Source organism: Rutidosis leptorrhynchoides, chromosome 2 (genome assembly GCF_046630445.1).
Source record: "Rutidosis leptorrhynchoides isolate AG116_Rl617_1_P2 chromosome 2, CSIRO_AGI_Rlap_v1, whole genome shotgun sequence".
NCBI classification, from domain to species: domain Eukaryota; kingdom Viridiplantae; phylum Streptophyta; class Magnoliopsida; order Asterales; family Asteraceae; genus Rutidosis; species Rutidosis leptorrhynchoides.
The window spans coordinates 289132347-289204435 of record NC_092334.1 but is presented as its reverse complement, the minus strand read 5'-3'; positions in this window follow the sequence as shown (position 1 = coordinate 289204435).

The following is a 72089-nucleotide window of genomic DNA, read 5'->3' as shown; positions in this document are numbered from 1 at the left end:
ATTATTAAAAATGATTATTATTATCGTCGTTATTATCGTCGTTATAATCTAATTATTATTATTATTATTATTATTATTATTATTATTATTATTATTATTATTATTATTATTATTATTATTATTATTATTATTATTATTATTATCATTGTCGTTATTAATAAAAGATATTATTGTTATTTTTATTATTATTACTATCGTTATTATCGTTAAGGTTATAATTAGTATTATTATTATTATTATTATCATTCAAATAGTTATTAGTATTATCATTAATATTATTATTATTAGTATTATTATAATTAAAACTAATATTTGTAACATCTAATTATTATGATTACTATTATTATTATTAATATGAATGCGATATAAAAGACGATTAAAAGAAATTAAACGAAGCATTTAGGAAATAATGAGTATGAGTATCATGATGAAATTAAGATATTGTAAGATACTGATTTAAAGGAAAAATATCGTTTTCATTATTTTACTATTATTATTATTATTAAAAGTATTATTAATATTAAAACTATCATTTTTACTAAAATTATTATTTTTAATAAAAATATCATAGTTAATATGAAACATCATTATTATTATCATTTTAGTACTATTGTTAATAAAAAATTTCATTTTATCATTTTTAGAAAATATAATTATTGTTATTTTTATTCGTAGAATAATAATAATTATTACAAAATAATACAACTTTTACTTATTATTATTATTATCAATATTATTTTATCTAATAAATATGTGATACAATGATATTTTACTACGTATAATATAATTACATTAATAATACCTATTATATTATTTTTATGATATTAAATGAACTTTATAAATTTTATTACTTAAGATATATAAAAGTATATTTTTATTATATAAATTTTAATATAAAATTTTATTTATTAATAAAAAGAACTATATTATTTACTTTAATAAAATCTATTAAAAATATTTAAATAAATAAAACGACTATATTTAAACTATATAATAATCATGTATAAATTTTGGAAGACATTTTGGTCAATATGACTTTTGTTGACTTTTGCATATTTAGTCTTGAGCATTAGGATTGTGATACACTACGACTTGACCTAAATTGTTAGACAGATATTGATCAAACATATAAATATATATATAATTAATATAGGTTCGTGAATTTAAAGCCAACATTGCACTAGTTCAATGACGTCATATGTATTTTTACTACAAAATACAGTATTGTGAGTTTCATTTGCTACCTTTTTAAATGCTTTTGCAATATATATTTTTGGGAATGAGAATACATGCGCTATTTTTATAAATATTTTACAATATAGAAACAAGTAATCGAAACTACATTCTATGGTTGGATTATCGAAATCGAATATCACCCTTTTTAGCTTGGTAACCTAAGAATTAGGGAACAGTACCCCTAATTGACGCGAATCCTAAAGATAGATCTATGGGCCTAACAAACCCCTCTAAGGTACGGATGCTTTAGTACTTCGATTTTTTTATACAGACGAGAGGATTCTGTTATACAGACGAGAGGATTCTGTTAATGTCAGTTACCAGGTGTTCACCATATGAATGATTTTACCTTAATGCAGACGAGGGGATTCTGCTTGAGGATTATGTTTATGAAAAATGAAAATCTCGTGGTCTATTATATTATTGGAAATGATTTTACCTTTATGCAGACGAGAGGATTCTGCTATTGGAATTATGTTTAATAAAAATCTTGTGGTTTATTGAAATAATATAAATGAATGATTATGATAAACTAATGAACTCACCAACCTTTTGGTTGACACCTGAAAGCATGTTTATTCTCAGGTTTGAAAGAAATCTTCCGCTGTGCATTAGCTCATTTTAAGGATATTACTTGGAGTCATTCATGGCATATTTCGAAAGACGTTGCATTCGAGTCATTGACTTCATCAATTTTATTATTAAGTCAATTATAGTTGGATGTATTATGAAATGGTATGCATGCCGTCAACTTTAGATGTGAATAAAGTTTGTCTTTTAAAAACGAATGCAATGTTTGTAAAATGTATCATATAGAGGTCAAATACCTCGCGATGTAATCAACTATTGTGAATCATTTATAATGTATATGAACGGGTCCTTTCATCAAGTACCTATGAAAACATGCGAGTAAACTGTCAACAAAAATGTTGAGTGAATTGTAGGTTTAAATAAACGTATAAGCTTTAGACCACAAGATTTAAAATGTTAGAAAACATAAAACATTATTCCATTATCAATGAGCCACCTGGTAACCACTTTACCCTTTATTTACCCTTGTCAAACACAATAAATAATATACACTGAACAAGTGTATCTACAACAAAATACGAAGTACTAAACATTCCGATTATAAATTACTAGCGCGACTAGCTCAAAATGGGGTTGTCAAACCCGATAGATCTATCCGTAGGATTCGCGTTCACCAGTAGAAACCAGTGATTACAATTACCAGACTAGGGAATATTTTTGTTCAACTCATAATAAATAATTTAAATTTAATTGCCACTTGTGTCTAAACGTAAAATAAAATGCATGTAATCACATCCCAAAAATATACTTTGAAAAGTATGTAAAAACGGGACTATAACTCACCTTAAAGCAAAAGATGTAACCACACAAAAATGCGAACAGCAAACGAAGTAAAGTGATCAGGAATGATCACAACGCCGACCTATAAATAAATCAGGTCGATATAAATAACTAACTTAGGTCAAGTCTTAGTATGATAGCTATTGTACATGTTGCAAGTAGACATAGAACAACACTCAACATGCATCGGTTTGATCGGAATGGCGTACGGACACACACTTTCTATTTCTAGAAAGTTTCTATTTTTAGCAGGTTTCCATTTTTGGAAAGTTTCTATTTTAGAAAAGTTTCTATTTTAGGAAAGTTTCTATTTTTGGAAAGTTTCCAAATTTAGAAAGTTTTCATATTTAGAAAGTTGCTATTTTTGAAAAGTTTATAAGTTAGGAAATTTTCCTTAATTAGAAAGTCAACAAAAGTCAACTGGAAGTCAAAGTCAACCGAAAGTCAACTCAAAAGTCAACCTTGGTCAAAACTCAAAAGTCAACCTTGGTCAAAAGGATAGGTTATAATAATAATATAGGTTATAATGTTATTTAAAGTCATGAATGTATAATTATGTCATAAAATAAGTTTAATTAAATTTAATTGAATTATTAAAGTTAACATAAGTTTAAATGATATAATTAATATAACATAAGTATTTAATTAAGTAATGAAATATTAATCATAATATAAGTATTATTAATTAATAATAAATTTTAAATCATATCATATGTATTATTAATTAATAACGAATTATTAATCATATCATATGTATTATTAATTAATAATGAATTATTAATCATATCATAAGTTTCTAATTATAATTATTAAATCATAAGTATTTAATAATTAAATTATAATTAAATAATAACTAAACCTTGTAATAATTAAATAATTAATTAATCCTTATTATAAGTCTTATTATAATAATCTCATAATATAAGTTTAATACTTACCATAAGTATTTTTCATTAATAATAAAAGTATTATTAATCATAAGTTTAATTAAAAGTTTGATTAAATCATAATTAATTAATAAATGATATAATAAATATGTATATCATAAGTCTTAAATTAAAATAATTACTTTTTATAACATAAGTAATTTATTAATAATGTAATTCATTATTTATATCATAAGTCATAATTAATAACCATAAGTTTTAATTAAAAGTTCATCGGGTCATAACTTGAGCCCCGGGAATTGGTTTTTGGCGAGTCTTATATATATCTTCGCCTAACCAACCCATCCGACACATTAATGTGCTCAAGAACACCTCAAGAACAGTCACCAATTCGTGACCTACAGCCATTATTCAACTTAGAGCTTTAATCCGTTCAAAAACATGTTTTAGTCATATCAGGTGATCCGTGGCTCGAATTTCGATGACCCAAACATGAAAGTTCATCCCATCATTAATCCTAACACACTAGTACACCTAAATACTCCAAAAATGATCACCAAGTTGGACCATACCTAATTCAATTCGTTTTCACATTTTAATCTCAACAAAACACCATTTTAAGTATAACTAGAGCTCCGGGAATCGAAATGACATGAATCCGGAGTCTAAAATTAATGTCTTGATGAGAGGAACTCATCTAAACACTTTCATTTCACTTTTATATCAGTTATATTTACGAGAAACAACAATCAAACTGCTGTCCCAAAACAATCAAACCGAAAACATATATAATCGAGCATTTCTACGCATACAATCAATAATACAATAACATATAAGCATCATACTATCATTATAACATGTAAAAACAGAAAAATTAAAGAAAAATTGAAAATCTGGGGTTAAGTTTTATACCCTAATCAATGATTGAAGGATATGAACGTGTAGGGATCGAAGAGATGAATACGATTATGCTAAAAGCCCTTTGATCCAAGCTAAAATTGATGATGAAATGATGATGATGTTGTTGTTGGGTGACGGCCAAAGAAAAGGAGAAAGGGAGAAAGATGAGAGAAAAAGATACATGCTAGTTTTAGGTTTAGAAAAGAAATGAGGAATAAAATGGAATAAAAATTGAAAAAATAAAATAAAAATGGGGTATAGGGGGGTTTTGGCTGAAATTTTTTATAGCAACCCTCATATTTCCATGCCTGAATTGACTAATTTGACTATAGGGTTGTTATCCATACGTAATATATAATTAAATTCGACGTTGATCAAATATTTATTTTTAGTCGACACGTTCTGTTAACTAAAGTTTACACTAATTATATAAAATAACTTTAGTTAATATTAATGCGTATTATATTTAAAACTATATGTAACATAATTATTAATTAAATGATAAGTTATTTTAATCATTATATATATATTTTTAGCTTATAAAAAATAAAAAATAAAAAGAAATAAGATTTTTTTTTAAATTAAATAATGAACCCATGAATTTTGAGTAAATATTTTCAAAAATAAAAACTTATTAAAAACATTTTTAACATGTTTTTATTATTTTGTCAAAATTGGCACCTTTATTTTATTATTTTTTTTCTTTTCACCAATCATTTTTTACCTATAAATACATGGCTCCTCATTCATTTTTTGTTGCCAAACATAAAAACTTAAGTTATTCTCTCAAAATCTTGAAGAAAATTTGAGGTACTTTCTATTTTTATTAATTTTTTTCAATATTGTCATTTATATTTATATTTATTGTATATTCTTTGTAAAATTAGAAATTAATTATGTTTATATGTTATAATTAGTATTATAAGTGTTATGATGCATAAAAATAATTTTGATAATTTATGGAATATTATTTATAATTAAATATGAATTATGTAGTGTTTAAACATAAAAACAATGTAAAATTCATAATAAATACTTTTAACCAAAAATTAAATATATATAATTTTTTCTGAGTTTTTAAAACTTATATAGATCTGAAAAAAATTATAAAAATAATTACTTGGGTCGAATTGGTATTTATTATATAATTAAACTCTATTATTATGTAATTTGAAGGTAAATTAAGAATAAATATAAAATAATAAAAAATATTTTTTTAAATATTTTTCTACAGGTTATTAGACTGATAGAAACTTATAAAAATTCTAAAAATAATTATTTGGGTTTATTTAGTAATTACGTAGAATTAAAATTGTTTTGTGAATACATTAAGGGTAAAAACAAAAATAAATACAAAAATATAATAAAAACGTTTTCTTAAATTTTTCTAATAATCTATATGATTAACTAAGACTATGAAAATTATGTATGTAATTTTTAGATATTTAATTTATTATTTAGACATTTTTGAATAATGTTCGATTAATAAAACACTATTATTTTTGAAGTAATTTAGGTATTTATTTAAAGGTAATTATATTTAATATATATAAGACATACTAAGGTATAATAACTAAATATTAAATAAAACTTAGGTTATATTATCACATATATAATTATTAAGTACATTAATAATTCGTTATGTGTATACACCTAAAGTGAAGGTTAATCAAAGATAATGTATAATTCATGTGAACTTCATCGCTACTCACGGTAGTAAGTGAATGATGTCTAGGTTGCCATTTATGGGTAAGCTTGTGGATCTCGAATGCCATGACTTAGATTCTGGTCAAGAATCCTGGGCCCCCGGTTACATTTGTTCATTCCTGACTTATTTGATAGCAACGAAGTTTGAGTAAAGTTATACAACGTCTTGCTAAAGATTAACCCGAACTTTCTAAAATTGGAAAATTACTATAAGTGGAAACTTTCAATAAATAGTAACCTTCCGAAAATGGAAATTCTTTAGTGAACCATTACTATCAATATAGTACTATATACTATTGTCTGTTAGGCAATGTCTGATCATACGTTCTATCTCTAGGTTGAGATCTCGGTCACGTCCTTCCGTTCAATTCTTTCGTGTGCTATTAAGGTGAACTTCATAGCCCCACTTTTTACTGTTTCATAACTATTTTATAACTTTTGGGGTGAGACACATGCTTGCTTTATAACTGTTTTACGCTTAGACGCAAGTACTAAATTGTTAACTATGCTGTCATGCTTTGATTCATGCTAAATCCCTACCGTAATATCGTTAATTGGTACGTTTAAATGCAAACTTAATTATTGTGAGTAGGCCTATTGAGAGTAACGTCTCTAACCATTCGACCGTTGGTCTTTGGTTACATAATAATGATTCCACGACACTGACAGTACAAGGTGTCATAGGGTAAACTTGTTTAGTAGCGATATTACAAAATGCAGCAACACTTTTAGATTGATATTTCTATATCAATCAACTTTAAACTAAATCTTGTGGTCTAAAACTTTGGATATTATTTATAAACCTGTGAATTTCACTCAACCTTTTTGGTTGACACTTTAAGCATGTTTTGTCTCAGGTGATGATTGAGCTAGCTGTTTGCAACTTTGTGATGATAGATTTGATGCTTGCATGGAGTCCACATCGCATATTACATTTTAGTTCATAAACATTTATTTTACGTTTTAATAATAATGTAAACATGTATTACTGCTTCCGCTGTTTTATTAACAAAGGTTTTATTTAAAAAGTCTCATATAGAGTCGTTCTCGTTTATACAACTGTGTTATGATATGATTGGTCACAATTACCCCTGGTCCATTTTGGGGGGTGTGACATTTTTAGAGGGGTGGGCCCCACATGGCCCACTAGATCAATGGAAGGAAGTCTTGTGGCCCGAATGCCCGAACGAAACCCGAAACGCGAAAACATGACTACGCGATTGAAAATCCGGAGAAATAACAAATACGCGACGAAAAATATATATAAACACTATATATATTCATATGACATTAAAATATCATATTTAAAATAATTAGGACTTAAAAATTCCAAAAGCTCGACCGTTGGTATGAAAACCGAAAAGATTCGCCGGATAGAAATCCGCGACACGTAGAAACGTACGATTTAAAATATGCATACAAATATTCATTTAACACATAATAATTAATATATTATTACTAAATTAATAATATAGGTCATGGAAATTACGTGGCACGAATAATAGTTAACGGTCGTTAAATAATTAACGGTAAAAGATAACGGAAAAGTAGGGTCGTTACAGTACCTTCCAGTTACGGAAATTTCGTCCCGAAATTTAAGCAAGTGCAGGGGTTGACTCAGCATCTGAGAACAAATGCGGGTATTTCTGCTTCATCTGATCTTCACGCTCCCAAGTGAACTCGAGACAGCGTCTGGCATTCCATCTAACTCGGACAATAGGAATTCTACTCTGCTTAAGAGTCTTAACCTCTCGATCCATAATTTCAACAGGTTCCTCAATAAAATGAAGTTGCTTATCAACATGAAGTTCCTCCAGAGTAATAGACTCATCGGCCTCGGCCAAACACTTCTTTAAATTCGATACATGAAAAACGTCATGAACGACACTAAGTTCTTGTGGCAATTTCAAACGATAAGCCACGGGTCCAACTCTCTTAATAATCTCAAAAGGTCCAACAAAACGAGGATTCAACTTTCCCCTTTTACCAAAACGTTTCACGCCCTTCCAAGGTGATACCTTCAACATAACACGGTCACCGACCTGAAATTCAATATCATTCCTTCTCTTATTGGCATAGCTCTTTTGCCTACTTCTAGTGGTTCTCAATCTTTCCTTAATCTGTACGATCTTCTCGGTAGTCTCATGAATAATTTTTGGACCTGTGAGTTGAGCATCCCCAACATCATTTCAACAAACAGGAGACATACACTTTCTACCATACAGAGCTTCAAACGATGCGGCTTTAATACTTGCATGATAACTGTTGTTATAAAAAATTCAGCTAGCGGCAAATATCTATCCCACCCATTACCAAAATCAATAACACACGCTCGTAACATATCTTCTAACGTTTGAATGGTCCTTTCACTCTGACCATCCGTCTGAGGATGATAAGCGGTGCTCATATCCAACTTAGTTCCTAAAGCTTCCTGTAAGGATCGCCAAAACCTCGATATAAAATCGACTGTCTCGGTCTGAAATGATTGATACAGGAACACCATGTTTAGAGACAATCTCCTTCAAATACAAACGAGTAAGCTTCTCCATCGAATCTGTTTCCTTAATCGGCAAAAAGTGAGCTGACTTAGTGAGTCGATCTACAATCACCCAAATGGTATCATAGCCACCCGCAACTCTCAGTAACTTGGTAATAAAATCCATCGTAATACTTTCCCACTTCCACTCGGGAATCTCAGGTTGCACCAAAAGTCCAGACGGTTTTTGATGTTCAGCTTTAACCTTAGCACAGGTCAAACACTTAGCCACATAAGTAGCCACATCAGCCTTCAAATTAGGTGACCAATACAGCTCCTTAAGATCATGATACATCTTTCCTTAACCAGGATGAATAGAGTACCTAGACTTATGAGCCTCATCTAAAATAAGTTGTCGCAGATCACCAAACTTCGGAACCCAAAGACATCCCGCAAAGTACCTAGTACCACCTGCTCGTACCTCAAACTTCTTAGCCATTCCTCTGACATTCTCGTTCACAAAATTCTCCCCCGTTAAGGCTTCTTGTTGTGCCTCAAGAATCCGCCTTGCGAGGTTAGTTCGAATCGTCATATTCAAAGCTCTAAATCTGCGGGGTTCAATCCTCTCTTTACGACTTAACTCATCAGCCACAACATTGGCCTTTCCCGGATGATATAAAAGTTCAAAATCATAATCATTCAACGTCTCAACCCATCTTCGTTGCCTCATATTCAACTGTTTCTGGTCTAGAATATGTTGAAGACTTTTGTGATCAGTGTACACTTACTTTTGACCCCATACAAATAATGTCTCCAAATCTTAGCGCAAACACAACAGCTCCCAACTCTAAATCATGGGTTGTATAATTCTGTTCGTGGATCTTCAACTAACGTGACGCGTACATAATAACTTTCTTTCGTTGCATCAAAAACAACCAAAACCCTGACGCGAAGCATCACAATAAACAACAAAATTGTCATTACCCTCAAGTAGTGAAAATATCGGAGCGGTAGTCAACTTCTTCTTCAAAGTTTGAAAAGCAGTCTCTTGTTCATCCTTCCACTCATACTTCTTCCCCTTGACGTTAAAGCAGTCAGAGGTTTCACTATACGAGAGAAATCTTGAATGAGCCTTCTATAGTAACCTACCAACCCTAGAAACTGACGAACCTGAGTAGGAGTCTTCGGGATTTTCCACTTCTCAATTGCCTCTATATTGGCAGAATCAACTTGTATTCCCTGTTTACTAACAATATGTCCAAAGAATTGAACTTCTCTTAGCCAGAAAGTACACTTAGAGAACTTAGCGTACAACTCTTCTTTCCTCAATAGATCAAGCACCAACTTCAAATGTTCTTCGTGCTCTTCATCACTTTTAGAATAAATAAGGAGGTCGTCGATGAATACAATAACGAATTTGTCCAGATAGGGTCTGCACACACGGTTCATGAGGTCCATGAACACAGCAGGTGCATTTTTCAATCCGAACGGCATAACAAGGAATTCGTAGTGACCGTAACGGGTGCGAAAAGCAGTTTTTGGAACATCAGATTCTTTAACACGCAGTTGATGATAACCGGAACGAAGATCGATCTTAGAATAAACAGACGAACCTTGAAGCTGATCAAACAGATCATCGATTCTAAGAAGAGGGTAACAGTTTTTAACAGTAAGCTTGTTCAATTCACGATAATCAATACACAAACGAAACGAACCATCTTTCTTCTTAACAAATAGAACAGGAGCTCCCCAAGGGGGCGAACTAGATGAATGAAATATAGTTGCAACAATGAAGGAAGAAATATATGGAGTAGTCACATCGGCGGCATAGATATATAAGGCAATTCTCTCAAAGGAGATAACGAGGATCATGGACTTTAAAGTAAATTTTCATTACATTTCTGAAAGGAAGACGTACGAAAGGTGTGATATTTCAACGAGAGTGAACTTCCTTGTACAATGAGCGAGGAAATCTAGGATTCATCCATATTCTTAAATTTATGTGCAGATGAAAAGAACGCGAATCATGGTTTATAAAGAATGGTCGACTCCAGGTGAGATGAATCTCCAAAAATAATTTCGTGTACCTCAAAGTATTGAATCCTAGGATTGATTTTTACGAGGGTGTTGCGGTTGACAGCGAATATTGAGAGTAGAAACTCCTCAAACGGTCTAGTGTAAAATATATCCATGATACCCACTATAACAACAGTTGGGGTAGAAACCCACCTAGCGCCTTTTCTACAATAGGGTGACCACCGAGGGTACCCCAGAAAATTGGTTAATCGGTCCGCGTTTCGGCAATGTCCAACCATAAGAGGGAATATTTTATGAGCGCAAAGACTTTCCAACAAATTTTATAAAACCAGAATCCAAAGTGGTGTAAGAGATTCTATCAATGAACTTAATGGTAAGTTTCATCCTTAAACGGAATATGAGAAGAACTGTGATCCAAACATTCTGTAGAGTAATGCGAAAATTTGATAAAAATTAATCAAAGGAGTTAAAAAAAAAAACAAAAACTTTAAACGTTTGATGTGACAACATAAACGGAACGAAGTTCTTAGTAAATTTAGAAGTATGTACAATGTGTACCATTTATATAAAACAAATTGACTTAGTCAAACAGCTCAATAAATGAGTGGTCTTAAAATAATTTTGAAGGTATAATTTAGTATATACTAGCCAAAATAGGTAAGGGTAAATTTATTTATTTGAATCCATACATACATATATGATTTTATAAATTGTATACATGACAAAATATTTCATTACTTCTATTCGCCCATAAATCTCGTGAAAACCGCCCAATTAAATAAATGTGTAAAACTCCCGATGATAAACAGAGTATATGTATTGCAGAGGTTACAAGTTGAAGTAAGATCGTGGAAGATCGAGTAAAGGACTTGAATCGTCGTGCGACTTTTAACCAATAAATGTTACGAGGTCATGAAAACCAATGAGTTAAATGTTGTTTTGACTAATATCAGGACATAAGTCCTTGGGCCAAAACTGTTCCCGAGCGAAGCTGTTGCTAACAAGCGAGTTATGAAGGATGGAGCATGAGATAGATAATTTGGTTAAAACGAGCTTCTCATATATCAACAAATAAGATAATGAATATTTTTCCTACCCATGTAATACATCAGAATTTCTAAATGAGTAGTGTAAAAATTTTCTTTGACTCGCTTTCTATTTCTCATGTCACAATATTGGGACATCTTTATGAATTAACGTGATATAATCACGTTGGCCTGACGCCATTATATTTAGCTAATTCATAGTTCCATTCCAATAGTACTACATGAGGTCAGGACACGCGATCAACCTCGAATTTCCACACAATTTCCTTAAAACGATTTCTTAAACAATGTGCTAAGGATAGCACAAGAGACAAAACATCAAAAGTAATGAATAGGAGTAACGATGACATAAAAATGTCTTCAAAGTACCAAGAATCTCTGAAAGTCAAGAATGACGTTTTCCGGTTCAAAAACCAAAGCACATAGGCATAACGGCACAAAGGCACGTAATATAACAAGAATGTTATATACCTAAACATAATAGCTGACATTGAAATATCGAGCATTTAGAAGTCAAGAATGACATCTTGCGTAAGATAACTCAAACGTTATATACATAACCATAATAGATGACATAGAAATGTCGAGAATTTCAGAAGTCAAGAATGACATCCCTCGGTCTCACTACTCGAGGTGTTCTTATAAGGATAGTTCGCATGAGTCGGAGAATACGTTTAAATCAGAATGGGAGTTCCTCCCGAATTCAGAATATAATAGAGATGTATGTATGATAACAATATACATACCAATACGATACAAATAATCACATATAATAATATATTATATGTAGTGACCCGAACTTTTCCATGTTTATATATATTAATTGAGATTGATATTTACATGATTAAATGTTTCCAACATGTTAAGCAATCAAACTTGTTAAGACTTGATTAATTGAAATATGTTTCATATAGACAATTGACCACCCAAGTTGACCGGTGATTCACGAACGTTAAAACTTGTAAAAACTATATGATGACATATATATGGATATATATATAGTTAACATGATACTATGATAAGTAAACATATCATTAAGTATATTAACAATGAACTACATATGTAAAAACAAGACTACTAACTTAATGATTTTTAAACGAGACATATATGTAACGATTATCGTTGTAAAGACATTTAATGTATATATATAATATTAAGAGATATTCATACATGATAATATCATGATAATATAATAATTTAAAATCTCATTTGATATTATAAACATTGGGTTAACAACATTTAACAAGATCGATAACCTAAAGGTTTCAAAACAACACTTACATGTAACGACTAACGATGACTTAACGACTCAGTTAAAATGTATATACATGTAGTGTTTTAATATGTATTTATACACTTTTGAAAGACTTCAATACACTTATCAAAATACTTCTACTTAACAAAAATGCTTACAATTACATCCTCGTTCAGTTTCATCAACAATTCTACTCGTATGCACCCGTATTCGTACTCGTACAATACATAGCTTTTAGATGTATGTACTATTGGTATATACACTCCAATGATCAGCTCTTAGCAGCCCATGTGAGTCACCTAACACATGTGGGAACCATCATTTGGCAACTAGCATGAAATATCTCATAAAATTACAAAAATATGAGTAATCATTCATGACTTATTTACATGAAAACAAAATTACATATCCTTTATATCTAATCCATACACCAACGACCAAAAACACCTACAAACACTTTCATTCTTCAATTTTATTCATCTAATTGATCTCTCTCAAGTTCTATCTTCAAGTTCTAAGTGTTCTTCATAAATTCCAAAAGTTCTAGTTCATAAAATCAAGAATACTTTCAAGTTTGCTAGCTCACTTCCAATCTTGTAAGGTGATCATCCAACCTCAAGAAATCTTTGTTTCTTACAGTAGGTTATCATTCTAATACAAGGTAATAATCATATTCAAACTTTGTTTCAATTTCTATAACTATAACAATCTTATTTCAAGTGATGATCTTACTTGAACTTGTTTTCGTGTCATGATTCTGCTTCAAGAACTTCGAGCCATCCAAGGATCCATTGAAGCTAGATCCATTTTTCACTTTTCCAGTAGGTTTATCCAAGGAACTTAAGGTAGTAATGATGTTCATAACATCATTCAATTCATACATATAAAGCTATCTTATTCGAAGGTTTAAACTTGTAATCACTAGAACATAGTTTAGTTAATTCTAAACTTGTTCGCAAACAAAAGTTAATCCTTCTAACTTGACTTTTAAAATCAACTAAACACATGTTCTATATCTATATGATATGCTAACTTAATGATTTAAAACCTGGAAACACGAAAAACACCGTAAAACCGGATTTACGCCGTCGTAGTAACACCGCGGGCTGTTTTGGGTTAGTTAATTAAAAACTATGATAAACTTTGATTTAAAAGTTGTTATTCTGAGAAAATGATTTTTATTATGAACATGAAACTATATCCAAAAATTATGGTTAAACTCAAAGTGGAAGTATGTTTTCTAAAATGGTCATCTAGACGTCGTTCTTTCGACTGAAATGACTACCTTTACAAAAATGACTTGTAACTTATTTTTCCGACAATAAACCTATATTTTTTCTGTTTAGATTCATAAAATAGAGTTCAATATGAAACCATAGCAATTTGATTCACTCAAAACGGATTTAAAATGAAGAAGTTATGGGTAAAACAAGATTGGATAATTTTTCTCATTTTAGCTACGTGAAAATTGGTAACAAATCTATTCCAACCATAACTTAATCAACTTGTATTGTATATTATGTAATCTTGAGATACCATAGACACGTATACAATGTTTCGACCTATCATGTCGACACATCTATATATATTTCGGAACAACCATAGACACTCTATATGTGAATGTTGGAGTTAGCTATACAGGGTTGAGGTTGATTCCAAAATATATATAGTTTGAGTTGTGATCAATACTGAGATACGTATACACTGGGTCGTGGATTGATTCAAGATAATATTTATCGATTTATTTCTGTACATCTAACTGTGGACAACTAGTTGTAGGTTAGTAACGAGGACAGCTGACTTAATAAACTTAAAACATCAAAATATATTAAAAGTGTTGTAAATATATTTTGAACATACTTTGATATATATGTATATATTGTTATAGGTTCGTGAATCAACCAGTGGCCAAGTCTTACTTCCCGACGAAGTAAAAATCTGTGAAAGTGAGTTATAGTCCCACTTTTAAAATCTAATATTTTTGGGATGAGAATACATGCAGGTTTTATAAATGATTTACAAAATAGACACAAGTATGTGAAACTACATTCTATGGTTGAATTATCGAAATCGAATATGCCCCTTTTTATTAAGTATGGTAATCTAAGAATTAGGGAACAGACACCCTAATTGACGCGAATCCTAAAGATAGATCTATTGGGCCTAACAAACCCCATCCAAAGTACCGGATGTTTTAGTACTTCGAAATTTATATCATATCCGAAGGGTGTCCCGGAATGATGGGGATATTCTTATATATGCATCTTGTTAATGTCGGTTACCAGGTGTTCACCATATGAATGATTTTTATCTCTATGTATGGGATGTGTATTGAAATATGAAATCTTGTGGTCTATTATTATGATTTGATATATATATAGGTTAAACCTATAACTCACCAACATTTTTGTTGACGTTTTAAGCATGTTTATTCTCAGGTGATTATTAAGAGCTTCCGCTGTCGCATACTTAAATAAGGACGAGATTTGGAGTCCATGCTTGTATGATATTGTGTAAAAACTGCATTCAAGAAACTTATTTTGTTGTAACATATTTGTATTGTAAACCATTATGTAATGGTCGTGTGTAAACAGGATATTTTAGATTATCATTATTTGATAATCTACGTAAAGCTTTTTAAACCTTTATTTATGAAATAAAGGTTATGGTTTGTTTTAAAAATGAATGCAGTCTTTGAAAAACGTCTCATATAGAGGTCAAAACCTCGCAACGAAATCAATTAATATGGAACGTTTTTAATCAATAAGAACGGGACATTTCAGTTGGTATCAGAGCGTTGGTCTTAGAGAACCAGAATTTTGCATTAGTGTGTCTTATCGAGTTTGTTAGGATGCATTAGTGAGTCTGGACTTCGACCGTGTTTACTTGAAAAATGATTGCTTAACAAATTTTGTTGGAAACTATATATTTTTAACATGTGAATATTATGTGATATATTAATCTCTTAACGCGTTTGATATTATGTGATAGATGTCTACCTCTAGAACAAGTCCCATTGACTCACCTAATAATAATGAAGAGTCAAATGTAAATTGGAATGATTCGTGGACTGATTCACAAGTTCCCGAAGAGGAACCGGAAGAAGAGTCGGAACCAGAAGAAGAATCGGAACCGGAAGAAGAATCGGAACCGGATGAAGAAATAGAACCGGTGGGAGAAATAATAAAACGGTTAAGTAAAAGAGAATCCTCAACCAACCGACCAAGGTTAATTATGGTCAATGGTGTTTCCACCAAGGAAGCAAAATATTGGGAGGATTACCAATTCTCCGATGAATCGGATTCCGACGAGAATTCCGATGATGTTATAGAAATTACCCCAACTGAATTTAAAAAGGCAAAAGAAAATAATAAGGGAAAGGGCATAAAAATAGAGAAATCTAATTCCAACCCCGATGAACTTTATATGTATCGTCAACCCCCGAAGTCCTTAAGTTGTAACAATGACCCGGGAACCTCTAAACCACCAGGTTTTTCTAAACCAATGTGGATAACGACGGCTCGTATTAGGGGAACATCATATAACCCTAGAAACTTGGCAAAACGAACCAAAACCGAAGAAGAAGAAACAAGCGAGTCGGAATAAGATAGCTGTATTCGTGTGGTGTAATATATGTAATATAGTGTGCTTATGCTTTATGATATATGTAAAAATTGCTTGTATTAATAAGTATTTTTTTTTATGAATCTAACTCTTGTCTATTTTACAGTATAAAAACACAAAATGGATAGACAACCCAATATTTTAAGAGACTTACCCGGAGACATGATTGATGAAATCTTGTCTAGAGTCGGTCAGAATTCTTCGGCACAACTATTTAAGGCGAGATCAGTTTGTAAGACATTCGAAGAACGTTCCAAGAATGCCTTGGTTTATAAAAGGCTTTCGTTCGAAAGATGGGGGATATCACATTGGGAAATCCATAAGTTACGATGTGTTTACTTTGACGCATATATTGCGGGGAACCCAAATGCTATTTTACGCAATGGGTTAAGAAATTATTTTGACTCAATATATCCGAATATTGGACTTCGTGATTTAGAAAAAGCGGCTAACATGCAACATAAAGAAGCATGTTATGCTTACGGATTAGTAATGTTCGCTTCTCACCAAAGTGAGAACAAGAACATCGGCCTACAACTATTAAACAAAACGTTCCCACAAGTGACGGAGTCGGTAATTGGGGTAAGAAATGAGGTTTTTAGATTATTACGGGACTGTTGGACATTACGTAACCCTCGTCCCTTTGATGACGTTACAACACGCTGTCTTATCAACGGCCATAACGGTTATGTTGCACAAGACCAAGGATGGGAAGTAGTCCTAGTAAAACCAGAATGCATGACTTGTTTCTGGACGTATGAATTACGTGTCTTTATTGCCTTTGCTGAACGACTTGTGTACTAGCTAGAATTGTCTTCACAACTATCTTGTATCAAAGTTATTGTGTGCTATATTTCATGCTTTATGTAAAATAAGCGGTATTGTAAGTTTGTAAAATATTGTATAAAAGTTTGAACGCGAAATATTATTATAATCAGTTTTTCATATAGAATTGTAGTAGTTGAATTGTATATTAGCTACTAAGTATGAACTTAACGGGTAGGTACTACCCGAATTTTAACTTATAAAATGCTAATATGAAGAAAAAGCTTTTATAAATGAGTTCATATTATGCTACGAAATACTATTAACTACTCTTAATATTCTGTATGATTAACTTGTTCCATTTGACTATTTTGAAGGAAATGGCACCGACTACTCGACACACCGTGAATATGAATGAAGAGGAATTCCGTACTTTTCTAGCTTCAAACATAGCCGCAGTACAGGCTGCGCTACATACCAACAATAACCTTGGATCTAGCAGTACAGGAAATCGTGTAGGATGCACCTACAAAGAATTCACTGCCTGCAAACCTTTGGAATTTGATGGAACCGAAGGACCGATCGGATTGAAACGGTGGACCGAGAAGGTCGAATCGGTGTTTGCCATAAGTAAGTGTACTGAAGAGGACAAAGTGAAGTACGCTACGCATACCTTCACAGGTTCTGCGTTAACATGGTGGAATACCTATCTAGAGCAAGTGGGACAAGACGATGCGTACGCACTACCGTGGTCAGCATTCAAGCACTTGATGAACGAGAAGTACCGTCCCAGAACCGAGGTCAATAAGCTCAAGACAGAACTTAGAGGGTTACGAACCCAAGGATTTGATATTACCACGTACGAAAGACGATTCACATAATTGTGCCTATTGTGTCCGGGAGCATTCGAAGATGAGGAAGAGAAGATCGACGCGTTTGTGAAAGGATTACCGGAAAGAATCCAAGAAGATATAAGTTCACACGAGCCCGCCTCCATACAACAGGCATGTAGAATGGCTCACAAACTAGTGAACCAGATTGAAGAAAGAATTAAAGAACAGACTGCTGAAGAGGCCAATGTGAAGCAAGTCAAAAGAAAGTGGGAGGAAAACGGTGATAAGAATCACCAATACAACAACAACAGCAATTACAACAATAATCGCAACAATTATCCCAACAATCGCAACATCAATCGCAACTACAACAAACGGCCCAACAACAACAACAACAACAACAACAGCAACTACAACAATCATCCCAACAACAATAATAACCGCAACAACAACAACAATCAGAAGCAGCTATGCCAAAGGTGTGAAAAGAATCACTCGGGGTTCTGCACCAAATTTTGCAACAAGTGTAAAAGAAATGGTCATAGCGCGGCGAAGTGTGAGGTCTACGGACCAGGAGTTAATAGAACGAAAGGACCAAATAGTGTCGGAACGAGTAATGGCGGAGCAAGTAGTGTCGGAGCAAGTTATGCCAATGTAGTTTGTTATAAATGTGGAAAACCGGGCCACATTATTAGAAATTGCCCGAACCAGGAGAACACGAATGGACAAGGCCGTGGAAGAGTTTTCAATATTAATGCGGCAGAGGCACAGGAAGACCCAGAGCTTGTTACGGGTACGTTTCTTATTGACAATAAATCTGCTTACGTTTTATTTGATTCGGGTGCGGATAGAAGCTATATGAGTAGAGATTTTTGTGCTAAATTAAGTTGTCCATTGACGCCTTTGGATAGTAAATTTTTACTCGAATTAGCAAATGGTAAATTAATTTCAGCAGATAATATATGTCGGAATCGAGAAATTAAACTGGTTAGCGAAACATTTAAGATTGATTTGATACCAGTAGAGTTAGGGAGTTTTGATGTGATAATCGGTATGGACTGGTTGAAAGAAGTGAAAGCGGAGATCGTTTGTTACAAAAATGCAATTCGCATTATACGAGAAAAAGGAAAACCCTTAATGGTGTACGGAGAAAAGGGCAACACGAAGCTACATCTTATTAGTAATTTGAAGGCACAAAAACTAATAAGAAAAGGTTGCTATGCTATTCTAGCACACGTCGAGAAAGTACAAACTGAAGAAAAGAGCATCAATGATGTTCCCATTGCAAAAGAATTTCCTGATGTATTTCCGAAAGAATTACCGGGATTACCCCCACATCGATCCGTTGAATTTCAAATAGATCTTGTACCAGGAGCTGCACCAATAGCTCGTGCTCCTTACAGACTCGCACCCAGCGAGATGAAAGAACTCCAAAGCCAATTACAAGAACTTTTAGAGCGTGCTTTCATTCGACCAAGCACATCACCGTGGGGAGCTCCTGTTTTGTTTGTCAAGAAGAAAGATGGTACATTCAGGTTGTGTATCGACTACCGAGAGTTGAACAAACTTACCATCAAGAACCGCTACCCACTACCGAGAATCGACGACTTATTTGATCAACTACAAGGCTCGTCTGTTTATTCAAAGATTGACTTACGTTCCGGGTATCATCAAATGCGGGTGAAAGAAGATGATATTCCAAAGACTGCTTTCAGAACACGTTACGGTCATTACGAGTTTATGGTCATGCCGTTTGGTTTAACTAATGCACCAGCTGTGTTCATGGACCTTATGAACCGAGTGTATGGACCATACCTTGACAAGTTTGTCATTGTTTTCATTGATGACATACTTATTTACTCAAAGAATGACCAAGAACACGGTGAACATTTGAGAAAGGTGTTAGAAGTATTGAGGAAGGAAGAATTGTACGCTAAGTTTTCAAAGTGTGCATTTTGGTTGGAAGAAGTTCAATTCCTCGGTCACATAGTGAACAAAGAAGGTATTAAGGTGGATCCGGCAAAGATAGAAACTGTTGAAAAGTGGGAAACCCCGAAAACTCCGAAACACATACGCCAGTTTTTAGGACTAGCTGGTTACTACAGAAGGTTCATCCAAGACTTTTCCAGAATAGCAAAACCCTTGACTGCATTAACGCATAAAGGGAAGAAATTTGAATGGAAGGATGAACAAGAGAAAGCGTTTCAGTTATTGAAGAAAAAGCTAACTACGGCACCTATATTGTCATTGCCTGAAGGGAATGATGATTTTGTGATTTATTGTGATGCATCAAAGCAAGGTCTCGGTTGTGTATTAATGCAACGAACGAAGGTGATTGCTTATGCGTCTAGACAATTGAAGATTCACGAACAAAATTATACGACGCATGATTTGGAATTAGGCGCGGTTGTTTTTGCATTAAAGACTTGGAGGCACTACTTATATGGGGTCAAAAGTATTATATATACCGACCACAAAAGTCTTCAACACATATTTAACCAGAAACAACTGAATATGAGGCAGCGTAGGTGGATTGAATTATTGAATGATTACGACTTTGAGATTCGTTACCACCCGGGGAAGGCAAATGTGGTAGCCGATGCCTTGAGCAGGAAGGACAGAGAACCCATTCGAGTAAAATCTATGAATATAATGATTCATAATAACCTTACTACTCAAATAAAGGAGGCGCTACAAGGAGTTTTAAAAGAGGGAAATTTAAAGGATGAAATACCCAAAGGATCGGAGAAGCATCTTAATATTCGGGAAGACGGAACCCGGTATAGGGCTGAAAGGATTTGGGTACCAAAATTTGGAGATATGAGAGAAATGGTACTTAGAGAAGCTCATAAAACCAGATACTCAATACATCCTGGAACGGGGAAGATGTACAAGGATCTCAGGAAATATTTTTGGTGGCCGGGTATGAAAGCCGATGTTGCTAAATACGTAGGAGAATGTTTGATGTGTTCTAAGGTCAAAGCTGAGCATCAGAAACCATCAGGTCTACTTCAACAACCCAAAATCCCAGAATGGAAATGGGAAAACATTACCATGGATTTCATCACTAAATTGCCAAGGACTGCAAGTGGTTTTGATACTATTTGGGTAATAGTTGATCGTCTCACCAAATCAGCACACTTCCTGCCAATAAGAGAAGATGACAAGATGGAGAAGTTAGCACGACTGTATTTGAAGGAAGTCATATCCAGACATGGAATACCAATCTCTATTATCTCTGATAGGGATGGCAGATTTATTTCAAGATTCTGGCAGACATTACAGCAAGCATTAGGAACTCGTCTAGACATGAGTACTGCCTATCATCCACAAACTGATGGGCAGAGCGAAAGGACGATACAAACGCTTGAAGACATGCTACGAGCATGTGTTATTGATTTCGGAAACAGTTGGGATCGACATCTATCGTTAGCAGAATTTTCCTACAACAACAGCTACCGTTCAAGCATTGAGATGGCGCCGTTTGAAGCACTTTATGGTAGAAAGTGCAGGTCTCCGATTTGTTGGAGTGAAGTGGGGGATAGACAGATTACGGGTCCGGAGATTATACAAGAAACTACCGAGAAGATCATCCAAATTCAACAACGGTTGAAAACCGCCCAAAGTCGACAAAAGAGCTACGCTGACATTAAAAGAAAAGATATAGAATTTGAAATTGGAGAGATGGTCATGCTTAAAGTTGCACCTTGGAAAGGCGTTGTTCGATTTGGTAAACGAGGGAAATTAAATCCAAGGTATATTGGACCATTCAAGATTATTGATCGTGTCGGACCAGTAGCTTACCGACTTGAGTTACCTCAACAACTCGCGGCTGTACATAACACTTTCCACGTCTCGAATTTGAAGAAATGTTTTGCTAAAGAAGATCTCACTATTCCATTAGATGAAATCCAAATCAGCGAAAAACTTCAATTCATCGAAGAACCCGTCGAAATAATGGATCGTGAGGTTAAAAGACTTAAGCAAAACAAGATACCAATTGTTAAGGTTCGATGGAATGCTCGTAGAGGACCCGAGTTCACCTGGGAGCGTGAAGATCAGATGAAGAAGAAATACCCGCATCTATTTCCAGAAGATTCGTCAACACCTTCAACAGCTTAAAATTTCGGGACGAAATTTATTTAACGGGTAGGTACTGTAGTGACCCGAACTTTTCCATGTTTATATATATTAATTGAGATTGATATTTACATGATTAAATGTTTCCAACATGTTAAGCAATCAAACTTGTTAAGACTTGATTAATTGAAATATGTTTCATATAGACAATTGACCACCCAAGTTGACCGGTGATTCACGAACGTTAAAACTTGTAAAAACTATATGATGACATATATATGGATATATATATATAGTTAACATGATACTATGATAAGTAAACATATCATTAAGTATATTAACAATGAACTACATATGTAAAAACAAGACTACTAACTTAATGATTTTTAAACGAGACATATATGTAACGATTATCGTTGTAAAGACATTTAATGTATATATATAATATTAAGAGATATTCATACATGATAATATCATGATAATATAATAATTTAAAATCTCATTTGATATTATAAACATTGGGTTAACAACATTTAACAAGATCGATAACCTAAAGGTTTCAAAACAACACTTACATGTAACGACTAACGATGACTTAACGACTCAGTTAAAATGTATATACATGTAGTGTTTTAATATGTATTTATACACTTTTGAAAGACTTCAATACACTTATCAAAATACTTCTACTTAACAAAAATGCTTACAATTACATCCTCGTTCAGTTTCATCAACAATTCTACTCGTATGCACCCGTATTCGTACTCGTACAATACATAGCTTTTAGATGTATGTACTATTGGTATATACACTCCAATGATCAGCTCTTAGCAGCCCATGTGAGTCACCTAACACATGTGGGAACCATCATTTGGCAACTAGCATGAAATATCTCATAAAATTACAAAAATATGAGTAATCATTCATGACTTATTTACATGAAAACAAAATTACATATCCTTTATATCTAATCCATACACCAATGACCAAAAACACCTACAAACACTTTCATTCTTCAATTTTATTCATCTAATTGATCTCTCTCAAGTTCTATCTTCAAGTTCTAAGTGTTCTTCATAAATTCCAAAAGTTCTAGTTCATAAAATCAAGAATACTTTCAAGTTTGCTAGCTCACTTCCAATCTTGTAAGGTGATCATCCAACCTCAAGAAATCTTTGTTTCTTACAGTAGGTTATCATTCTAATACAAGGTAATAATCATATTCAAACTTTGTTTCAATTTCTATAACTATAACAATCTTATTTCAAGTGATGATCTTACTTGAACTTGTTTTCGTGTCATGATTCTGCTTCAAGAACTTCGAGCCATCCAAGGATCCATTGAAGCTAGATCCATTTTTCACTTTTCCAGTAGGTTTATCCAAGGAACTTAAGGTAGTAATGATGTTCATAACATCATTCAATTCATACATATAAAGCTATCTTATTCGAAGGTTTAAACTTGTAATCACTAGAACATAGTTTAGTTAATTCTAAACTTGTTCGCAAACAAAAGTTAATCCATCTAACTTGACTTTTAAAATCAACTAAACACATGTTCTATATCTATATGATATGCTAACTTAATGATTTAAAACCTGGAAACACGAAAAACACCGTAAAACCGGATTTACGCCGTCGTAGTAACACCGCGGGCTGTTTTGGGTTAGTTAATTAAAAACTATGATAAACTTTGATTTAAAAGTTGTTATTCTGAGAAAATGATTTTTATTATGAACATGAAACTATATCCAAAAATTATGGTTAAACTCAAAGTGGAAGTATGTTTTCTAAAATGGTCATCTAGACGTCGTTTTTTCGACTGAAATGACTACCTTTACAAAAACGACTTGTAACTTATTTTTCCGACAATAAACCTATATTTTTCTGTTTAGATTCATAAAATAGAGTTCAATATGAAACCATAGCAATTTGATTCACTCAAAACGGATTTAAAATGAAGAAGTTATGGGTAAAACAAGATTGGATAATTTTTCTCATTTTAGCTACGTGAAAATTGGTAACAAATCTATTCCAACCATAACTTAATCAACTTGTATTGTATATTATGTAATCTTGAGATACCATAGACACGTATACAATGTTTCGACCTATCATGTCGACACATCTATATATATTTCGGAACAACCATAGACACTCTATATGTGAATGTTGGAGTTAGCTATACAGGGTTGAGGTTGATTCCAAAATATATATAGTTTGAGTTGTGATCAATACTGAGATACGTATACACTGGGTCGTGGATTGATTCAAGATAATATTTATCGATTTATTTCTGTACATCTAACTGTGGACAACTAGTTGTAGGTTAGTAACGAGGACAGCTGACTTAATAAACTTAAAACATCAAAATATATTAAAAGTGTTGTAAATATATTTTGAACATACTTTGATATATATGTATATATTGTTATAGGTTCGTGAATCAACCAGTGGCCAAGTCTTACTTCCCGACGAAGTAAAAATCTGTGAAAGTGAGTTATAGTCCCACTTTTAAAATCTAATATTTTTGGGATGAGAATACATGCAGGTTTTATAAATGATTTACAAAATAGACACAAGTACGTGAAACTACATTCTATGGTTGAATTATCGAAATCGAATATGCCCCTTTTTATTAAGTCTGGTAATCTAAGAATTAGGGAACAGACACCCTAATTGACGCGAATCCTAAAGATAGATCTATTGGGCCTAACAAACCCCATCCAAAGTACCGGATGTTTTAGTACTTCGAAATTTATATCATATCCGAAGGGTGTCCCGGAATGATGGGGATATTCTTATATATGAATCTTGTTAATGTCGGTTACCAGGTGTTCACCATATGAATGATTTTTATCTCTATGTATGGGATGTGTATTGAAATATGAAATCTTGTGGTCTATTATTATGATTTGATATATATATAGGTTAAACCTATAACTCACCAACATTTTTGTTGACGTTTTAAGCATGTTTATTCTCAGGTGATTATTAAGAGCTTTCGCTGTCGCATACTTAAATAAGGACGAGATTTGGAGTCCATGCTTGTATGATATTGTGTAAAAACTGCATTCAAGAAACTTATTTTGTTGTAACATATTTGTATTGTAAACCATTATGTAATGGTCGTGTGTAAACAGGATATTTTAGATTATCATTATTTGATAATCTACGTAAAGCTTTTTAAACCTTTATTTATGAAATAAAGGTTATGGTTTGTTTTAAAAATGAATGTAGTCTTTGAAAAACGTCTCATATAGAGGTCAAAACCTCGCAACGAAATCAATTAATATGGAACGTTTTTAATCAATAAGAACGGGACATTTCATTATAGGTCGGGCTGTAGACTAGACTTACTAATGCACCTTATTGACTCGGGTAATGACATCAATGCAGCCTAATTTCCTACAACCAATGCTCTGATACCAACTGTGATGGCCCTATCAATACACTTAACGGCTCCATCACTTGGTCCCACAGCTTGATATACCTTTAAATGAATTTAATAAACAACATTGCATTCTTTTATTCAAAAGTTTCCTAAAAAGGAAATATACCAAAAATATGTAGTTTAAGTAACCCAACATATTAAATACCAAAGTTGACATAAAACATTGTCAACCAAACACCCACAAGTTTATTTATTCAAATGAGAATGCAAGTTTAATGTTTCATAATTGTTTAACAAAATCTGCCCAATGCATGCAGACACTTCTAACATAGCGGAAGCACCAAACAAACTCAAGTACCTGTGAAAATATGCGAGTAAACTGTCAACAAAAATGTTGAGTGAATTATAGGTTTAAATAAACGTATAAGCTTTAGACCACAAGATTTAAAATGTTAGAAAACATAAAACATTATTCCATTATCAATGAGCCACCTGGTAACCACTTAACCCTTTATTTACCCTTGCCAAACACAATAAAAAATATACATTGAACAAGTGTATCTACAACAAAATACGAAGTACTAAACATTCTGATTATAAATTGCTAGCGCGACTAGCTCGAAATAGGGTTGTCAAACCCGATAGATCTATCCGTAGGATTTGCGTTCACCAGTAGAAACCAGTGATTACAGTTACCAGACTAGGGAATTTTTTGTTCAACTCATAATGAATAATTTAAATTTAATTGCCACTTGTGTCTAAACGTAAAATAAAATGCATGTAATCACATCCCAAAAATATACTTTGAAAAGTATGTAAAAACGGGACTATAACTCACCTTAAAGCAAAAGAAGTAACCACACAAAAATACGAACAGCAAACGAAGTAAAGTGATCAGGAATGATCACAACGCCGACCTATAAATAAAGCAGGTCGATATAAATAACTAACTTAGGTCAAGTCTTAGTATGATAGCTATTGTACATGTTGCAAGTAGACATAGAACAACACTCACATTCATCGGTTTGATCGGAACAGCGTACGGACACACACTTTCTATTTTTAGAAAGTTTCAATTTTTAGCAGGTTTCCATTTTTGGAAAGTTTCTATTTTAGGAAAGTTTCTATTTTTGAAAAGTTTCTATTTTAGAAAAGTTTGTATTTTAGGAAAGTTTCTATTTTTGGAAAGTTTCCAAATTTAGAAAGTTTCCATATTTAGAAAGTTGCTATTTTTAGAAAGTTTATAAGTTAGGAAAGTTTTCTTAATTAGAAAGTCAACAAAAGTCAACTGAAAGCCAAAGTCAACCGAAAGTCAACTCAAGAGTCAACCTTGGTCAAACATAGTCAACATTGATTTTTAAAGGATAGGTTATAATAATAATATAGGTTATAATGTTATTTAAAGTCATGAATGTATAATTATGTCATAACATAAGTTTAATTAAATTAAATTGAATTATTAAAGTTAACATAAGTTTAAATGATATAATTAATATAAAATAAATATTTAATTAAGTAATTAAATATTAATCATAATATAAGTATTATTAATTAATAATAAATTTTAAATCATATCATATGTATTATTAATTAATAATGAATTATTAATCATATCATATGTATTATTAATTAATAATGAATTATTAATTATATCATAAGTTTCTAATTATAATTATTAAGTCATAAGTATTTAATAATTAAATTATAATTAAATAATAACTAAGCCTTATAATAATTAAATAACTAATTAATCCTTATTATAAGTCTTATTATAATAATCTCATAATATAAGTTTAATACTTACCATAAGTATTTTTCATTAATAATAAAAGTATTATTAATCATAATTTAATTAAAAGTTTGATTAAATCATAATTAATTAATAAATGATATAATAAATATGTATATCATAAGTCTTAAATTAAAATAATTACTTTTTATAACATAAGTAATTTATTAATAATGAAATTCATTATTTATATCATAAGTCATAATTAATAACCATAAGTTTTAATTAAAAGTTCATCGGGTCATAACTTGAGCCCCGGGAATCGATTTTTGGCGAGTCTTATATATATCTTCACCTAACCAACCCACCTGACACATTAGTGTGCTCAAGAACACCCCAATAACAGCCACCAAGTCGTGACCTACAGCCATTATTCAACTTGGAGTTTTAATCCGTTCAAAAACATGTTTTAGTCATACCGGTGATCCGTGGCTCGGATTTCGATGACCCGAACATGAAAGTTCATTCCATCATCAATCCTAACACACTAGTACACCCTAAAGACTCCAAAAATGATCACAAAGTCGGACCATACCTGATTCAATTCATTTTCACATTTTAATCTCAACAAAACACCATTTTAAGCATAACTAGAGCTCCGGGAATCAAAATGACATGAAACCGGAGCCTAAAATTAATGTTTTGATGAGAGGAACTCATATAAACACTTTAATTTCACTCTTATATCAGTTATATTTACAGAAAATAACAATCAAACCGCTGTCCCAAAACAATCAAACCGAAAACATATATAATCGAGCATTTCTACGCATACAATCAACAATACAATAACATATAAGCATCATACTATCATTATAACATGTAAAAACAGAAATATTAAAGAAAAATTGAAAAGCTAGGGTTAGGGTTTATACCCTAATCAAGGATTGAAGGATATGAACGTGTAGAGATCGAAGAGATGAATCCGATTATGCTAAAAGCCCTTTGATCCAAGCTAAAATTGATGATGAAATGATTATGATGTTGTTGTTGGGTGATGGCCAAAGAAAAGGAGAAAGGGAGAAAGATGATAGAAAAAGATACTTGCTAGTTTTAGGTTTAGAAAAGAAATGAGGAATAAAATGGAATGAAAAATTGGAAAAAAATAAAAATGGGGTATACGGGGGTTTTCGCCAAAATTTTTAGAGGGGTGGGCCCCACATGGCCCACTTGATCAATTTAAGGAAGTCTTATGGCCCGAATTCCTGAACGAAACCCGAAACACGAAAACACGACTACGCGATTGAAAATCCGGAGAAAAAACAAATACGCGACGAAAAATATATATAAACACTATATATATTCATATGTCATTAAAATATCATATTTAAAATAATTAGGACTTAAAAATCCCAAAAGCTTGACCGTTGGTTTGAAAACCGAAAAGATTCGCCAGATAGAAATCCGCGACACGTAGAAACGAACGATTTAAAATATGCATACAAATATTCATTTAACACATAATAATTAATATATTGTTACTAAATTAATAATATAGGTCATGGAAATGACGTGGCATGAATAACAGTTAACGGTCATTAAATAATTAACGGTAAAAAATAACAGAAAAAGTAGGGTCGTTACACTTGTGGCCCGGACACTCGAACGAAACCCGAAACGCGAAAACACGAGTACGCGATTGAAAATTCGGAGAGATATTAATTACGTGACGAAAAATATATATAAACACTATATATAAATATATGACATTAAAATATCATATTTAAAATAATTAGGACTTAAAAATCCCAAAAGCTCGACCGTTGGTTTGAAAACCGAAAAGATTCGCCGGATAGAAATCCGCGATTCGTATAAACGTACAATTTAAAATATGAATACAAATATTCATTTAACACATAATAATTAATATATTATTATAAAAATAATAATATAGGTCATAGAAATGACGTGGCACGAATAACAGTTAACGGTCGTTAAATAATTAACGGTAAAAGATAACGGAAAAAGTAGGGTCGTTACACCTTACTTCTCAGATACGCGATTCACAACTTGAGGCATTGAAGGAAGGGAACATTGTTACTGAGTCACTTAGAGGACTGGATAAGAAGTTTGCCATTCGAGAAGATGGAACCCGATACTTCATAGACAAAATTTGGGTACCGAAGTTTGGTGGATTAAGGGAACTAGTGCTAGATGAGGCACACAAGACAAGATATTCTATTCACTCTAGATCTGACAAGATGTATCAAGATCTTAAGGCACTGTACTGGTGGCCTAATATGAAAGCCGATATTGCAACTTATATTGGTAATTGCTTGACTTGTGCTAAAGTCAAGGCACAACATCAGAAACCGTCAGGACTGCTGACACAGCTGGAGATTCCCCAGTGGAAATGGGAATGTATTGCTATGGATTTCATTACTAAGTTACCCGATACTGTGGGAGGTTACGATACGATTTGGGCTATTGTTGATCGTCTCACTAAGTCAGCTCATTTTCTACCGATTAAGGAGACGAATAAGATGAAAAAGTTGGTACAAATATACATCAAAGAAGTGGTTTCCCGACATGGAGTGTGTGATGACCCGGGAATTTCCAACTAAATTTAAACTTAATCTTTATATGTTTCCGACACGATAAGCAAAGACTTAATGTTAAGTCTCGAAAAAGTTTTGAACTGTATCATATATTCATTTGACCTTTGACTATGCCCGACGATTCACGAACAATTGTGTGTAAATAAATATGTAAATATATATATAAATAAATAAAAGTATATATATATATAAACATCTTGAAATAATAAGATATATATTAATCATTTGAATTAACAATGAAAAGTAATATACACAATAATTAAACTATTAGGAATCTATATAAATATATATATTTGACTTCTGTAATATTATATATATATATATATATATATATATATATATATATATATATATATTAAATATTCTTTATGTTATATAAATACAACATAGATAATAATAGGGATATTAATATATTAAATTTAATTACAAATTAAAAATATAGTTGTTATTATAGTATAACAAGTACTTTCAATATTACTATTAATATTAATAATAGTATTAATATCATTATTGTAACTGTAAAGTTATCAAAGTAAAATTTTTATATAAAGATTAATTAAAAGAATAGTTTATTGGTAATTTAAATATCACAAGTTATTATTATTAAAAATTTCATTATTAACATGGTTATAAATATTATCATTTAAGTAAAAACTATCATTTATATTGTTATATTATTATCCTTATTATATATATGACTTTTGTATTAGTATGATTGCTATTATTTTTATTTATAACATTAAAAATATTATTAATATAATTATATTTATTTATTAATAATATTAATTATAATCTATAAAAATAAATATATAAATATAATAGATATACATTTATTGAGTTAGATATATACATATACGTATAAGATATTTACACACAGTTGGATATAGATATACATTTAGGAAAATAAGTATTTAAATTATTTAGATTATTATTATTAATATAAGATGTATTATTATTTATATTTATATATTTTATAAAAAAATCATTTATAAAGATATATATCACGCGTAATATTTTTTTTGTTTTAATCTGTTTTGTTTTCTTCTTCTTGCACACTCGTTATCTTATGTCGTGCAATCATAGCTACAAAACAAGTTTGTTCATAATACTTGGGGAGAAAAACGAATTAATATTGTTATTTTTTTATTATTTCTTTATTTTTTTCTGCTCGTACCTCTGTTGTTCCACTTTAATACCAAAAATCGAATTTGATTTTTATTTCAAAAACTATAAATACAGTTTTGTGTGGAATCCTATAAGCAAACTATCTGCAAAATTTGAATACACAATTCCTCATATTGGGTAAGAATTTCGAAGTCAAAGTTTTCAATTCAAAAAGTCAACAGAATTGTTTTCGAGAAATTTGAATTCGTGGTTATGTTTCGAGTTAAATTGGTGATCGGGAAAGTTTTTAGAAGTAAATTGAAACACAATTTGTGATATAATCTTTGCCTATTTCGTACTTAAAATCCAAAAGCGATTTTTTTTTTAAAAAACAGCGACGGCAAGAACAAGCTGTGTTATTTTTTTTTATTATTTTTTTAAAAAAAGTATTCACAATAAGTTAATTATGATTTAAACTCAAGTCTTAAATAAATTATTTAATTCATGATTATGTTATGAAGGGAAAGATTCGACTGTATATTAGAAGAAGGAAGAAGACGATACAGAACACATATGGGTTATAATGTTACTAGATGAAATGTCCCGTTCTTATTGATTAAAAACGTTCCATATTAATTGATTTCGTTGCGAGGTTTTGACCTCTATATGAGACGTTTTTCAAAGACTGCATTCATTTTAAAACAAACCATAACCTTTATTTCATCAATAAAGGTTTAAAAAGCTTTACGTAGATTATCAAATAATGATAATCTAAAATATCCTGTTTACACACGACCATTACATAATGGTTTACAATACAGTTACAACAAAATAAGTTTCTTGAATGCAGTTTTTACACAATATCATACAAGCATGGACTCCAAATCTCGTCCTTATTTAAGTATGCGACAGCGGAAGCTCTTAATAATCACCTGAGAATAAACATGCTTAAAACGTCAACAAAAATGTTGGTGAGTTATAGGTTTAACCTATATATATCAAATCATAATAATAGACCACAAGATTTCATATTTCAATACACATCCCATACATAGAGATAAAAATCATTCATATGGTGAACACCTGGTAACCGACATTAACAAGATGCATATATAAGAATATCCCCATCATTCCGGGACACCCTTCGGATATGATATAAATTTCGAAGTACTAAAGCATCCGGTACTTTGGATGGGGCTTGTTGGGCCCGATAGATCTATCTTTAGGATTCGCGTCAATTAGGGTGTCTGTTCCCTAATTCTTAGATTACCAGACTTAATAAAAAGGGGCATATTCGATTTCGATAATTCAACCATAGAATGTAGTTTCACGTACTTGTGTCTATTTTGTAAATCATTTATAAAACCTGCATGTATTCTCATCCCAAAAATATTAGATTTTAAAAGTGGGACTATAACTCACTTTCACAGATTTTTACTTCGTCGGGAAGTAAGACTTGGCCACTGGTTGATTCACGAACCTATAACAATATATACATATATATATCAAAGTATGTTCAAAATATATTTACAACACTTTTAATATATTTTGATGTTTTAAGTTTATTAAGTCAGCTGTCCTCGTTAGTAACCTACAACTAGTTGTCCACAGTTAGATGTACAGAAATAAATCGATAAATATTATCTTGAATCAATCCACGACCCAGTGTATACGTATCTCAGTATTGATCACAACTCAAACTATATATATTTTGGAATCAACCTCAACCCTGTATAGCTAACTCCAACATTCACATATAGAGTGTCTATGGTTGTTCCGAAATATATATAGATGTGTCGAAATGATAGGTCGAAACATTGTATACGTGTCTATGGTATCTCAAGATTACATAATATACAATACAAGTTGATTAAGTTATGGTTGGAATAGATTTGTTACCAATTTTCACGTAGCTAAAATGAGAAAAATTATCCAATCTTGTTTTACCCATAACTTCTTCATTTTAAATCCGTTTTGAGTGAATCAAATTGCTATGGTTTAATATTGAACTCTATTTTATGAATCTAAACAGAAAAATTATAGTTTTATAGTCGGAAAAATAAGTTACAAGTCATTTTTGTAAAGGTAGTCATTTCAGTCGAAAGAACGACGTCTAGATGACCATTTTAGAAAACATACTTCCACTTTGAGTTTAACCATAATTTTTGGATATAGTTTCATGTTCATAATAAAAATCATTTTGTCAGAATAACAACTTTTAAATCAAAGTTTATCATAGGTTTTAATTAACTAACCCAAAACAGCCCGCGGTGTTACTACAACGGCGTAAATCCGGTTTTACGGTGTTTTTCGTGTTTCCAGGTTTTAAATCATTAAGTTAGCATATCATACAGATATAGAACATGTGTTTAGTTGATTTTAAAAGTCAAGTTAGAAGGATTAACTTTTGTTTGCGAACAAGTTTAGAATTAACTAAACTATGTTCTAGTGATTACAAGTTTAAACCTTCGAATAAGATAGCTTTATATGTATGAATCGAATGATGTTATGAACATCATTACTACCTTAATTTCCTTGGATAAACCTACTGGAAAAGAGAAAAATGGATCTAGCTTCAATGGATCCTTGGATGGCTCGAAGTTCTTGAAGCAGAATCATGACACGAAAACAAGTTCAAGTAAGATCATCACTTGAAATAAGATTGTTATAGTTATAGAAATTGAACCAAAGTTTGAATATGATTATTACCTTGTATTAGAATAATAACCTACTGTAAGAAACAAAGATTTCTTGAGGTTGGATGATCACCTTACAAGATTGGAAGTGAGCTAGCAAACTTGAAAGTATTCTTGATTTTATGAAACTAGAACTTTTGGAATTTATGAAGAACACTTAGAACTTGAAGATAGAAGTTGAGAGAGATCAATTAGATGAAGAAAATTGAAGAATGAAAGTGTTTGTAGGTGTTTTTGGTCGTTGGTGTATGGATTAGATATAAAGGATATGTTATTTTGTTTTCATGTAAATAAGTCATGAATGATTACTCATATTTTTGTAATTTTATGAGATATTTCATGCTAGTTGCCAAATGATGGTTCCCACATGTGTTAGGTGACTCACATGGGCTGCTAAGAGCTGATCATTGGAGTGTATATACTAATAGTACATACATCTAAAAGCTGTGTATTGTACGAGTACGAATACGGGTGCATACGAGTAGAATTGTTGATGAAACTAAACGAGGATGTAATTGTAAGCATTTTTGTTAAGTAGAAGTATTTTGATAAGTGTCTTGAAGTCTTTCAAAAGTGTATGAATACATATTAAAACACTACATGTATATACATTTTAACTGAGTCGTTAAGTCATCGTTAGTCGTTACATGTAAATGTTGTTTTGAAACCTTTAGGTTAACGATCTTGTTAAATGTTGTTAACCCAATGTTTATAATATCAAAAGAGATTTTAAATTATTATATTATCATGATATTATGATGTACGAATATCTCTTAATATGATATATATACATTAAATGTCGTTACAACGATAATCGTTACATATATGTCTCGTTTCAAAATCATTAAGTTAGTAGTCTTGTTTTTACATATGTAGTTCATTGTTAATATACTTAATGATATGTTTACTTATCATAATATCATGTTAACTATATATATAACCATATATATGTCATCATATAGTTTTTACAAGTTTTAACGTTCGTGAATCACCGGTCAACTTGGGTGGTCAATTGTCTATATGAAACCTATTTCAATTAATCAAGTCTTAACAAGTTTGATTGCTTAACATGTTGGAAACATTTAATCATGTAAATATCAATCTCAATTAATATATATAAACATGGAAAAGTTCGGGTCACTACAGTACCTACCCGTTAATATAAATTTCGTCCCGAAATTTTAAGCTGTTGAAGGTGTTGACGAATCTTCTGGAAATAGATGCGGGTATTTCTTCTTCATCTGATCTTCATGCTCCCAGGTGAACTCGGGTCCTCTACGAGCATTCCATCGAACCTTAACAATTGGTATCTTGTTTTGCTTAAGTCTTTTAACCTCACGATCCATTATTTCGACGGGTTCTTCGATGAATTGAAGTTTTTCGTTGATTTGGATTTCATCTAATGGAATAGTGAGATCTTCTTTAGCAAAACATTTCTTCAAATTCGAGACGTGGAAAGTGTTATGTACAGCCGCGAGTTGTTGAGGTAACTCAAGTCGGTAAGCTACTGGTCCGACACGATCAATAATCTTGAATGGTCCAATATACCTTGGATTTAATTTCCCTCGTTTACAAAATCGAACAACGCCTTTCCATGGTGCAACTTTAAGCATGACCATCTCTCCAATTTCAAATTCTATATCTTTTCTTTTAATGTCAGCATAGCTCTTTTGTCGACTTTGGGCGGTTTTCAACCGTTGTTGAATTTGGATGATCTTCTCGGTAGTTTCTTGTATAATCTCCGGACCCGTAATCTGTCTATCCCCTACTTCACTCCAACAAATCGGAGACCTGCACTTTCTACCATAAAGTGCTTCAAACGGCGCCATCTCAATGCTTGAATGGTAGCTGTTGTTGTAGGAAAATTCTGCTAACGGTAGATGTCGATCCCAACTATTTTCGAAATCAATAACACATGCTCGTAGCATGTCTTCAAGCGTTTGTATCATCCTTTCGCTCTGCCCATCAGTTTGTGGATGATAGGCAGTACTCATGTCTAGACGAGTTCCTAATGCTTGCTTCTCCATCTTGTCATCTTCTCTTATTGGCAGGAAGTGTGCTGATTTGGTGAGACGATCAACTATTACCCAAATAGTATCAAAACCACTTGCAGTCCTTGGCAATTTAGTGATGAAATCCATGGTAATGTTTTCCCATTTCCATTCCGGGATTTCGGGTTGTTGAAGTAGACCTGATGGTTTCTGATGCTCAGCTTTGACCTTAGAACACGTCAAACATTCTCCTACGTATTTAGCAACATCGGCTTTCATACCCGGCCACCAAAAATGTTTCTTGAGATCCTTGTACATCTTCCCCGTTCCAGGATGTATTGAGTATCTGGTTTTATGAGCTTCTCTAAGTACCATTTCTCTCATATCTCCAAATTTTGGTACCCAAATCCTTTCAGCCCTATACCGGGTTCCGTCTTCCCGAATATTAAGATACTTCTCCGATCCTTTGGGTATTTCATCCTTTAAATTTTCCTCTTTTAAAACTCCTTGTTGCGCCTCCTTTATTTGAGTAGTAAGGTTATTATGAATCATTATATTCATAGATTTTACTCGAATGGGTTCTCTGTCCTTCCTGCTCAAGGCATCGGCTACCACATTTGCCTTCCCCGGGTGGTAACGAATCTCAAAGTCGTAATCATTCAATAATTCAATCCACCTACGCTGCCTCATATTCAGTTGTTTCTGATTAAATATGTGTTGAAGACTTTTGTGGTCGGTATATATAATACTTTTAACCCCATATAAGTAGTGCCTCCAAGTCTTTAATGCAAAAACAACTGCGCCTAATTCCAAATCATGTGTCGTATAATTTTGTTCGTGAATCTTCAATTGTCTAGACGCATAAGCAATCACCTTCGTTCGTTGCATTAATACACAACCGAGACCTTGCTTTGATGCGTCACAATAAATAACAAAATCATCATTCCCTTCAGGCAATGACAATATAGGTGCCGTAGTTAGCTTTTTCTTCAATAACTGAAACGCTTTCTCTTGTTCATCATTCCATTCAAATTTCTTCCCTTTATGCGTTAATGCAGTCAAGGGTTTTGCTATTTTGGAAAAGTCTTGGATGAACCTTCTGTAGTAACCAGCTAGTCCTAAAAACTGGCGTATGTGTTTCGGAGTTTTCGGGGTTTCCCACTTTTCAACAGTTTCTATCTTTGCCGGATCCACCTTAATGCCTTCTTTGTTCACTATGTGACCGAGAAATTGAACTTCTTCCAACCAAAATGCACACTTTGAAAACTTAGCGTACAATTCTTCCTTCCTCAATACTTCTAACACCTTTCTCAAATGTTCACCATGTTCTTGGTCATTCTTTGAGTAAATAAGTATGTCATCAATGAAAACAATGACAAACTTGTCAAGGTATGGTCCACACACTCGGTTTATAAGGTCCATGAACACAGTTGGTGCATTAGTTAAACCAAACGGCATGACCATAAACTCGTAATGACCGTAACGTGTTCTGAAAGCAGTCTTTGGAATATCATCTTCTTTCACCCGCATTTGATGATACCCGGAACGTAAGTCAATCTTTGAATAAATAGACGAGCCTTGTAGTTGATCAAATAAGTCGTCGATTCTCGGTAGTGGGTAGCGGTTCTTGATGGTAAGTTTGTTCAACTCTCGGTAGTCGATACACAACCTGAATGTACCATCTTTCTTCTTGACAAACAAAACAGGAGCTCCCCACGGTGATGTGCTTGGTCGAATGAAACCACACTCTAAAAGTTCTTGTAATTGGCTTTGCAGTTCTTTCATCTCGCTGGGTGCGAGTCTGTAAGGAGCACGAGCTATTGGTGCAGCTCCTGGTACAAGATCTATTTGAAATTCAACGGATCGATGTGGGGGTAATCCCGGTAATTCTTTCGGAAATACATCGGGAAATTCTTTTGCGACGGGAACATCATTGATGCTCTTTTCTTCAGTTTGTACTTTCTCGACGTGTGCTAGAACAGCATAGCAACCTTTTCTTATTAGTTTTTGTGCCTTCAAATTACTAATAAGATGTAGCTTCGTGTTGCCCTTTTCTCCGTACACCATTAAGGGTTTTCCTTTTTCTCGTATAATGCGAATTGCATTTTTGTAACAAACGATCTCTGCTTTCACTTCTTTCAACCAGTCCATACCGATTATCACATCAAAACTCCCTAACTCTACTGGTATCAAGTCAATCTTAAATGTTTCGCTAACCAGTTTAATTTCTCGATTCCGACATATATTATCTGCTGAAATTAATTTACCATTTGCTAATTCGAGTAAAAATTTACTATCCAAAGGCGTCAATGGACAACTTAATTTAGCACAAAAATCTCTACTCATATAGATTCTATCCGCACCCGAATCAAATAAAACGTAAGCAGATTTATTGTCAATAAGAAACGTACCCGTAACAAGCTCCGGGTCTTCTTGTGCCTCTGCCGCATTAATATTGAAAACTCTTCCGCGGCCTTGTCCATTCGTGTTCTCCTGGTTTGGGCAATTTCTAATAATGTGGCCCGGTTTTCCACATTTATAACAAACTACATTGGCGTAACTTGCTCCGACACTACTTGCTCCGCCATTACTCGTTCCGACACCATTTGTTCCTTTCGTTCTATTAACCCCTGGTCCGTAAACCTCACACTTCGCCGCGCTATGACCATTTCTTTTACACTTGTTGCAAAATTTGGTGCAGAACCCCGAGTGATACTTTTCACACCTTTGGCATAGCTGCTTCTGATTGTTGTTGTTATTGCGGTTATTATTGTTGTTGGGATGATTGTTGTAGTTGCTGTTGTTGTTGTTGTTGTTGTTGGGCTGTTTGTTGTAGTTGCGGTTGATGTTGCGATTGTTGGGATAATTGTTGCGATTATTGTTGTAATTGTTGTTGTTGTTGTATTGGTGATTCTTATCACCGTTTTCCTCCCACTTTCTTTTGACTTGCTTCACATTGGCCTCTTCAGCAGTCTGTTCTTTAATTCTTTCTTCAATCTGGTTCACTAGTTTGTGAGCCATTCTACATGCCTGTTGTATGGAGGCGGGCTCGTGTGAACTTATATCTTCTTGGATTCTTTCCGGTAATCCTTTCACAAACGTGTCGATCTTCTCTTCCTCATCTTCGAATGCTCCCGGACACAATAGGCACAATTCTGTGAATCGTCTTTCGTACGTGGTAATATCAAATCCTTGGGTTCGTAACCCTCTAAGTTCTGTCTTGAGCTTATTGACCTCGGTTCTGGGACGGTACTTCTCGTTCATCAAGTGCTTGAATGCTGACCACGCTAGTGCGTACGCATCGTCTTGTCCCACTTGCTCTAGATAGGTATTCCACCATGTTAACGCAGAACCTGTGAAGGTATGCGTAGCGTACTTCACTTTGTCCTCTTCAGTACACTTACTTATGGCAAACACCGATTCGACCTTCTCGGTCCACCGTTTCAATCCGATCGGTCCTTCGGTTCCATCAAATTCCAAAGGTTTGCAGGCAGTGAATTCTTTGTAGGTGCATCCTACACGATTTCCTGTACTGCTAGATCCAAGGTTATTGTTGGTATGTAGCGCAGCCTGTACTGCGGCTATGTTTGAAGCTAGAAAAGTACGGAATTCCTCTTCATTCATATTCACGGTGTGTCGAGTAGTCGGTGCCATTTCCTTCAAAATAGTCAAATGGAACAAGTTAATCATACAGAATATTAAGAGTAGTTAATAGTATTTCGTAGCATAATATGAACTCATTTATAAAAGCTTTTTCTTCATATTAGCGTTTTATAAGTTTAAATTCGGGTAGTACCTACCCGTTAAGTTCATACTTAGTAGCTAATATACAATTCAACTACTACAATTCTATATGAAAAACTGATTATAAGAATATTTCGCGTTTAAACTTTTTCACAATATTTTACAAACTTACAATACCGCTTATTTTACATATAACATGAAATATAGCACACAATAAATTTGATACAAGATGGTTGTGAAGATAATTCTAGCTAGTACACAAGTCGTTCAGCAAAGGCAATAAAGACACGTAATTCATACGTCCAGAAACAAGTCATGCATTCTGGTTTTACTAGGATTACTTTCCATCCTTGGTCTTGTGGAACATAACCGTTATGGCCGTCCTTAACCATAAGAACGAGTTAGATAACGTATGATTTCATTGCGAGGTATTGACCTCTATATGCGACATTTTTAAAAGAACAACTGCATTTATTTTACATTACAAACCATAACTCTTATATTAATACAAGCTTTAGACAATATAAAGATGATTATCGTTTAGCGATAATCTTAGACTTACAAACTTTACATGTGATGATAACAATACGATTTCTAGCATATTTTACATTACAATTCCTCGGATATGCAGTTTTATTTTTGACACAAATATGCATACTCAAGATCTTGCTTAAATTCAACATGTTGCAGCGGAAGCTTTTAGTTATCACCTGAGAATAGACATGCTTAAAACGTCAACATAAAGTTGGTGAGATATAGGTTTAATGCCGGCAGCGGTATAAATATAGACCACAAGATTTCATATGTAAATATTTTAATAAAAATATTCTAAGTGGTTGAGCACTTGGTAACCATACTTAACATTTAATCACGTCGCATATTCCCTTTATTATGAAATCTTACTACACCGTACCAAGTGTAGTCACGAAACGAAGTACTGTGCAACCGTTGAATACTGGTCGTCCAGTCCGGTTGGGGTTCTCAGGCCCGATAGATCTATCAACAGGATTCGCGTTTACAATACCGCTGTAAATAACAGTTACCAAGCTACAGGGAAGTATGCCAGTGGTACAACTCAACGTAGAATATATTTTTCAGTTACTTATGTCCATAACGTAAAACATAAAATACATGTATTCTCATCCCGAAATATTTAGAGTTTAAAAGTGGGACTATATACTCACTTTCGTCTTGAAGATATGTAATTTTGACTTGGTCTCCGATTGATATCACGAACCTATCCATATATAATATATCAATACCTTTTCTTTTTAAAACAATCGTCACATATATATACTTATTATACTTTTAATACTTTTAATAATTTCTTAGTCCGTAGTTAGCAGTCCGATGTTAGTAATTCAATTTTAATGGTTCATTTTTAGGTGTTTAATAAACCCCCAATGAAATAAATAAAACCCCCATCGTATATGTATTGGTCGAGATTAATCTTGACCCACGGTACTGGTGTTGTCAAATGACGTGTTGCGTACATAAAGTACCGGTGTTGTCAAATGACGTGTTGCGTACAATCATGGGATCTTATGATTAATCTTCTCGTATTGTTTACGGGTGATCCTGAACCATATAAAATTAAATTATGAGTACATATATATAAAATATCATGTTATTTTAAAAAGATGTGATTTATTTAATTTTCTCCAATTATTTTCGTAGCTAAACTAGTCTTAGATATCCGATCTCGTTTTGGTCATAGTTTCTTCGTTACAACTCCGTTTTCGTTGATTCAACTTGCCACTTCCTTGGATCGAGTCCCTCTTTAAGACTATGAACTGTAAATACCTTAGTTTGTATTCGAAATCACAGGCCATAGGTCAAACTTTAGTGAAACTTATGAAGTTGATCATTTTCCATCATGTAAACAACCTTAAATGATTATTTTTCTAAAAATACTTATACTTTGAGTTAAATCATGAAATTTTTATGTGTTAACATATTCATAGTAAATATCAATTTTCCATAAAATAAGCCTCCAATTCAAAGTTCAAAATAGTTTTTAATTATCCAACCCAAAACAGCCCCCGGTTGCACTCCGACGTCGTAAATTCAGTTTTTAAGGCGTTCTTTGAAAAACCAAGTTTTCCCTTGTTATGTTAGCATATATTTATGATATATTACAGGTCTTGAAGTATTTTAAAAGTTAAGTTAGAAGGATCTATTTAGTTTGCAAACAAGTTTGAAAACATTCAAACTATGTTCTTGTTGTTAAAATTTTATACCATAAAATAAGATAGCTATATATATATGAATCGAATAAGGTTATGAACAAAGTTACTACCTCAAGTTACTTGATTAAGATTTCTGTAAAAGAGGAGTAAAAACCTAGAACCAAAAGAGTGATGGAGTTGGATGAAAGATTGGAAGTAAGCTTGTGTTCTTGGAAGGATTCTTGAAGTGTTTTTGTAAGGGTTTTCTTATGGTGATTAAGTGATGTTTTTGAAGCTAGATCTTCATGGTAACTTTGCTGAATTGATTAAGGATTTAAGGCTTATAAGTGTGTGGGTGTTTAACTAAGAAATGAAGATAGAATTTGAATCAAATGATGATCCCCCCCATGGTCTTAAAAACGTGAATCAAGGGAGACAAAGACAAGTTTTCATGTTGTATTTTTATGTAATTAGTCAAGCAATCATACAAAAGTAATTACCTTATACATAAGGCATGAACAAGGGCTGGTTGGTGGTGATTTGATGTGTATGTACCAATAGTAAATACGTATAGAAGCTAGGTATGATACGGGTACATATACCGTAGATATACGTATAGAAATCTTGTGAAAAATGGAATGAGAATTCAAATATAGCTATCTTTTGTGAATACACTTATATTGTTTTATGTATTTAAGTCCTTAAAAAGTGATTAAATACATTACTTATACGATATATGTATAAACATTATAGGTCATAAGTATTTATGTCAAATAACGTTACGTATGGTTATTGTGTTGAAAACTTAAGTTAGTAGTTTCAAAATATACTTATAACTTATTGTTATTAATACAAAATGAGATATTAAAACATCCATAAATCATGTTAAATATGTATATATACATATATATACACAAACGTATAATTATCATATGTTATATAGTTCGTGATATCATCGGTCAACTAGACGGTCAAACGTTGTGTAAAACTCTTTTCGAAAACATAAGTTTCAACAATTTGGATTGCTTATCATGTTGGTAAGGTTTAATTTATGTAAATATTAATCTTATAAGTATAGAACGATCGAAAAAGTGCGGGTCATTACAGTACCTACCCGTTAAATAAATTTCGTCCCGAAATTTTAAAATTGTACCTATTTTGCGTCATCGGGAAACAAGTGTGGATATTTTCGTTTCATCTGGTCCTCCCGTTCCCACGTAAACTCGGGACCTCTTCGAGCATTCCAACGAACCTTAACGATCGGTATATTGCTCTGCTTGAGCTGTTTAACTTCACGGTCCATGATTTCGACTGGTTCTTCTACGAATTGTAATTTCTCGTCAACTTGGATTTCTTTAAGAGGAATGGTGAGGTCTTCCTTTGCAAGACACTTCTTAAGGTTTGAGACGTGAAAGGTATTATGTACTCCGGCGAGTTGTTGCGGTAACTCGAGTCGATAAGCTACCGGTCCAATGCGTTCGATGATCTTGAACGGGCCTACATATCTTGGGTTCAGTTTACCTCTTTTACCGAAACGTATTACACCTTTCCAAGGTGACACCTTTAGCATAACCATGTCACCGATCTGAAACTCTAATGGTTTCCTTCGGACATCGGCGTAGCTCTTTTGGCGACTACGGGCTGTTTTCAACCTCTCCTTGATTTGTACTATCTTCTCAGTCGTTTCGTGTATGATCTCGGGACCAGTTAATTGTCGATCTCCTACTTCATTCCAACAAATAGGAGATCTACACTTCCTTCCGTACAATGCTTCGAATGGTGCAGCTTTAATGCTCGCATGATAACTATTATTATACGAGAATTCTGCTAATGGTAGATATTTATCCCATCCGTTTCCAAAATCGATCACACATGCCCTGAGCATGTCTTCAAGAGTCTGAATCGTTCTTTCACTCTGCCCGTCGGTTTGCGGATGATATGCGGTGCTCATATCCAAACGAGTTCCTAGTGCCTCCTGTAGTGATTGCCAGAACTTTGAGGTAAATCTACTATCACGATCAGATATAATGGAAATAGGTATTCCATGCCTTGAAACTATTTCCTTTATATATAATCGTAATAATTTCTCCATTCTATCCGTTTCCTTTATAGGCAAGAAATGTGCAGATTTAGTAAGACGATCAACAATTACCCAAATGGTGTCGTATCCCCAGGCAGTCTTTGGTAACTTCGTGATGAAATCCATGGTAATACCGTCCCATTTCCATTCTGGGATTTCTGGTTGTTGAAGTAATCCTGACGGCTTCTGGTGTTCTGCTTTGACTTTGGAACAAGTTAAACATTCCCCAACATATGTTGCAACGTCTGTCTTCAAATTAGGCCACCAATAATGCGTCTTAAGATCTTGGTACATCTTTCCAACTCCAGGATGTATCGAATATCTTGTCTTATGTGCCTCGTTCAATATCAACTTCCTTAATCCACCCAACTTCGGTACCCAAATACGATTTGCAAAATATCGAATTCCATCTTCCCGCATAACGAGTTGCTTCTCATACTTCTTCATTATTTCATTTCCTATATTTTCTTTAGTAAGTGCTTCTCGTTGAACTTCTTTGATTTGTGAGTTGAGATTCATGCGAATTTTTATGTTCATCGCTCGTACTCGAATTGGTTCTCGTTCCTTTCTGCTTAGAGCGTCGGCCACCACGTTCGCTTTCCCGAGATGATAACGAATTTCACAATCATAGTCATTTATTAACTCAACCCACCTACGTTGCCTCATGTTCAGCTGTTTTTGATCGAAAATATGTTGAAGGCTTTTATGATCAGTAAACACAGTGCATTTAACCCCATACAAGTAGTGTCTCCATATCTTCAATGCAAACACGACTGCTCCCAGTTCTAGATCATGCGTCGTATAATTCCGCTCGTGAATCTTTAATTGTCGGGATGCGTATGCAATAACTTTCTTCCGTTGCATAAGAACGCAACCAAAACCTTGTCGCGAAGCGTCACAATATATTTCAAAATCATCGTTCCCTTCTGGTAACGATAAAATAGGCGCCGTAGTCAACTTCTTCTTCAGTAATTGAAATGCACTCTCCTGCTCAGAAGTCCATTCATATTTCTTCCCTTTTTGCGTTAACGCTGTCAACGGCTTAGCTATTCGGGAAAAATCTTGAATAAACCTTCTGTAATAACCGGCTAAACCCAAAAATTGGCGTATCTGCATTGGTGTCTTAGGAGTCTCCCATTTTTCAATGGCTTCAATTTTTGCTGGATCAACCTGAATTCCTTTGCTACTAACAACGTGGCCAAGAAATTGCACTTCTTTCAACCATAAAGCACATTTAGAAAATTTAGCATATAACTGTTCTTTTCTCAACAACTCTAATATTAACCTTAAATGCTGCTCATGCTCTTGCTCACTCTTGGAATAGATAAGAATGTCATCAATGAAAACGATAACAAACTTATCTAAATACGGACTACAAACTCGATTCATAAGGTCCATGAATACAGCTGGCGCATTCGTTAATCCAAACGGCATGACCAAAAATTCGTAATGACCATAACGTGTCCGAAAAGCAGTTTTCGGAATGTCCTCTTCTTTGACACGTAATTGATGATAACCCGATCTTAGGTCGATTTTCGAATAAACACATGATCCTTGCAGTTGATCAAATAAGTCATCAATTCTCGGTAGTGGATACCGATTCTTGATAGTTAACTTATTTAATTCACGATAATCTATACACATCCTAAAAGATCCATCTTTCTTCTTAACAAACAAAATTGGAGCTCCCCACGGTGAAGTGCTTGGTCGTATGAATCCACGGTCTAGTAATTCTTTTAACTGACTTTGAAGTTCTTTTAATTCGGATGGTGCAAGTCTATATGGAGCACGAGCCACTGGTGCAGCTCCTGGTACTAAATCTATTTGAAATTCTACAGATCTAAATGGAGGTAATCCCGGCAACTCTTCCGGAAATACTTCAGGAAAATCTCTTGCCACAGGCACGTCATTGATGCACTTCTCTTTTTCTTTCTTTTCGACTTTATTAACATGTGCTAAGATAGCATAGCACCCTTTCTTCAAGCACTTTTGAGCTTTCAAATAACTAATGAGTTTTAGCTTTGAGTTACCCTTCTCTCCATAAATCATTACTGGCGTTTTATTCTTACGAGGAATGCGAATTGCCTTCTTGGCGCACACAACTTCAGCTCCTATTTTGGACATCCAGTCCATGCCGATTATTACATCAAAACTTCCTAATTCTACGGGTATCAAATCAATCTTAAATGTTTCTCCGGCTAAATTTATTTTACAATCACGGCAAATTTTATCGGCTTTAATTAGTTTACCATTAGCTAACTCAATCATGTACTTATCATCTAGAGGTAATGATGAACAATTCAATTTAGCGTGAAAGTCTCTACACACGTAACTTCTATCAGCACCAGTATCAAATATAATAGATGCGGATAAGTTATTAATGGTAAACGTACCCGTAACAAGCTCCGGGTCTTCACACGCCTCTCTAGCATTAATAACAAATGCTCTTCCACGTGCAGATCCATTATTCTTCTCTGGATTCGGACACTGGCTCTTATAGTGACCTTGTTTTCCACACCCATAACAAGTAATGGTAGCCAAAGCAGTTCTATTTGCATTGGTGGCAGGAGTCTTGGTACCATTTGTATTTGTAACGAGGGCCCTACAATCTTCAGCAAGATGACCCTTTCGATTACATTTGTTGCATACCACATTACAGTAGCCAGAGTGATGTTTGTGGCATCGGTTGCATAAAGGATTTTGTCCTTTATAACCAAAGCTTAAACCACTACCCGCACCTTGCGTGATTTCTTGTTTCTTAAAATATTGTTGTTGGTTACCTCGATCATAATTTCCATTCCACTTTCTTTTGTTACCTGATACCTTCACATCAGTATTGGATACTTTCTTATCCATGATGACCTGATACATTAGCTCGTTTGCCATGGTTATAGCTTCATGAATTGTCTTAGGTTTCGATGCTGTAACATTTGCCTTGACCTTTTTGGGCAAACCATCTTTGTACATTTCAATCTTCCGTTCTTCGGTTGGAACCAATTCAGGACATAGCAAAACTAATTCCATGAATCGCTGATTGTAGTTGGTGATTTCAGTACCAACAACCTTCAGACTTCGTAATTCATCTTCCAACTTCCTAACCTCGTTCCTTGGACAATACTCGTTGATTAACATTGTTTTGAATTCTTCCCAAGGAGTATCATAAGGTACATCTCCTCCTACAGCCTTCACAAAATTTTTCCACCACGTGAGTGCACTATCTTGTAAAGTGCACGATGCATACTTGGTCATGTCCTTTTCAACACAACCACTGATTTTAAACACAGTCTCCATCTTTTCTATCCACCGGGTTAAACCGATCGGTCCTTCTGTTCCACTGAATGATGAGGGCTTGCAAGCTTGAAAAGTTTTGTAGGTGCATCCTACACTAGGATTTGGGTTAACTGCAGCAGCTCTTGCAGCTTCGACCCATAACATTCTGTCGTTCACTCGCTGGTTGATGAATTCCTCGACTTCTTGTTCCGTCATTCGATTCAATCGCGCCATTTCCTAATGAAAGAAAATAATTATTCACATGGAATATTATAGATGTAGTGTGTATTTATAGTACATTATAGCTTGTTAACAATATGAACCAGGTATTATTATAAAAGCCTTTTCTTCTTATTAGCATTTTATAATTATATCTAGGGTAGAACCTACCCGTTAATGTTCATACTTAATAGCTTAGTACAAAACCAATTACTACAATCTAAATAATACTTAACCATGGAAAATTATTGCATTTCATATTTCACTATTTTACATATGCTTATCTTACATCGAACATTAAGCAAACCACACTAATAATATTATACAAAACATTATATGATCCCATGGTTTAATACGGCAGCGCATCGTTTGGTCTATTTTCTAGGACGTTTAGGTTCAAGGAATGGCCTAACGCTTATCCTAGCTGTCTGCCTATATTTTGGCTGTGGGGCTGAAGAACTAGATGCCGGGATAGAACGAATAGGAATAGCGGGAATAGGGGTGGTAGTGTCTAGTGGAGTTGGTGCCACATCATCCTTACTAAACTCGGGATTTGAATTTTCTAATTCATTAGCCTTTCGTTTCTTTCCTAGTTCGAACTTGTCTTTTGTAATTTCCTGTATTTCTTCCTCGGGTTCACTTTCCTCCTCGGGTTCACTTTCCTCCTCGGGTCACTTTCCGGGTTCTCTATAGTCGGTTCATCCGAAATTTGTGAGTCTTCCCCAAAGATATTATTTTCGTCATCGGATAGGTTAATGACTGGAACACCATCTGAAGATTCTGGTTCGGAGTCGCTGAATGTGATAACAAGTTTTGAGCCCGACATCTATCACACAACAACTAACCCATTAGTACTACATAATATTTACATATAAATTTTAACCAACAATGATAAGCAATGGTTTTTAAATCAGACCCGGTCAAAGTCCAGACTTACTAATGTATCCTAACGACTTATCAGTTAGACACACTAATGCAAACCTGGTTCGCTAAGACCACCGCTCTGATACCACATGTCATAACCCGTCCTTAACCATAAGAACGAGTTAGATAACGTATGATTTCATTGCGAGGTATTGACCTCTATATGCGACATTTTTAAAAGAACAACTGCATTTATTTTACATTACAAACAATAACTCTTATATTAATACAAGCTTTAGACAATATAAAGATGATTATCGTTTAGCGATAATCTTAGACTTACAAACTTTACATGTGATGATAACAATACGATTTCTAGCATATTTTACATTACAATTCCTCGGATATGCAGTCTTATTTTTGACACAAATATGCATACTCAAGATCTTGCTTAAATTCAACATGTTGCAGCGGAAGCTTTTAGTTATCACCTGAGAATAGACATGCTTAAAACGTCAACATAAAGTTGGTGAGATATAGGTTTAATGCCGGCAGCGGTATAAATATAGACCACAAGATTTCATATGTAAATATTTTAATAAAAATATTCTAAGTGGTTGAGCACTTGGTAACCATACTTAACATTTAATCACGTCGCATATTCCCTTTATTATGAAATCTTACTACACCGTACCAAGTGTAGTCACGAAACGAAGTACTGTGCAACCGTTGAATACTGGTCGTCCAGTCCGGTTGGGGTTGTCAGGCCCGATAGATCTATCAACAGGATTCGCGTTTACAATACCGCTGTAAATAACAGTTACCAAGCTACAGGGAAGTATGCCAGTGGTACAACTCAACGTAGAATATATTTTTCAGTTACTTGTGTCCATAACGTAAAACATAAAATACATGTATTCTCATCCCGAAATATTTAGAGTTTAAAAGTGGGACTATATACTCACTTTTGTCTTGAAGATATGTAATTTTGACTTGGTCTCCGATTGATATCATGAACCTATCCATATATAATATATCAATACCTTTTCTTTTTAAAACAATCGTCACATATATATACTTATTATACTTTTAATACTTTTAATAATTTCTTAGTCCGTAGTTAGCAGTCCGATGTTAGTAATTCAATTTTAATGGTTCATTTTTAGGTGTTTAATAAACCCCCAATGAAATAAATAAAACCCCCATCGTATATGTATTGGTCGAGATTAATCTTGACCCACGGTACCGGTGTTGTCAAATGACGTGTTGCGTACATAAAGTACCGGTGTTGTCAAATGACGTGTTGCGTACAATCATGGGATCTTATGATTAATCTTCTCGTATTGTTTACGGGTGATCCTGAACCATATAAAATTAAATTATGAGTACATATATATAAAATATCATGTTATTTTAAAAAGATGTGATTTATTTAATTTTCTCCAATTATTTTCGTAGCTAAACTAGTCTTAGATATCCGATCTCGTTTTGGTCATAGTTTCTTCGTTACAACTCCGTTTTCGTTGATTCAACTTGCCACTTCCTTGGATCGAGTCCCTCTTTAAGACTATGAACTGTAAATACCTTAGTTTGTATTCGAAATCACAGGCCATAGGTCAAACTTTAGTGAAACTTATGAAGTTGATCATTTTCCATCATGTAAACAACCTTAAATGATTATTTTTCTAAAAATACTTATACTTTGAGTTAAATCATGAAATTTTTATGTGTTAACATATTCATAGTAAATATCAATTTTCCAGAAAATAAGCCTCCAATTCAAAGTTCAAAATAGTTTTTAATTATCCAACCCAAAACAGCCCCCGGTTGCACTCCGACGTCGTAAATTCAGTTTTTAAGGTGTTCTTTGAAAAACCAAGTTTTACCTTGTTAAGTTAGCATATATTTATGATATATTACAGGTCTTGAAGTATTTTAAAAGTTAAGTTAGAAGGATCTATTTAGTTTGCAAATAAGTTTGAAAACATTCAAACTATGTTCTTGTTGTTAAAATTTTATACCATAAAATAAGATAGCTATATATATATGAATCGAATAAGGTTATGAACAAAGTTACTACCTCAAGTTACTTGGACAAGATTGCTGTAAAAGAGGAGTAAAAACCTAGAACCAAAAGAGTGATGGAGTTGGATGAAAGATTGGAAGTAAGCTTGTGTTCTTGGAAGGATTCTTGAAGTGTTTTTGTAAGGGTTTTCTTATGGTGATTAAGTGATGTTTTTGAAGCTAGATCTTCATGGTAACTTTGCTGAATTGATTAAGGGTTTAAGGCTTATAAGTGTGTGGGTGTTTAACTAAGAAATGAAGATAGAATTTGAATCAAATGATGATCCCCCCCATGGTCTTAAAAACGTGAATCAAGGGAGACAAAGACAAGTTTTCATGTTGTATTTTTATGTAATTAGTCAAGCAATCATACAAAAGTAATTACCTTATACATAAGGCATGAACAAGGGCTGGTTAGTGGTGATTTGATGTGTATGTACCAATAGTAAATACGTATAGAAGCTAGGTATGATACGGGTACATATACCGTAGATATACGTATAGAAATCTTGTGAAAAATGGAATGAGAATTCAAATATAGCTATCTTTTGTGAATACACTTATATTGTTTTATGTATTTAAGTCCTTAAAAAGTGATTAAATACATTACTTATACGATATATGTATAAACATTATAGGTCATAAGTATTTATGTCAAATAACGTTACGTATGGTTATTGTGTTGAAAACTTAAGTTAGTAGTTTCAAAATATACTTATAACTTATTGTTATTAATACAAAATGAGATATTAAAACATCCATAAATCATGTTAAATATGTATATATACATATATATACACAAACGTATAATTATCATATGTTATATAGTTCGTGATATCATCGGTCAACTAGACGGTCAAACGTTGTGTAAAACTCTTTTCGAAAACATAAGTTTCAACAATTTGGATTGCTTATCATGTTGGTAAGGTTTAATTTATGTAAATATTAATCTTATAAGTATAGAACGATCGAAAAAGTACGGGTCATTACAGACAGCGTGTTGTAACGTCGTCAAAGGGACGAGAGTTACGTAATGTCCAACAGTCCCGTAATAATCTAAAAACCTCATTTCTTACCCCAATTACCGACTCCGTCACTTGTGGGAACGTTTTGTTTAATAGTTGTAGCCCGATGTTCTTGTTCTCACTTTGGTGAGAAGTGAACATTACTAATCCGTAAGCATAACATGCTTCTTTATGTTGCATGTTAGCCGCTTTTTCTAAATCACGAAGTCCAATATTCGGATATTTTGAGTCAAAATAATTTCTTAACCCATTGCGTAAAATAGCATTTGGGTTCCCCGCAATATATGCGTCAAAGTAAACACATCGTAACTTATGGATTTCCCAATGTGATATCCCCCATCTTTCGAACGAAAGCCTTTTATAAACCAAGGCATTCTTGGAACGTTCTTCGAATGTCTTACAAACTGATCTCGCCTTAAATAGTTGTGCCGAAGAATTCTGACCGACTCTAGACAAGATTTCATCAATCATGTCTCCGGGTAGGTCTCTTAAAATATTGGGTTGTCTATCCATTTTGTGTTTTTATACTGTAAAATAGACAAGAGTTAGATTCATAAAAAAATACTTATTAATACAAGCAATTTTTACATATATCATAAAGCATAAGCACACTATATTACATATATTACACCACACGAATACAACTATCTTATTCCGACTCGCTTGTTTCTTCTTCTTCGGTTTTGGTTCGTTTTGCCAAGTTTCTAGGGATATATGATGTTCCCCTAATACGAGCCGTCGTAATCCACATTGGTTTAGAAAAACCTGGTGGTTTAGAGGTTCCCGGGTCATTGTTACAACTTAAGGACTTCGGGGGTTGACGATACATATAAAGTTCATCGGGGTTGGAATTAGATTTCTCTATTTTTATGCCCTTTCCCTTATTATTTTCTTTTGCCTTTTAAAATTCAGTTGGGGTAATTTCTATAACATCATCGGAATTCTCATCGGAATGCGATTCATCGGAGAATTGGTAATCCTCCCAATATTTTGCTTCCTTGGCGGAAACACCATTGACCATAATTAACCTTGGTCGGTTGGTTGAGGATTTTATTTTACTTAACCGTTTTATTATTTCCCCCACCGGTTCTATTTTTTCATCCGGTTCCGATTCTTCTTCCGGTTCCGATTCTTCTTCCGGTTCCGACTCTTCTTCCGGTTCCTCTTCGGGAACTTGTGAATCAGTCCACGAATCATTCCAATTTACATTTGACTCTTCATTATTATTAGGTGAGTCAATGGGACTTGTTCTAGAGGTAGACATCTATCACATAATATCAAATGCGTTAAGAGATTAATATATCACATAATATTCACATGTTAAAAATATATAGTTTCCAACAAAATTTGTTAAGCAATCATTTTTCAAGTAAACACGGTCGAAGTCCAGACTCACTAATGCATCCTAACAAACTCGATAAGACACACTAATGCAAATTTTCTGGTTCTCTAAGACCAACGCTCGGATACCAACTGAAATGTCCCGTTCTTATTGATTAAAAACGTTCCATATTAATTGATTTCGTTGCGAGGTTTTGACCTCTATATGAGACGTTTTTCAAAGACTGCATTCATTTTAAAACAAACCATAACCTTTATTTCATCAATAAAGGTTTAAAAAGCTTTACGTAGATTATCAAATAATGATAATCTAAAATATCCTGTTTACACACGACCATTACATAATGGTTTACAATACAAATATGTTACAACAAAATAAGTTTCTTGAATGCAGTTTTTACACAATATCATACAAGCATGGACTCCAAATCTCGTCCTTACTTAAGTATGCGACAGCGGAAGCTCTTAATAATCACCTGAGAATAAACATGCTTAAAACGTCAACAAAAATGTTGGTGAGTTATAGGTTTAACCTATATATATCAAATCATAATAATAGACCACAAGATTTCATATTTCAATACACATCCCATACATAGAGATAAAAATCATTCATATGGTGAACACCTGGTAACCAACATTAACAAGATGCATATATAAGAATATCCCCATCATTCAGGGACACCCTTCGGATATGATATAAATTTTGAAGTACTAAAGCATCTGGTACTTTGGATGGGGCTTGTTGGGCCCGATAGATCTATCTTTAGGATTCGCGTCAATTAGGGTGTCTGTTCCCTAATTCTTAGATTAGCAGACTTAATAAAAAGGGGCATATTCGATTTTGATAATTCAACCATAGAATGTAGTTTCACGTACTTGTGTCTATTTTGTAAATCATTTATAAAACCTGCATGTATTCTCATCCCAAAAATATTAGATTTTAAAAGTTGGACTATAACTCACTTTCACAGATTTTTACTTCGTCGGGAAGTAAGACTTGGCCACTAGTTGATTCACGAACCTATAATAATATATACATATATATGTATGTTCAAAATATATTTACAACACTTTTAATATATTTTGATGTTTTAAGTTTATTAAGTCAGCTGTCCTCGTTAGTAACCTACAACTAGTTGTCCACAGTTAGATGTACAGAAATAAATCGATAAATATTATCTTGAATCAATCCACGACCCAGTGTATACGTATCTCAGTATTGATCACAACTCAAACTATATATATTTTGGAATCAACCTCAACCCTGTATAGCTAACTCCAACATTCACATATAGAGTGTCTATGGTTGTTCCGAAATATATATAGATGTGTCGAAATGATAGGTCGAAACATTGTATACGTGTCTATGGTATTTCAAGATTACATAATATACAATACAAGTTGATTAAGTTATGGTTGGAATAGATTTGTTACCAATTTTCACGTAGCTAAAATGAGAAAAATTATCCAATCTTGTTTTACCCATAACTTCTTCATTTTAAATCCGTTTTGAGTGAATCAAATTGCTATGGTTTCATATTGAACTCTATTTTATGAATCTAAACAGAAAAATTATAGTTTTATTGTCGGAAAAATAAGTTACAAGTCATTTTTGTAAAGGTAGTCATTTCAGTCGAAAGAACGACGTCTAGATGACCATTTTAGAAAACATACTTCCACTTTGAGTTGAACCATAATTTTTGGATATAGTTTCATGTTCATAATAAAAATCATTTTCTCAGAATAACAACTTTTAAATCAAAGTTTATCATAGTTTTTAATTAACTAACCCAAAACAGCCCGCGGTGTTACTACAACGGCGTAAATCTGGTTTTACGGTTTTTTCGTGTTTCCAGGTTTTAAATCATTAAGTTAGCATATCATACAGATATAGAACATGTGTTTAGTTGATTTTAAAAGTCAAGTTAGAAGGATTAACTTTTGTTTGCGAACAAGTTTAGAATTAACTAAACTATGTTCTAGTGATTACAAGTTTAAACCTTCGAATAAGATAGCTTTATATGTATGAATCGAATGATGTTATGAACATCATTACTACCTTAATTTCCTTGGATAAACCTACTGGAAAAGAGAAAAATGGATCTAGCTTCAATGGATCCTTGGATGGCTCGAAGTTCTTGAAGCAGAATCATGACACGAAAACAAGTTCAAGTAAGATCATCACTTGAAATAAGATTGTTATAGTTATAGAAATTGAACCAAAGTTTGAATATGATTATTACCTTGTATTAGAATGATAACCTACTGTAAGAAACAAAGATTTCTTGAGGTTGGATGATCACCTTACAAGATTGGAAGTGAGCTAGCAAACTTGAAAGTATTCTTGATTTTATGAAACTAGAACTTTTGGAATTTATGAAGAACACTTAGAACTTGAAGATAGAAGTTGAGAGAGATCAATTAGATGAAGAAAATTGAAGAATAAAAGTGTTTGTAGGTGTTTTTGGTCGTTGGTGTATGGATTAGATATAAAGGATATGTTATTTTGTTTTCATGTAAATAAGTCATGAATGATTACTCATATTTTTGTAATTTTATGAGATATTTCACTCTAGTTGCCAAATGATGGTTCCCACATGTGTTAGGTGACTCACATGGTCTGCTAAGAGCTGATCATTGGAGTGTATATACCAATAGTACATACATCTAAAAGCTGTGTATTGTACGAGTACGAATACGGGTGCATACGAGTAGAATTGTTGATGAAACTGAACGAGGATGTAATTGTAAGCATTTTTGTTAAGTAGAAGTATTTTGATAAGTGTCTTGAAGTCTTTCAAAAGTGTATGAATACATATTAAAACACTACATGTATATACATTTTAACTGAGTCGTTAAGTCATCGTTAGTCGTTACATGTAAATGTTGTTTTGAAACCTTTAGGTTAACGATCTTGTTAAATGTTGTTAACCCAATGTTTATAATATTAAAAGAGATTTTAAATTATTATATTATCATGATATTATGATGTACGAATATCTCTTAATATGATATATATACATTAAATGTCGTTACAACGATAATTGTTACATATATGTCTCGTTTCAAAATCATTAAGTTAGTAGTCTTGTTTTTACATATGTAGTTCATTGTTAATATACTTAATGATATGTTTACTTATCATAATATCATGTTAACTATATATATAACCATATATATGTCATCATATAGTTTTTACAAGTTTTAACGTTCGTGAATCACCGGTCAACTTGGGTGGTCAATTGTCTATATGAAACCTATTTCAATTAATCAAGTCTTAACAAGTTTGATTGCTTAACATGTTGGAAACATTTAATCATGTAAATATCAATCTCAATTAATATATATAAACATGAAAAAGTTCGGGTCACTACACTAGATGGGTTATTAAACAGAAAAACAATTATGGCTCAATGGTCATGAGTGTTTCGGGTTTAGCTAGAGGTCACGGGTTCGAGCCCTGCAGTGGCTCATTTTCTTTTTGGAACTAGTTTTATAAGAGGTAGTTCCCATATTTATATTATTATTATTATTAATTATGTTATTATCGTTATGTTAATTGTTGTTATTACTAAAAATTTATATCCTGAATGTTCTTATCAATATTATTATAGGTGATATCAATTAAAATTTATTAATAACATCATTATTAATATTATTATTATTAGTATTATTATCATTGTAATATTATTAATATGATTATTAGTATTGTTATTATTAAACTTGTTATTATCAATATTGTCATATGTAGTAAAATGGTTATGTTCATATTAAGTATCATTATCAGAACTATTGGTATTATTATTATTGATACAATTTTAGACAAACATTATTTTAGCAATATTATTATTATGATTAGGATTATTATTATTATTATTATTATGAAAATAATACAAATTATCATTAATCTCATCAATATTAGTATTAGTATCACTTTCGTAACTAATAGTATTATTATTATTATTATTAAACAACTGTATCATTATTAACAATATCATTATTATTATTAATATTATTATTTTTGATAAAGTTATTATTATTAGTATTAGTAAATCATTAATATCATAACTATTATAAACAGTAAAAATTGATATTTTTACAAGTATTATTATTAATATCCTCGTTATTATTGTGATGACCCGGGAATTTTCGACCAAATTTAAACTTAACCTTCATATGATTTCGATACGTTAAGCAAAGTCTGTAACATGGAATCTTAAAACTTTTGAACTGTTTCATGAAATCATTTGACCTTGACTATTCCCGACGATTCATGAACAATAGTCGTAAATATACATATACATATATACATATATATATATATATATATATATATATATATATATATATATATATATATATATATATATATATATATATATATATTTCGTAATGATAAAATAGTATATACATTTCGTAATGATATATATATATAAATTTAAATAGTAAATCGAAATGATAAAATACAGATTTAATCAATTGAGTTAATTATGTAATGCATTACACAAGATAAAAATTTTGTTAATAATAAAACTATATATGTATATACATTTCGTATAATTATTATTAATTGTATTACATAAATAAAATATATTCAATGAAAGTTAATATATAATATATATTACATAAGTAATGATACATATATATAATACAAATATAAATATAGGATATATAATAATATTCTTACTATTCCAATATTAACATCAATATTAATGCTATTAATAAATTATAAATGTGAACTTAATATATATAGATTGATAAAGTAATATCATTATTGATATTATTGATATTAATAATATTAGTATTATTAGTACTATTGTTATTAACAATATTATAGTTATGCATTTTATGATAACTAATATCATTATCATTAGTAATATTATTATTATAAATTTGTCTTATTTTAAATATCAAGAGCATTATTATTATAGTTAAAATTTAATATTAAGATTAATTATAATTTATATAGAAAATAAATAAATATAATAGATATACAATTGTTATGTAAATATAAATATATATATATATATATATATATATATATATATATATATATATATATATATATATATATATTTAGGAAATCTGTATTATTTATTATTATTATTATATATTATATATATGTTAATTATAAATTTAAACTAAATAAAATGACCTATAATTGTAAAGAGTTGTTACCAGTACCTTTCAATTCTGTAGATGATTTATTTTTCAGTAAAATCACGACCTACTCCAAACAACACTCCAAAATCCAGTACAAGCAATTTTGTTCTTTATATCCTTTATTTATTTTTTATTTTTTCTGTGTATCTGCTCCAAAAATTGCTGTCGATTAGAACAACCATAAATCAATCGAATTGCTGAGTAAGATTAGTGAAATTATTCAGTTCTTTTATCACCACTATCAATTAACAAATATAACAGCTCTCGTTTTATGAAATTAGTATGAATTTTTTGAATAAACAGTTCGTATCCCCTGTTATGGTTTTAATTTTCAAAAATATCGATTTCTTGATTCATTTAAAAATCTATCAATGCAGTTTCATTCTAAATCTTTTATTTAAACTTTCTGGAAAGTTTTAAAGTCCAATTCATCTTATTGAATCTTAATCCGAAGGTCAAACGTTTATTTTCAAAAAGTCAACTAAGGTGTTCATCACGAAATTCGATTGATTTTTGATGTGTCAGTTTCAATTGAAGGCCCAGAAAGATTCTAGGAAAGTTTTAAAATGTATTTCATTTAGGAATTAGGAGCTAAAACGTTTTTAAATTCGAGTTGAGAGTTTGAGTTCATACGTACTATTTTTTATTTATTTATTTCAGTTACAGCTATTTTTTTTTTGTTTTAAATCCTTTTATTTTGATTAGTTTGATCACTCAAATAAACCGTTTCTGTTGTTGTTACAATCCTAAACCATTCTAACACTCTGATGTATGTTTGATTTCATTCTTGGGCGATTGAATCCTGGTTAATGAGGAAGATGGTGAGAGGGGATGTAAACGGGTTTAAATATTTATGTTATAAGAATATAATCAGAAATATAAAACCGGAGCAATGGTTAAGTGTTGGTGCGGGTATCCGAGAGGTCGCGGGTTCGAGTCCCAACTTGGGCAATTCTTTTTTGCACGATTTTAAAAAGGGTATATACTTTTAAATTTTATTCTTTTATTATTTTTATGATTTTTATTGAAGTTATTATTATTATGATAAGTTATTATTATAATTATTATTGTTATTGTTATTAGTGTTAAATTAATTATTATTATCATTAATATGATTTATGTTATTATTATCTTTAGGAAGTATTATGAACATAAGAATTATTATCATTAACATAACTAATATTGTTATTATTATCATCGCTATTATTAATATGAAAATGATAATTGTTATTACTCAAATAATAATTATAAATATCCTTAGTTTAATCTGTGACGACCCGAAAATTTCTGACTAAATTTAAACTTTATCTTTATATTATTCTGACACGATAAGCAATGTTTGTTAAGTTAAATCTCAAGGATTTTAAACTATGTTTATACATTCATTTAAACCTCGATCAAATTTCAATGATTCACGAACCATTAAATGAACATATATAAATATGTATGTATATGTGTATATGTTATAAATTGAAAATGTCAACAAAGTATTTAAACGTATAATGCTTTATATGAACGTATTTGTTTCAATATGATTATCGACGAAATTAAAAAAATATATATATTAAATGATTGGATTATCAGAAACATTGAATTATGATTACAAGTCTCTGTTGAGAGGTCCACTATGATTTGAGAAAATCTATTCCTCTTAACGATATTCGGAATAATTTGTAAAGCTATTTATAAATAAAAATAAAAAGTGTCATTTACGAAAGTTAGACAAAAGCTAGTGGAGAATTCGTTTCCATAATATTCTATTAATCTATTTTCAAACGTACAAAAACATTTTCAGTTTAAAAAGAGCTTTATTATTAAAACGTATATAACTTTTTTTAAATATCTAGAATCACTTTTGACAACTCATTACTTAACCAGTATAATAAATATAACGATATTTATATTTTATTTCATTAAATATATATAACGATTTAAATTAATATTATATATATTTATACGCGTATTATACATACATAGTTTTTATACTTTTACTATACTTTTACTTTACCTTTACTTTACTTTTACTTTACTTTAACTTTAATAATTCACTTTAATAATTCATACTTTAATAATTCACTTTAATAATTCATACTTTAATAATTCACTTTAATAATTCATACTTTAATAATTCACTTTAATAATTCACTTTAATAATTCATACTTTAATAATTCACTTTAATAATTCATACTTTAATAATTCACTTTAATAATTCATATTTTAATAATTTACTTTAATAATTCAAAAATCTATTATAAATAGAATTCAATAGGTTTCATTATTTCATAGAAACTTGAAAATATATTTCTCTAAACTCTCTCAATCGATTTACATATATATATATATATATATATATATATATATATATATATATATATATATATATATATATATATATATATATATATTTGCTCTGTATTATTTCAAGATATTATTAGTATACATAAAATATTACGACGGAGTGATGTCCGAGTGATTTCAAAATAGTTTTTTGAATGAGTCGAAGCTAAGAAAATTATGGGTTTTAGCTATGGAGGTGATGGGTATGGTTCATGGGTATGCTCGTGAGGTCAATCTAGTGTTTATCATCTCCGTTGCGTCTACGTACTTTCCTGCAATATTGAATCTCAATATTGATACGTGAGCACTCATAACTTAACTTTTATATATCAATAGTGTATCCCTGACTAGTGCTCGAGTATATAGGATTATGCATGCTTGTACATTCGATATTGTCCTTAGATAGGTTTGTTGAATCCTGAATTAGATACATATGCTACTGAGATAGGGTATATGATATGCATGTCATTGGAAAGCTAGCGAAAAATTAAGAACTTTTCATTTAGATATCGAATGGTTTCGATGAACGGATTTGAAGTTATAGTCAACTGAATTTTAGTATTATTGTTAAAATGATTATTATTACTATCGTCGTTATTATTTTAATAGAAATATCATTGTTATTATAAAATATCATTATTACTATTATGTTAGTATTATCATTTTATCATAATAACATTTTTGGTAAATATAAATATTGTTATTTTTTTATAGAATAATAATAATTATTATTACAAAATAATACAACTTTTACTTATTATTATTATGATCAATATTATTTTATCAAATAAATAGGGGATACAAAGATATTTTTCACCACGCGTAATATAATTACATTTATAATACTTACCACTATAGTTTTACGATATTAAGTGAACTTTATAAATTTTATTACTTAAGATATATAAAAGTATATTTTATCATATATAAACGTTAATATAAAATTTTTATTAATAAATGACTTTTATTATTATAAAATCTAATAAATATATTTAAATATATAAAACGACTATAGTTAAGTTATATAATAAACACGTATGAATTTTAGAAGTCATTTTGGGTCAAGTTGACTTTTGTTGACTTTTGCATATTAGTCTCGAGCATTAGGACTGTGGTACACTATGACTTGACCAAAAATTGTTAGACAAATATTGACCAACATAGAAATATATATAATTAATATAGGTTCGTGAATCCGAGGCCAACCTTGCACTTGTTAAATGACGTTATATGTATTTTTACTACGAAATACAGTATGGTGAGTTTCATTTGCTCCCTTTTATATATTTTTGGGACTGAGAATACATGCGCTGTTTTTTATAAATGTTTTACGAAATAGGCACAAGTACTAAAACTAATTCTACGTGGGTTTAAACCAGAAATATACCCTTAGCTTGGTAACATTAAACTACTTGTCTATGTACGGTAGGCGAGAATCCTAAAGATAGATCTATTGGGCCTGACAAACCCCATCCTGACTATGGGATGCTTTCGTACTTCGAGGTTATTTTAAACACACCTGATCTGGTGTACTTCAGAGGGTAAAACATGAACGTTAAGGCTTGTTACTGGGTGCCTACAATTTATAGAATACTTTTATACACTTGCGAGTGTACATATATTTATAAACAGAAATCTTGTGGTCTATTAATATATTGAAATGATTGTTATGATAAACCTATGAACTCACCAACCTTTTGGTTGACACTTTAAAGCATGTTTATTCTCAGGTATTAAAGAAATCTTCCGCTGTACATTAGCTCATTTTAAGGATATTACTTGGAGTCATTCATGGCATATTTTGAAAGACATTGCAGTCGAGTCATTGAGTTCATCAAGATTATTATTATGTCAATTATAGTTGGATGTATTATGATGTAGTGACCCGAACTTTTCCATGTTTATATATATTAATTGAGATTGATGTTTACATGATTAAATGTTTCCAACATGTTAAGCAATCAAACTTGTTAAGACTTGATTAATTGAAATAGGTTTCATATAGACAATTGACCACCCAAGTTGACCGGTGATTCACGAACGTTAAAACTTGTAAAAAAACTATATGATGACATATATATGGTTATATATATAGTTAACATGATATTATGATAAGTAAACATATCATTAATTATATTAACAATGAACTACATATGTAAAAACAAGACTACTAACTTAATGATTTTGAAACGAGACATATATGTAACGTTTATCGTTGTAACGACATTTAATGTATATATATCATATTAAGAGATATTCGTACATCATAATATCATGATAATATAATAATTTAAAATCTCTTTTGTTATTATAAACATTGGGTTAACAACATTTAACAAGATCGTTAACCTAAAGGTTTCAAAACAACACTTACATGTAACGACTAACGATGACTTAACGACTCAGTTAAAATGTATATACATGTAGTGTTTTAATATGTATTTATACACTTTTGAAAGACTTCAATACACTTATCAAAATACTTCTACTTAACAAAAATGCTTACAATTACATTCTCGTTCAGTTTCATCAACAATTCTACTCGTATGCACCCGTATTCGTACTCGTACAATACACAGCTTTTAGATGTATGTACTATTGGTATATACACTCCAATGATCAGCTCTTAGCAGCCCATGTGAGTCACCTAACACATGTGGGAACCATCATTTGGCAACTAGCATGAAATATCTCATAAAACTACAAAAATATGAGTAATCATTCATGACTTATTTACATGAAAACAAAATTACATATCCTTTATATCTAATCCATAAACCAACGACCAAAAACACCTACAAACACTTTCATTCTTCAATTTTCTTCATCTAATTGATCTCTCTCAAGTTCTATCTTCAAGTTCTAAGTGTTCTTCATAAATTCCAAAAGTTCTAGTTTCATAAAATCAAGAATACTTTCAAGTTTGCTAGCTCACTTCCAATCTTGTAAGGTGATCATCCAACCTCAAGAAATCTTTGTTTCTTACAGTAGGTTATCATTCTAATACAAGGTAATAATCATATTCAAACTTTGGTTCAATTTCTATAACTATAACAATCTTATTTCAAGTGATGATCTTACTTGAACTTGTTTTCGTGTCATGATTCTGCTTCAACAACTTCGAGCCATTCAAGGATCCATTGAAGCTAGATCCATTTTTCTCTTTTCCAGTAGGTTTATCCAAGGAAATTAAGGTAGTAATGATGTTCATAACATCATTCGATTCATACATATAAAGCTATCTTATTCGAAGGTTTAAACTTGTAATCACTAGAACATAGTTTAGTTAATTCTAAACTTGTTCGCAAACAAAAGTTAATCCTTCTAACTTGACTTTTAAAATCAACTAAACACATGTTCTATATCTATATGATATGCTAACTTAATTATTTAAAACCTGGAAACACGAAAAACACCGTAAAACCGGATTTACGCCGTCGTAGTAACACCGCGGGCTGTTTTGGGTTAGTTAATTAAAAACTATGATAAACTTTGATTTTAAAGTTGTTATTCTGAGAAAATGATTTTTATTATGAACATGAAACTATATCCAAAAATTATGATTAAACTCAAAGTGGAAGTATGTTTTCTAAAATGGTCATCTAGACGTCGTTCTTTCGACTGAAATGACTACCTTTACAAAAACGACTTGTAACTTATTTTTCCGACTATAAACCTATACTTTTCTGTTTAGATTCATAAAATAGAGTTCAATATGAAACCATAGCAATTTGATTCACTCAAAACGGATTTAAAATGAAGAAGTTATGGGTAAAACAAGATTGGATAATTTTTCTCATTTTAGCTACGTGAAAATTGGTAACAAATTTATTCCAACCATAACTTAATCAACTTGTATTGTATATTATGTAATCTTGAGATACCATAGACACGTATACAATGTTTCGACCTATCATGTCGACACATCTATATATATTTCGGAACAACCATAGACACTCTATATGTGAATGTTGGAGTTAGCTATACAGGGTTGAGGTTGATTCCAAAATATATATAGTTTGAGTTGTGATCAATACTGAGATACGTATACACTGGGTCGTGGATTGATTCAAGATAATATTTATTGATTTATTTCTGTACATCTAACTGTGGACAACTAGTTGTAGGTTACTAACGAGGACAGCTGACTTAATAAACTTAAAACATCAAAATATATTAAAAGTGTTGTAAATATATTTTGAACATACTTTGATATATATGTATATATTGTTATAGGTTCGTGAATCAACCAGTGGCCAAGTCTTACTTCCCGACGAAGTAAAAATCTGTGAAAGTGAGTTATAGTCCCACTTTTAAAATCTAATATTTTGGGATGAGAATACATGCAGGTTTTATAAATGATTTACAAAATAGACACAAGTACGTGAAACTACATTCTATGGTTGAATTATCGAAATCGAATATGCCCCTTTTTATTAAGTCTGGTAATCTAAGAATTAGGGAACAGACACCCTAATTGACGCGAATCCTAAAGATAGATCTATCGGGCCCAACAAGCCCCATCCAAAGTACCGGATGCTTTAGTACTTCGAAATTTATATCATATCCGAAGGGTGTCCCGGAATGATGGGGATATTCTTATATATGCATCTTGTTAATGTCGGTTACCAGGTGTTCACCATATGAATGATTTTTATCTCTATGTATGGGATGTGTATTGAAATATGAAATCTTGTGGTCTATTATTATGATTTGATATATATAGGTTAAACCTATAACTCACCAACATTTTTGTTGACGTTTTAAGCATGTTTATTCTCAGGTGATTATTAAGAGCTTCCGCTATCGCATACTTAAATAAGGACGAGATTTGGAGTCCATGCTTGTATGATATTGTGTAAAAACTGCATTCAAGAAACTTATTTTGTTGTAACATATTTGTATTGTAAACCATTATGTAATGGTCGTGTGTAAACAGGATATTTTAGATTATCATTATTTGATAATCTACGTAAAGCTTTTTAAACCTTTATTGATGAAATAAAGGTTATGGTTTGTTTAAAAATGAATGCAGTCTTTGAAAAACGTCTCATATAGAGGTCAAAACCTCGCAACGAAATCAATTAATATGGAACGTTTTTAATCAATAAGAACGGGACATTTCAGTTGGTATCCGAGCGTTGGTCTTAGAGAACCAGAATTTTGCATTAGTGTGTCTTATCTAGTTTGTTAGGATGCATTAGTGAGTCTGGACTTCGACCGTGTTTACTTGAAAAATGATTGCTTAACAAATTTTTTTGGAAACTATATATTTTAACATGTGAATATTATGTGATATATTAATCTCTTAACGTGTTTGATATTATGTGGTAGATGTCTACCTCTAGAACAAGTCCAGTTGACTCACCTAATAATAATGAAGAGTCAAATGTAAATTGGAATGATTCGTGGACTGATTCACAAGTTCCCGAAGAGGAACTGGAAGAAGAGTCGGAACCGGAAGAAGAATCGGAACCGGAAGAAGAATCGGAACCGGATGAAGAAATAGAACCGGTGGGGGAAATAATAAAACGGTTAAGTAAAAGAAAATCCTCAACCAACCGACCAAGGTTAATTATGGTCAATGGTGTTTCCGCCAAGGAAGCAAAATATTGGGAGGATTACCAATTCTCCGATGAATCGGATTCCGACGAGAATTCCGATGATGTTATAGAAATTACCCCAACTGAATTTAAAAAGGCAAAAGAAAATAATAAGGGAAAGGGCATAAAAATAGAGAAATCTAATTCCAACCCCGATGAACTTTATATGTATCGTCAACCCCCAAAGTCCTTAAGTTGTAACAATGACCCGGGAACCTCTAAACCACCAGGTTTTTCTAAACCAATGTGGATAACGACGGCTCGTATTAGGGGAACATCATATATCCCTAGAAACTTGGCAAAACGAACCAAAACCGAAGAAGAAGAAACAAGCGAGTCGGAATAAGATAGTTGTATTCGTGTGGTGTAATATAAGTAATGTAGTGTGCTTATGCTTTATGATATATGTAAAAATTGCTTGTATTAATAAGTATTTTTTTTTATAAATCTAACTCTTGTCTATTTTACAGTATAAAAACACAAAATGGATAGACAACCCAATATTTTAAGAGACCTACCCGGAGACATGATTGATGAAATCTTGTCTAGAGTCGGTCAGAATTCTTTGGCACAACTATTTAAGGCGAGATCAGTTTGTAAGACATTCGAAGAACGTTCCAAGAATGCCTTGGTTTATAAAAGGCTTTCGTTCGAAAGATGGGGGATATCACATTGGGAAATCCATAAGTTACGATGTGTTTACTTTGACGCATATATTGCGGGGAACCCAAACACTATTTTACGCAATGGGTTAAGAAATTATTTTGACTCAATATATCCGAATATTGGACTTCGTGATTTAGAAAAAGCGGCTAACATGCAACATAAAGAAGCATGTTATGCTTACGGATTAGTAATGTTCGCTTCTCACCAAAGTGAGAACAAGAACATCGGGCTACAACTATTAAACAAAACGTTTCCACAAGTGACGGAGTCGGTAATTGGGGTAAGAAATGAGGTTTTTAGATTATTACGGGACTGTTGGACATTACGTAACCCTCGTCCCTTTGACGACGTTACAACACGCTGTCTTATCAACGGCCATAATGGTTATGTTGCACAAGACCAAGGATGGGAAGTAGTCCTAGTAAAACCAGAATGCATGACTTGTTTCTGGACGTATGAATTACGTGTCTTTATTGCCTTTGCTGAACGACTTGTGTACTAGCTAGAATTATCTTCACAACTATCTTGTATCAAAGTTATTGTGTGCTATATTTCATGCTTTATGTAAAATAAGCGGTATTGTAAGTTTGTAAAATATTGTATAAAAGTTTGAACGCGAAATATTATTATAATCAGTTTTTCATATAGAATTGTAGTAGTTGAATTGTATATTAGCTACTAAGTATGAACTTAACGGGTAGGTACTACCCGAATTTAAACTTATAAAACGCTAATATGAAGAAAAAGCTTTTATAAATGAGTTCATATTATGCTACGAAATACTATTAACTACTCTTAACATTCTGTATGATTAACTTGTTCCATTTGACTATTTTGAAGGAAATGGCACCAACTACTCGACACACCGTGAATATGAATGAAGAGGAATTCCGTACTTTTCTAGCTTCAAACATAGCCGCAGTACAGGCTGCGCTACATACCAATAATAACCTTGGATCTAGCAGTACAGGAAATCGTGTAGGATGCACCTACAAAGAATTCACTGCCTGCAAACCTTTGGAATTTGATGGAACCGAAGGACCGATCGGATTGAAACGGTGGACCGAGAAGGTTGAATCGGTGTTTGCCATAAGTAAGTGTACTGAAGAGGACAAAGTGAAGTACGCTACGCATACCTTCACAGGTTCTGCGTTAACATGGTGGAATACCTATCTAGAGCAAGTGGGACAAGATGATGCGTACGCACTACCGTGGTCAGCATTCAAGCACTTGATGAACGAGAAGTACCGTCCCAGAACCGAGGTCAATAAGCTCAAGACAGAACTTAGAGGGTTACGAACCCAAGGATTTGATATTACCACGTACGAAAGACGATTCACAGAATTGTGCCTATTGTGTCCGGGAGCATTCGAAGATGAGGAAGAGAAGATCGACGCGTTTGTGAAAGGATTACCGGAAAGAATCCAAGAAGATATAAGTTCACACGAGCCCGCCTCCATACAACAGGCATGTAGAATGGCTCACAAACTAGTGAACCAGATTGAAGAAAGAATTAAAGAACAGACTGCTGAAGAGGCCAATGTGAAGCAAGTCAAAAGAAAGTGGGAGGAAAACGGTGATAAGAATCACCAATACAACAACAACAGCAATTACAACAATAATCGCAACAATTATCCCAACAATCGCAGCACCAATCGCAACTACAACAAACGGCCTAACAACAACAACAACAACAACAGCAACTACAACAATCATCCCAACAACAATAATAACCGCAACAACAACAACAACAACAATCAGAAGCAGCTATGCCAAAGGTGTGAAAAGTATCACTCGGGGTTCTGCACCAAATTTTGCAATAAGTGTAAAAGAAATGGTCATAGCGCGGTGAAGTGTGAGGTCTACGGACCAGGGGTTAATAGAACGAAAGGAACAAATGGTGTCGGAACGAGTAATGGTGGAGCAAGTAGTGTCGGAGCAAGTTATGCCAATGTAGTTTGTTATAAATGTGGAAAACCGGGCCACATTATTAGAAATTGCCCGAACCAGGAGAACACGAATGGACAAGGCCGCGGAAGAGTTTTCAATATTAATGCGGCAGAGGCACAGGAAGACCCGGAGCTTGTTACGGGTACGTTTCTTATTGACAATAAATCTGCTTACGTTTTATTTGATTCGGGTGCGGATAGAAGCTATATGAGTAGAGATTTTTGTGCTAAATTAAGTTGTCCATTGACGCCTTTGGATAGTAAATTTTTACTCGAATTAGCAAATGGTAAATTAATTTCAGCAGATAATATATGTCGGAATCGAGAAATTAAACTGGTTAGCGAAACATTTAAGATTGATTTGATACCAGTAGAGTTAGGGAGTTTTGATGTGATAATCGGTATGGACTGGTTGAAAGAAGTGAAAGCAGAGATCGTTTGGTACAAAAATGCAATTCGCATTATACGAGAAAAAGGAAAACCATTAATGGTGTACGGAGAAAAGGGCAACACGAAGCTACATCTTATTAGTAATTTAAAGGCACAAAAACTAATAAGAAAAGGTTGCTATGCTGTTCTAGCACACGTCGAGAAAGTACAAACTGAAGAAAAGAGCATCAATGATGTTCCCATTGCAAAAGAATTTCCCGATGTATTTCCGAAAGAATTACCGGGATTACCCCCACATCGATCCGTTGAATTTCAAATAGATCTTGTACCAGGAGCTGCACCAATAGCTCGTGCTCCTTACAGACTCGCACCCAGCGAGATGAAAGAACTGCAAAGCCAATTACAAGAACTTTTAGAGCGTGGTTTCATTCTACCAAGCACATCACCGTGGGGAGCTCCTGTTTTGTTTGTCAAGAAGAAAGATGGTACATTCAGGTTGTGTATCGACTACCGAGAGTTGAACAAACTTACCATCAAGAACCGCTACCCACTACCGAGAATTGACGACTTATTTGATCAACTACAAGGCTCGTCTATTTATTCAAAGATTGACTTACGTTCCGGGTATCATCAAATGCGGGTGAAAGAAGATGATATTCCAAAGACTGCTTTCAGAACACGTTACGGTCATTACGAGTTTATGGTTATGCCGTTTGGTTTAACTAATGCACCAGCTGTGTTCATGGACCTTATGAACCGAGTGTGTGGACCATACCTTGGCAAGTTTGTCATTGTTTTCATTGATGACATACTTATTTACTCAAAGAATGACCAAGAACACGGTGAACATTTGAGAAAGGTGTTAGAAGTATTGAGGAAGGAAGAATTGTACGCTAAGTTTTCAAAGTGTGCATTTTGGTTGGAAGAAGTTCAATTCCTCGGTCACATAGTGAACAAAGAAGGTATTAAGGTGGATCCGGCAAAGATAGAAACTGTTGAAAAGTGGGAAACCCCGAAAACTCCGAAACACATACGCCAGTTTTTAGGACTAGCTGGTTACTACAGAAGGTTCATCCAAGACTTTTCCAGAATAGCAAAACCCTTAACTGCATTAACGCATAAAGGGAAGGAATTTGAATGGAATGATGAACAAGAGAAAGCGTTTCTATTATTGAAGAAAAAGCTAACTACGGCACCTATATTGTCATTGCCTGAAGGGAATGAGGATTTTGTGATTTATTGTGACGCATCAAAGCAAGGTCTCGGTTGTGTATTAATGCAACGAACGAAGGTGATTGCTTATGAAATGTCCCGTTCTTATTGATTAAAAACGTTCCATATTAATTGATTTCGTTGCGAGGTTTTGACCTCTATATGAGACGTTTTTCAAAGACTGCATTCATTTTTAAACAAACCATAACCTTTATTTCATCAATAAAGGTTTAAAAAGCTTTACGTAGATTATCAAATAATGATAATCTAAAATATCCTGTTTACACACGACCATTACATAATGGTTTACAATACAAATATGTTACAACAAAATAAGTTTCTTGAATGCAGTTTTTACACAATATCATACAAGCATGGACTCCAAATCTTGTCCTTATTTAAGTATGCGACAGCGGAAGCTCTTAATAATCACCTGAGAATAAACATGCTTAAAACGTCAACAAAAATGTTGGTGAGTTATAGGTTTAACCTATATATATCAAATCGTAACAATAGACCACAAGATTTCATATTTCAATACACATCCCATACATAGAGATAAAAATCATTCATATGGTGAACACCTGGTAACCGACAATAACAAGATGCATATATAAGAATATCCCCATCATTCCGGGACACCCTTCGGATATGATATAAATTTCGAAGTACTAAAGCATCCGGTACTTTGGATGGGGTTTGTTAGGCCCAATAGATATATCTTTAGGATTCGCGTCAATTAGGGTGTCTGTTCCCTAATTCTTAGATTACCAGACTTAATAAAAAGGGGCATATTCGATTTCGATAATTCAACCATAGAATGTATTTTCACGTACTTGTGTCTATTTTGTAAATCATTTATAAAACCTGCATGTATTCTCATCCCAAAAATATTAGATTTTAAAAGTGGGACTATAACTCACTTTCACAGATTTTTACTTCGTCGGGAAGTAAGACTTGGCCACTGGTTGATTCACGAACCTATAACAATATATACATATATATCAAAGTATGTTCAAAATATATTTACAACACTTTTAATATATTTTGATGTTTTAATTTTATTAAGTCAGCTGTCCTCGTTAGTAACCTACAACTAGTTGTCCACAGTTAGATGTACAGAAATAAATCGATAAATATTATCTTGAATCAATCCACGACCCAGTGTATACGTATCTCAGTATTGATCACAACTCAAACAATATATATTTTGGAATCAACCTCAACCCTGTATAGCTAACTCCAACATTCACATATAGAGTGTCTATGGTTGTTCCGAAATATATATAGATGTGTCGACATGATAGGTCGAAACATTGTATACGTGTCTATGGTATCTCAAGATTACATAATATATAATACAAGTTGATTAAGTTATGGTTGGAATAGATTTGTTACCAATTTTCACGTAGCTAAAATGAGAAAAATTATCCAATCTTGTTTTACCCATAACTTCTTCATTTTAAATCCGTTTTGAGTGAATCAAATTGCTATGGTTTCATATTGAACTATATTTTATGAATCTAAACAAAAAAAGTATAGGTTTCTAGTCGGAAAAATAAGTTACAAGTCGTTTTTGTAAAGGTAGTCATTTCAGTCGAAAGAACGACGTCTAGATGACCATTTTAGAAAACATACTTCCACTTTGAGTTTAACCATAATTTTTGGATATAGTTTCATGTTCATAATAAAAATCATTTTCTCAGAATAACAACTTTTAAATCAAAGTTTATCATAGTTTTTAATTAACTAACCCAAAACAGCCCGCGGTGTTACTACGACGGCGTAAATCCGGTTTTACGGTGTTTTTCGTGTTTCCAGGTTTTAAATCATTAAGTTAGCATATCATATAGATATAGAACATGTGTTTAGTTGATTTTAAAAGTCAAGTTAGAAGGATTAACTTTTGTTTGCGAACAAGTTTAGAATTAACTAAACTATGTTCTAGTGATTACAAGTTTAAACCTTCGAATAAGATAGCTTTATATGTATGAATCGAATGATGTTATGAACATCATTACTACCTTAAGTTCCTTGGATGAATCTACTGGAAAAGAGAAAAATGGATCTAGCTTCAATGGATCCTTGGATGGCTCAAAGTTCTTGAAGAAAAATCATGACACGAAAACAAGTTCAAGTAAGATCATCACTTGAAATAAGATTGTTATAGTTATAGAAATTGAACCAAAGTTTGAATATGATTATTACCTTGTATTAGAATGATAACCTACTGTAAGAAACA